The 72,089-nt window shown below is 36.4% G+C and overlaps 2 protein-coding genes and 1 pseudogene across 2 annotated transcripts; 1 reads left to right on the top strand and 2 right to left on the bottom strand.

Annotated features, from left to right (window-relative positions):
- Nucleotides 1-34,043: 34,043 nt before the first annotated feature.
- Nucleotides 34,044-43,677, bottom strand: LOC108025960 (uncharacterized). The gene is made up of 2 exons (XM_044091547.1): nucleotides 43,498-43,677; nucleotides 34,044-34,295 (listed from the first exon to the last, which is right to left on the bottom strand). Exons 1-2 carry the CDS (start codon nucleotides 43,675-43,677, stop codon nucleotides 34,044-34,046), a joined length of 432 nt encoding a protein of 143 aa, XP_043947482.1.
- A 3,543-nt stretch (nucleotides 43,678-47,220) lies between these two features.
- On the bottom strand, nucleotides 47,221-50,064 carry LOC127011674 (uncharacterized; annotated as a pseudogene).
- A 336-nt stretch (nucleotides 50,065-50,400) lies between these two features.
- LOC127011673 (uncharacterized) lies at nucleotides 50,401-54,694 on the top strand. Its single transcript, XM_050889678.1, has 2 exons — nucleotides 50,401-50,530; nucleotides 54,438-54,694. Exons 1-2 carry the CDS (start codon nucleotides 50,401-50,403, stop codon nucleotides 54,692-54,694), a joined length of 387 nt encoding a protein of 128 aa, XP_050745635.1.
- Nucleotides 54,695-72,089: the final 17,395 nt, after the last annotated feature.

Below are 72,089 nucleotides of genomic sequence, written 5' to 3'. Positions count from 1 at the left end.
ATTGCCATTATCTGATTTTGGAAGTGGACCAATAAGGTCTACTATCACTCTTTCGAATGCACTTATTGGTCTGTCTAATTGTTAAATTGTCTTTGTGTGTATAGTTATTTTGGCTTTCTGACATTTTTGACATCTTCTTCTTACGTACTCAGTTATATCTTTAGACATGCTTTTCCAGTAATAGTGTCTTTTTACTTTGGAATTGGATCATCACGAAATGTAGACAAAATTGCTTCTTTTTCTTTTAAATTTGTTATTTGGGTCACCGGGTTGAGTAGCGCTACTCTTAATGTTTTCAAAATTTTATTGCCCATTAATTTAAAATTATCTATTGAAGTATGTTCAAAGATATTTTCCCACGGTGCCACTTTGAGTTGGCTGATTTATTGTATACCGGCTTGCATTTCAAGCCTTTGGAAAAATTGATCTAAGTCAATAACTCCATTAGTTTATAAGTCGCAAACATCATATCTTGCAGTAATTTTTCTGCCTTGTTTAAATAAACATAACGTATCTTTTATCTGCAAGGTTACTACTTTACGTACTTCATCATTGTATTTAGCTTAAAGCTTTATTTAAAGATAGCATTGGAAATTCTTGTTCTTGATTTTCCACGCGGAAGTTTTGTATACTTTGATATCTAGTAGTGACTTTTAATATATTTCTAGTTATATTTTGTAGATCTTTGATGGTTACCCTTGATAACGCATCAGCTACATTATTATCTTTTCCCTGTACATTTTTGACTGTAAAGTCCTATTCTTCTAGTTCGAGCCTCATACGTCTCAGTTTAGAACTGGGATAGGTCATTGAGAAAAGGTGTATTAAGAAATGTTTTGCATATATATATGGTCTGAAATGTAATATCGCTCAATGAATTGCAGGTAATTCCTGCTTAGTAGTACATTTGTTACTTTCGCCTTTTATAAATGCTCTTGATGCGTATGCAATGGGAAGTTGAAAACCATTATGGTTTTGAGTTAAAAACGCTCCACATGCTTGCTTACTTGGATCTGTTATTATACAGAATTCTTTAGTGAAATATGGATATTGTAGAAAGGTAGGTTCCATAAGTTTTGTTTTTAAGTATTGAAATGCTTTCTCAGTCCATTTAAAAGGAACATTCTTTTTACATAATCATGTTATGTGCCGTGAATATTCGGGGAAATTTTTTTTAAAACGTCTATAATAGTTACAGAATGCTACGAAACGTCTAGCACTGTCCGCGTCGCGCGGAACTGGGAGTTCATAATGACATCGTATTTCTTGTCATCTGGAAGTATTCCTTTATCAGTGCATTTATGACCTAGAAAAGTCACTTCATGCATAAAAAATGAACATTTTTCTGGATGTAACTTTAGGTTGTATTTCCTGCATTTCTCAAAAACGTCTGTTAAGTTCTTAAGCATATGTTTTTCAGAGCAACCGATTACTATTAAGTCAACGATATAAAGAAATGCTTGAGAAGGTTCTAGACCAGAGAACGCAATAGTCATCATTCTCTGAAACGAATTAGTAATCGCGTGAAGCGATATGAGCCGTTGCTCGTTGAAAAAGACGTTATATCTCTTGAACCTTTTTCTAGTTCAATTTGATGGAGTCCTGACATTAAGTCAAGACATGAAAAGTATTTTGCTCGACCTAGTTGATCTAAAACATAATCAATTCTAGGTAATTGGAATTTATCAAATAGTAATTTTTTATTCATCTGGCGGTAGTCAATTACTAATCGCCATTTCTTTACATTTGACCCGGGGGATGATTTCTTAGGAACAAGTAACAATGGGCTATTATATTCGCTATTATATTCGGATACTGACGGTTCGACAATCCCCGTCAGAGATTAATTTTTCTACTTGCTTTTGTATTTCGTTCACCTGAGGATAAAAGATTCAAATATTGCTTTAGCGACAGTATTAGCGTTTTTATTCGGAACAGGTATGGCAACTTAATACTTAGTTAAATCACATAGTAAAGTGACTGCATACTCATTGCCATTTTCTGATTTTGGCAGTGGACCAATAGTGTCCACTATCACTCTGTCGAAAGCACTTATTAGTGTGTCTGTAATTGTTAAAGGGGTCTTTGTGTGTATAGTTATTTTGGCTTTCTGACATTTTTGACATTTTCTTACGTACTCAGTTATATCTTTAGACATGCTTTTGTAGTAATAGTGTCTTTATACTTTGGCCAAAGTTTTTGATATGCCAGTATGACCTCCTTGAATTGGATCATCATGAAATGTATGTAGACAAAATTGCTTCTTTTTCTTTTAAATTTGTTATTTGGGTCACCGGGTTGAGTAGCGCTACTCTTAATGTTTTCAAAATGTTATTGCCCATTAATTTAAAATTATCTATTGAAGTATGTTCAAAGATTTTTTCCCACGGTGCCACTTTGAGTTGGCTATTTTATGTATACCGGCTTGCATTTCAAGCCCTTGGAAAAATTGATCTAATTCAATACCTCTATTAGTTTATAAATCGCTAACATCATATCTTGCAGTAATTTTTCTGCCTTGTTTAAATAAACATAACGTATCTTTTATCTGCAAGGTCACTACTTTAAGTACTTCATCATTGTTTATGACGTCGTATACATTGGACTTAAAAGCTTTATTTAAAGATAGCATTGGCAATTCTTGTTCTTGATTTTCCGCGCAGAAGTTTTGTATACTTTGATATCTAGTAGTGACTTTTAATATATTTTTAGTTATATTTTGTAGATCTTTGATGGTTACCCTTGATAACGCATCAGCTACATGATTATCTTTTCCCTGTAAATTTTTGACTGTAAAGTCCTATTCTTCTAGTTCGAGCCTCATACGTGTCAGATTAGAACTGGGATAGGTCATTGAGAAAAGGTGTATTAAGAAATGTTTTGCATATATATATGGTCTGAAATGTAATATCGCCCAATGAATGCAGGTAATTCCTGCTCAGTAGTACATTTGTTACTTTCGTCTTTTGTAAATGCTCTTGATGCGTATGCAATGGGAAGTTGAAAACCATTATGGTTTTGAGTTAAAAACGCTCCACATGCTTGCTTACTTGGATCTGTTATTATACAGAATTCTTTAGTGAAATCTGGATATTGTAGCAAGGTAGGTTCCATAAGTTTTGTTTTTAAGTATTGAAATGCTTTCTCAGTCCATTTAAAAGGAACATTCTTTTTACATAATCATGTTATGTGCCGTGAATAGTCGGGGAAATTTTTTATAAAACGTCTATAATAGTTACAGAATGCTACGAAACGTCTAGCACTGTCCGCGTCGCGCGGAACTGGGAGTTCATAATGACATCGTATTTCTTGTCATCTGGAAGTATTCCTTTATCAGTGCATTTATGACCTAGAAAAGTCACTTCATGCATAAAAAATGAACATTTTTCTGGATGTAACTTTAGGTTGTATTTCCTGCATTTCTCAAAAACGTCTGTTAAGTTCTTAAGCATATGTTTTTCGGAGCAACCGATTACTATTAAGTCATCCATATAAAGAAATGCTTGAGAAGGTTCTAGACCAGAGAACGCAATAGTCATCATTCTCTGAAACGAATTAGTAATCGCGTGAAGCGATATGAGCCGTTGCTCGTTGAAAAAGACTTATATCTCTTGAACCTTTTTCTAGTTCAATTTGATGGAATCCTGACATTAAGTCAAGACATGAAAAGTATTTTGCTCGACCTAGTTGATCTAAAATATCATCAATTCTAGGTAATTGGAATTTATCAAATAGTAATTTTTTATTCATCTGGCGGTAGTCAATTACTAATCGCCATTTCTTTACATTTGACCCGGGGGATGATTTCTTAGGAACAAGTAACAATGGGCTATTATATTCGCTATTATATTCGGATACTGACGGTTCGACAATCCCCGTCAGAGATTAATTTTTCTACTTGCTTTTGTATTTCGTTCACCTGAGGATAAAAGATTCAAATATTGCTTTAGCGACAGTATTAGCGTTTTTATTCGGAACAGGTATGGCAACTTAATACTTAGTTAAATCACATAGTAAAGTGACTGCATACTCATTGCCATTTTCTGATTTTGGCAGTGGACCAATAGTGTCCACTATCACTCTGTCGAAAGCACTTATTAGTGTGTCTGTAATTGTTAAAGGGGTCTTTGTGTGTATAGTTATTTTGGCTTTCTGACATTTTTGACATTTTCTTACGTACTCAGTTATATCTTTAGACATGCTTTTGTAGTAATAGTGTCTTTATACTTTGGCCAAAGTTTTTGATATGCCAGTATGACCTCCTTGAATTGGATCATCATGAAATGTATGTAGACAAAATTGCTTCTTTTTCTTTTAAATTTGTTATTTGGGTCACCGGGTTGAGTAGCGCTACTCTTAATGTTTTCAAAATGTTATTGCCCATTAATTTAAAATTATCTATTGAAGTATGTTCAAAGATTTTTTCCCACGGTGCCACTTTGAGTTGGCTATTTTATGTATACCGGCTTGCATTTCAAGCCCTTGGAAAAATTGATCTAATTCAATACCTCTATTAGTTTATAAATCGCTAACATCATATCTTGCAGTAATTTTTCTGCCTTGTTTAAATAAACATAACGTATCTTTTATCTGCAAGGTCACTACTTTAAGTACTTCATCATTGTTTATGACGTCGTATACATTGGACTTAAAAGCTTTATTTAAAGATAGCATTGGCAATTCTTGTTCTTGATTTTCCGCGCAGAAGTTTTGTATACTTTGATATCTAGTAGTGACTTTTAATATATTTTTAGTTATATTTTGTAGATCTTTGATGGTTACCCTTGATAACGCATCAGCTACATGATTATCTTTTCCCTGTAAATTTTTGACTGTAAAGTCCTATTCTTCTAGTTCGAGCCTCATACGTGTCAGATTAGAACTGGGATAGGTCATTGAGAAAAGGTGTATTAAGAAATGTTTTGCATATATATATGGTCTGAAATGTAATATCGCCCAATGAATGCAGGTAATTCCTGCTCAGTAGTACATTTGTTACTTTCGTCTTTTGTAAATGCTCTTGATGCGTATGCAATGGGAAGTTGAAAACCATTATGGTTTTGAGTTAAAAACGCTCCACATGCTTGCTTACTTGGATCTGTTATTATACAGAATTCTTTAGTGAAATCTGGATATTGTAGCAAGGTAGGTTCCATAAGTTTTGTTTTTAAGTATTGAAATGCTTTCTCAGTCCATTTAAAAGGAACATTCTTTTTACATAATCATGTTATGTGCCGTGAATAGTCGGGGAAATTTTTTATAAAACGTCTATAATAGTTACAGAATGCTACGAAACGTCTAGCACTGCCCGCGTCGCGCGAAACTGGGAGTTCATAATGACATCGTATTTCTTGTCATCTGGAAGTATTCCTTTATCAGTGCATTTATGACCTAGAAAAGTCACTTCATGCATAAAAAATGAACATTTTTCTGGATGTAACTTTAGGTTGTATTTCCTGCATTTCTCAAAAACGTCTGTTAAGTTCTTAAGCATATGTTTTTCAGAGCAACCGATTACTATTAAGTCAACGATATAAAGAAATGCTTGAGAAGGTTCTAGACCAGAGAACGCAATAGTCATCATTCTCTGAAACGAATTAGTAATCGCGTGAGGCGATATGAGCCGTTGCTCGTTGAAAAAGACTTATATCTCTTGAACCTTTTTCTAGTTCAATTTGATGGAATCCTGACATTAAGTCAAGACATGAAAAGTATTTTGCTCGACCTAGTTGATCTAAAACATAATCAATTCTAGGTAATTGGAATTTATCAAATAGTAATTTTTTATTCATCTGGCGGTAGTCAATTACTAATCGCCATTTCTTTACATTTGACCCGGGGGATGATTTCTTAGGAACAAGTAACAATGGGCTATTATATTCGCTATTATATTCGGATACTGACGGTTCGACAATCCCCGTCAGAGATTAATTTTTCTACTTGCTTTTGTATTTCGTTCACCTGAGGATAAAAGATTCAAATATTGCTTTAGCGACAGTATTAGCGTTTTTATTCGGAACAGGTATGGCAACTTAATACTTAGTTAAATCACATAGTAAAGTGACTGCATACTCATTGCCATTTTCTGATTTTGGCAGTGGACCAATAGTGTCCACTATCACTCTGTCGAAAGCACTTATTAGTGTGTCTGTAATTGTTAAAGGGGTCTTTGTGTGTATAGTTATTTTGGCTTTCTGACATTTTTGACATTTTCTTACGTACTCAGTTATATCTTTAGACATGCTTTTGTAGTAATAGTGTCTTTATACTTTGGCCAAAGTTTTTGATATGCCAGTATGACCTCCTTGAATTGGATCATCATGAAATGTATGTAGACAAAATTACTTCTTTTTCTTTTAAATTTGTTATTTGGGTCACCGGGTTGAGTAGCGCTACTCTTAATGTTTTCAAAATGTTATTGCCCATTAATTTAAAATTATCTATTGAAGTATGTTCAAAGATTTTTTCCCACGGTGCCACTTTGAGTTGGCTATTTTATGTATACCGGCTTGCATTTCAAGCCCTTGGAAAAATTGATCTAATTCAATACCTCTATTAGTTTATAAATCGCTAACATCATATCTTGCAGTAATTTTTCTGCCTTGTTTAAATAAACATAACGTATCTTTTATCTGCAAGGTCACTACTTTACGTACTTCATCATTGTTTATGACGTCGTATACATTGGACTTAAAAGCTTTATTTAAAGATAGCATTGGCAATTCTTGTTCTTGATTTTCCGCGAGGAAGTTTTGTATACTTTGATATCTAGTAGTGACTTTTAATATATTTTTAGTTATATTTTGTAGATCTTTGATGGTTACCCTTGATAACGCATCAGCTACATGATTATCTTTTCCCTGTAAATTTTTGACTGTAAAGTCCTATTCTTCTAGTTCGAGCCTCATGTCAGATTAGAACTGGGATAGGTCATTGAGAAAAGGTGTATTAAGAAATGTTTTGCATATATATATGGTCTGAAATGTAACATCGCCCAATGAATTGCAGGTAATTCCTGCTCAGTAGTACATTTGTTACTTTCGCCTTTTGTAAATGCTCTTGATGCGTATGCAATGGGAAGTTGAAAACCATTATGGTTTTGAGTTAAAAACGCTCCACATGCTTGCTTACTTGGATCTGTTATTATACAGAATTCTTTAGTGAAATATGGATATTGTAGCAAGGTAGGTTCCATAAGTTTTGTTTTTAAGTATTGAAATGCTTTCTCAGTCCATTTAAAAGGAACATTCTTTTTACATAATCATGTTATGTGCCGTGAATAGTCGGGGAAATTTTTTATAAAACGTCTATAATAGTTACAGAATGCTACGAAACGTCTAGCACTGTCCGCGTCGCGCGGAACTGGGAGTTCATAATGACATCGTATTTCTTGTCATCTGGAAGTATTCCTTTATCAGTGCATTTATGACCTAGAAAAGTCACTTCATGCATAAAAAATGAACATTTTTCTGGATGTAACTTTAGGTTGTATTTCCTGCATTTCTCAAAAACGTCTGTTAAGTTCTTAAGCATATGTTTTTCAGAGCAACCGATTACTATTAAGTCAACGATATAAAGAAATGCTTGAGAAGGTTCTAGACCAGAGAACGCAATAGTCATCATTCTCTGAAACGAATTAGTAATCGCGTGAAGCGATATGAGCCGTTGCTCGTTGAAAAAGACTTATATCTCTTGAACCTTTTTCTAGTTCAATTTGATGGAATCCTGACATTAAGTCAAGACATGAAAAGTATTTTGCTCGACCTAGTTGATCTAAAATATCATCAATTCTAGGTAATTGGAATTTATCAAATAGTAATTTTTTATTCATCTGGCGGTAGTCAATTACTAATCGCCATTTCTTTACATTTGACCCGGGGGATGATTTCTTAGGAACAAGTAACAATGGGCTATTATATTCGCTATTATATTCGGATACTGACGGTTCGACAATCCCCGTCAGAGATTAATTTTTCTACTTGCTTTTGTATTTCGTTCACCTGAGGATAAAAGATTCAAATATTGCTTTAGCGACAGTATTAGCGTTTTTATTCGGAACAGGTATGGCAACTTAATACTTAGTTAAATCACATAGTAAAGTAACTGCATACTCATTGCCATTTTCTGATTTTGGCAGTGGACCAATAGTGTCCACTATCACTCTGTCGAAAGCACTTATTAGTGTGTCTGTAATTGTTAAAGGGGTCTTTGTGTGTATAGTTATTTTGGCTTTCTGACATTTTTGACATTTTCTTACGTACTCAGTTATATATTTAGACATGCTTTTGTAGTAATAGTGTCTTTATACTTTGGCCAAAGTTTTTGATATGCCAGTATGACCTCCTTGAATTGGATCATCATGAAATGTATGTAGACAAAATTGCTTCTTTTTCTTTTAAATTTGTTATTTGGGTCACCGGGTTGAGTAGCGCTACTCTTAATGTTTTCAAAATGTTATTGCCCATTAATTTAAAATTATCTATTGAAGTATGTTCAAAGATTTTTTCCCACGGTGCCACTTTGAGTTGGCTATTTTATGTATACCGGCTTGCATTTCAAGCCCTTGGAAAAATTGATCTAATTCAATACCTCTATTAGTTTATAAATCGCTAACATCATATCTTGCAGTAATTTTTCTGCCTTGTTTAAATAAACATAACGTATCTTTTATCTGCAAGGTCACTACTTTACGTACTTCATCATTGTTTATGACGTCGTATACATTGGACTTAAAAGCTTTATTTAAAGATAGCATTGGCAATTCTTGTTCTTGATTTTCCGCGAGGAAGTTTTGTATACTTTGATATCTAGTAGTGACTTTTAATATATTTTTAGTTATATTTTGTAGATCTTTGATGGTTACCCTTGATAACGCATCAGCTACATGATTATCTTTTCCCTGTAAATTTTTGACTGTAAAGTCCTATTCTTCTAGTTCGAGCCTCATGTCAGATTAGAACTGGGATAGGTCATTGAGAAAAGGTGTATTAAGAAATGTTTTGCATATATATATGGTCTGAAATGTAATATCGCCCAATGAATTGCAGGTAATTCCTGCTCAGTAGTACATTTGTTACTTTCGCCTTTTGTAAATGCTCTTGATGCGTATGCAATGGGAAGTTGAAAACCATTATGGTTTTGAGTTAAAAACGCTCCACATGCTTGCTTACTTGGATCTGTTATTATACAGAATTCTTTAGTGAAATATGGATATTGTAGCAAGGTAGGTTCCATAAGTTTTGTTTTTAAGTATTGAAATGCTTTCTCAGTCCATTTAAAAGGAACATTCTTTTTACATAATCTTGTTATGTGCCGTGAATAGTCGGGGAAATTTTTTATAAAACGTCTATAATAGTTACAGAATGCTACGAAACGTCTAGCACTGTCCGCGTCGCGCGGAACTGGGAGTTCATAATGACATCGTATTTCTTGTCATCTGGAAGTATTCCTTTATCAGTGCATTTATGACCTAGAAAAGTCACTTCATGCATAAAAAATGAACATTTTTCTGGATGTAACTTTAGGTTGTATTTCCTGCATTTCTCAAAAACGTCTGTTAAGTTCTTAAGCATATGTTTTTCGGAGCAACCGATTACTATTAAGTCATCCATATAAAGAAATGCTTGAGAAGGTTCTAGACCAGAGAACGCAATAGTCATCATTCTCTGAAACGAATTAGTAATCGCGTGAAGCGATATGAGCCGTTGCTCGTTGGAAAAGATTGATTGTTTCTTGACTTATGCCTTTTATGTCTATGACGTAATCATCTTGGATGTTTTGGAAGTTATCCGAAGTTTCTTTTAAAATGGAAATGTCTGCACCCGTGTCTATTAAAAAGATAAGTTCTGTCCCAGTAGCTACATTGAAAAATGAAACGAATATATTTTGGCTGAGATTAATGGTTTAATCTTTTATTGTTGAGTATTTAAAGGGCTTTGGGAGTTTTCCCATGTGTTTTGGTTATTATTTTTGGTTATTCTTACATTGCTTTGGTTATTGCCATTGTGGCATCGGTTCGAGTTACCACCGCCTCCATAGTTTCCTCTATATAGGTCTCGTCCTCTTATTGTTGTTATAGTTATTGTGGTTGTAGTTATTGTGATTACCGCGAAAATTACCTCTATAATTTCCACGTCCGCTATTTGAGCCGCGCTGTGGATAATTCTTAAAATATAGGACGGTGTTTGACTGTCCAGTTTCTTCAGTGCAACTATTGACAAATTTGGAAACGGCTTCGTTCATAGTACTAAATGTGCCAGCTTGCATGATAAGTTTTACCTTATCGATTGTACAATTTTTAGTCATTGCTTTGACTGCAAGCTGCGTGGAATAACTTCCGTCTAGCTCTAAAGGTAAACCATTATATGTTATGTTATATATGCATCTTCTAAGGCTTTCGTCATCTGCTCAATTTCTTGTGTATATTGGTTAGCAGTTTTATTGCGCTGATGTAGGTTCATCAGCTTCGCTGATAATACTTCTACAGTTTCGCCTTTGACGTTGCCTCTTAGTCTGGAAATCACTTCAGTAATTGTTGTTTCATTGCCGATTAGATTTCTGGCGACACCTTTTAGCTTTGTTTGAATTATGGAGACAGCTAATTCTTCGTGCTCGCCTTTTATTGATTTTATTATTTGTAAAGCATCAATGAAACTTGTTAAATTTTTCAGGATGCTGTATTAATATAATAAATATTTGATTGTGCCATTGTGATAGAGTTACTTATTTTGTTTTCTATTACACTCGAAGTATCTGAATCTGTTGAATTGTCCAGATCAGTGTATACCACCGGAATAGTAAAATTATTCAAATCTTCATCTTCTATTTTTAGGTTTACTTTGGGAAGCTCTTCTGACTCCGATTCGTTCGTTTCTTTTGATTCCCGGTCAGGTGCAGTGTCAACTGCTATTGGAGTGTTTAGAACGGTTGGTACCGATATTTCTAAACTGAACTTTTGTTTAACAAATATTAAATTAGATCGTAGTCGTATCAAAAGTGACCTGTGACCAATGATCTTGATTTAATCTTTCCCTGTGTTCATGTATTAGCATTCGCGCTTCATTAAAGCACTCAACTAATATTTCAACATGCTTTCTAACCGTGTTCTTTTGGATAGGTCTATTCTGGGTTAGTGACTTGTATGATCTGTCAAAATTAGTTTTAATGTTTGATAATTCCCCGTACAATTTGTTTCATTCCATGCCTTTAGTTTAGCCATACTTTGTAAGAAGGGTTACATAAAATAATTTTATATTTATTTTTTTGTTATTTCATTTTCTTAGATTTTGGGTGTTGACATTTATATTTTGTATATATTTTTGTATATATTTTTATATTTTGTCCACGTTATTTGCTTGACTCTGGAATCTTTTCTTTAAACATTTGTTGTGTAATTTATACAATTTTAGTAATACGCTTGCCAACATTATAATAACGATTATCATAAACAATATTGTGATTGTTCGAAGATCAATTTTTTCAGATTCAATTTTATTAACGACATTTGCCGTGGAATCTACAACGTTTGTATCTATATTGTATCGATATTCCTTTTTCCAATTCCAATCTTATTTTCATTTGTCGTGTAATGTTTCTAGGAAGTAATAGTCAGAATCATTTATTTGATCTGTTTTACTTATGCTATTACTTCTCATTAGAAGAGAGTGAGAAAAAAAAATATTAAATTGGCTTTTATGTTTTTTTTTTTACAATTCTATTTTCCTGCCTATCATTTGTACGACTTTACGGGCCACACTTTCTAATTGGGCAGAAGGGTTCCGCTCAATTTTACAAAATATTATATTATATTAAAAAAAATATGCATCGTAGTGCAATCAAAATAAATTATGCAGCGCAGTGCATGAGTAAAAAAAAATTGTTTCCAGCTTTGTTAGTTTCTCTTACTTCCTTCTACGTCAGCTGGTCGTCGCCAGTTTGGCTACGCTGACGCTCCCTCGGTGGCGCAGGAGGTGTCGTTTTCCCGCACTCTATTTGCTGCTGCTGCTGTCCGTGGCCTTTTGGGCTCAGGCGTTACCGGTGCCGGTCCTGGCACAGTTGTAGTTGCAGTGGGGGCTGTCCAGTGGTCCAGGGCAATCCTTCGGGCACATCTTTTGAAGTTTTGGTAATTGCTTTGGGGATGGGGGTTTTGTTGTTGTTAGTGTTTCATTAATTCTTCTTATTGGCACTGAGTGAGTACAGGCAAGTTTTGGGCGTTTATTATTTATTAATTTTTCTTGCAGAAAATCAAGTTCTGTTTTGCAATTTTTGGGCCGTAGCCCACGCGGGAGGTGGAGTATTTACGTAGAGTAGCCACTTCTAGTGTGCTACCCTTTTTTTTATCTTTTGCGCAACTCCTCCGCGCTTGCCCATTGCTTTCACTCTACTCACTCAGATTTTTAATTTTGCCCGTGTATCCGTTTTCCAGTTCTAGTTTTTGTAGTCTTCCTTCCTGTCTTCCATTTCCGATTGTCCTTTATCCGAAAATTGCGTTGCAGGTCACGGTCGCCATGTTGTATGGTAATTTAGTCGTTCCTTTTAGTTTTTATTTCGGGCTTATTTTACTTAGTTGGAGCAGCAATGGTGCCGCTCCAACGATCAAAGTGTCTCTGATTTCTTACCATATTCTTTAAGTCTAAGTAAGGCTAAGTCTCGTAGCTGCGCTGCTCGCAGGCGGCGGCAGAGAGACGGCTATGTACCTATATACTTATGTATAAAGGAGTGTACTTATATACGTTGATATGCGCTCTTGAGTGGAGGCGCGAGGGGTATGCATACGCTGTCCGTTTGTTACAATTATGCCGACGGTAGCACTTTCTGTGTGCGGGCTAAGCCATAGCGATCGGTTCATATCTCGGCTACTTAGGGCTTATGACCGGGACTTTGAAATATGTAAACACTGCAACAAAGTGTTACAGTGTGCACCCCTTAAGTACTTTTGGTACAGTGGGTATTCAATATATGTGCATACTACACTACGAAGGGCAAAAAAATAATTTATCAAATTTTGTATAATCCCGAGAACACTAATGGCTTTGTTAACATCGGACATTATGTGGCAGTCAAATTAAAGTTTAGGGTTCAGAAGAACACCTAAATTGTTAACTGAATATATAGTATCAAGTGGCGTATTTTTAAGAAAGTAACTGATAAACGTAGGAGTACCCCTATAAAAAGTCATAACGTTGCATTTAAGGCAGTTTAAATTTAAAGGGTCCACACCATCCATGAAAACAATCCATATCTGACTGTAAGTTAAAAGCCGACGGTTTATCACTATATGATAAACAAAGCTTAGCATCATCTGCAAACATAAGTATACAAAAATGTGTTAGGACAGAGGGAAGATCGTTAATAAACAAAGTAATGACTACCCTGCGGCACTCCAGATGTCACGTAGACCAAGTTTGTAACAGCATTCTTAAATATAACCCTTTGAGTCCTACCATTCAAGTAACTTAAAATCCAAGTTAATAGCTTACGGAAACCCAAGCTGATCTAATTTGAATAACAGAAGCGAGTGGTTGACAGAGTCAAAGTCCTTACTAAAATCTGTATGTATAATGTCGTTAGTGATGATCGATCTTCACTTGACAACACCAAGACGACCCAGTTATTTTATCGAGAAACGTCAATGTTGCAAGTGAGAAGTGATATTACGTTCAAATGATTTGGAACAGCCGACAATTAGGAAATACCTCTATAATCTGGGCATCCGTCTTCGCACCCTTTTCGTGAAGTGAAAAATAAAAGAATCCTTTCAGATTGTAGGATACAACAGATTTCATTGCAGACAGGTGGTGCTCACATCAGGGCCAGGAGGAATATAAGAGCATGTCCTACCAAATTTATACAAAACTCGACCGCCCAGTAACTTAGTGAGAAAGCACAAAATTCTCGGGTTCTTAGTGGGTTATACTATAACAACGGTATGGTTGGCGTTATATCGCTTCTCGTGGCCTTCGGCATTTAGTAAGCGGCCGGCCATCTGTTCTTATTGCTGGATGTTACTTGGATTTTCCTCCAAGCTAGTGGTACTTTTTAGAAGACCTAAACTATCTTTTTTACCTTAAAGAGCCGAAAACCATGAAGGTATTCAAAAAACTAACAAGCTGCAGGGAAAATAATTTTATTTTGGAAAGTTGAGCAAAATCTTTTTTTTTCAATAACTGTTGAATGACGCATCGAGTTTTGACACATAATGCGTATTCTCAATAGGAATAAAACTAATCTTATAACCTTTAGCATTTCATTCTACTGCCACCAACAGGTAAATTTTCCCAACATTTACCATTTTACTACTTTTTTCAAAGCACTTTCTGCAAATCCAATTGAAATTGCAATGCCTTTGGATTGGTTCCAAGCGGAGCATCAGTGTAGATTTGAATTTTTTTAAACGGTATCTCATGCTGATGCCTAAACTTTGCACTACGAATTTTATTATATAGAGTCCCTCAAAACAACAAAACATTACTTAAGTTTAATAATCAAGGCAAAATCAAACTAATTAGTGAATAGGTACGATCTTCAAAGAATTTAAAGAGGTGACGTTTATGGTAGCGGCCGCAGTTTTTTTTAACCCGACTATGCTTCTCTCGAAAAAAAGAAGAAACAAAAATTGTAATGTCCCCTTTTATTTTAGTTAATAGGGGGTATTAATAATAACAACTAAAAAATTCTTCGTAATATGGATCTCTGCATAATTCATAATATAAATTGTAAAAATAATTGCCTGATATTCAGTTGAAGGCTGTTTCCATTTTTTATTAGGAATCAAAATTTGCAAAATCAATAGTCGTTATCAGTCAATTGAAAGGTAAAATGGTGCATAAAGGAGCATGCTCGCACAGGTTGTTAGACAATTCCCGTAGGCAAGCTGGCCATAGAAGATTACGTTTAAGTATCTCTTTTATCTTTCTGCATGGTTTTATAACCGTCACAATGAATTTTATTGTTATAGTTTTTTTTTGCTTTTTATGTCACTACACTGATCGTTCATACAGTGCTCAATTTGTTTGATGACTGCTTCAATTAACAAGTGCATGTCTTAGGATTCAGCAGTGCTCAAAAAAGAGCACAGATTCAGTGCCCTTTAAAGCACCCTCTTGAGCGTTTTTTTGAGCAGAAGAAAAAGCACCGATTCAGCACAGATGGAACGCTTAGCAGATAAATCAAATAAAATATAATTATACCCGTTACTCGTAGAGTAAAAAGGTATACTAGATTCGTCAAAAAGTATGTGCCAGGAAAGGAAACGTTACCGACCACATGAGATATATATATTCTTGATCAGGATCACTAGCTGAGTCGATCTCGCCATGTCCATCTATCCGTCCGTATGAATGCTGAGATCTCGAAAACAATAAGAGTTAGAATATTAAGACTTGGCTTGCAGATTCCTGGGCTTCCTTAGCAGCGCCAGTTTGTTACAGCGTGCCACCCCCACTCTATCGCCCACAATCCGCGATTATGATAGAAAAAGTCTTAACTCAAACGTATTTGTCTCATTAATACCTACCGATTAATCAAAGTAAAATTCGCCACGCCCACATTTGTCATGCTAGAACTTATTTTTTTGTTAAAATGCATTTTTCTCATCAAAACTTTTCGATTAATCTAAAAAAAAGTGTTGCCACGCCCACTCTAACGCCTACATTACTGTGGAATGCATAGTGACGAAGCGAACCAGAAGGGTGGGCGAAGGCTACTATTCTATATATACAAAGAAATGAAAACCTACACTAATCGTCGTGGTTAAGAGTGATACATCAATCGAAAGGTATTGCAAAAACAAATAGGATTGCATACCAAGACTTTTAGAAAATTAATTAGTTAGGGAGAAAGTGTGTTGAATGTGTTAAAGTTAAAATTTAAAGAAATTTCATCTTTTGGGGACGGTGGAATCAATATTCTCGCTTTTAACCTATTTGTATTCTCAAATACACGTCGAATGACACCTCAACTGCCAAAATTGGATGTAATACTCAAAACAAGATTAGGGGAACTTCTCAGAATGAAAAAATAATTCTGTTTTTCTTATGATGTTTTGTGATCCTGGAACTTTTAGGTGATGTTAAACAGCTCCATATAAAAAACATTAATTCAACCATTTTGGAAAACTATCTTGTTTGCCGAGAAAAAAGCTATAAATAGCTACATTTTGTACACCCGTAACTTGTGAACTACTAAAGCTACAGGCGTTATTTGTGCTATATGTCGTTAGAAAGTTTTTTAGAAATACTATTTACGTCTTTCGAACATGATTTATATGAAAATCAAACATTATCATAGATAGAGGAAAGATAAAGGGAAGATCATTTATACACAGAACAAACAGCAAAGGGTTTAAATGTTACGTATTTGTAATATAAGCCTCTGAGTTCTACCATTCAAAAACTTTGAAATACAAATAAACGAATTATTCGCAACCCGATCTGATCTAATTCGAGTAAAGAAAGAGTCGCTTACGAACAAATTCATGTTTACACGTTGTTATCGAAGAGGAGACTACTTTTTTTAACAATTCAATCATGTTTTGAGAGTGTGTTTCAGGGAAGGAATGTAAGAAAAGAGCTATTTGTAACGAACTGTTTGTTGTAGTCTGATCGCTACAAGATTCGTGCGGCTAGTTCAGTATCATCTAGAAACTCAATGAAGCCATCTACGGAACTAACCTCTTTTCGTTTCGGTTTCGATGGTTTTGTTAAGCGATGATCGACTACCACTAACCTTAGAGCAGTATTCAACAAGAAATTGCAGACGGTCGTGATATATAAATCCCTTTTGTAAAGTCTTTGACTCTGTTAAAAATTCCTTTTATTAAAATTCGTATAGCTCGGATTTTATAATAATCTGTTATAATGGCTGCCAAAATATTGGCATGGTAGAATCAGATGTCCAAGACTATCTACAAGACATTTAGGCCCTTATCTATTTAATCTGTTTATTGTTGATCTTTCCTCTATTGTAACACATGGTTCTTCTCGCAGTCAGATATTAAGAACTTTATGCTGACTGACCACTTTTTGTGTAAGAAAACCATTTCACAATAGTCGTTAATATTACAACGTAATGACGTCATAGGGTTGGGATAACAATAGTAAGTAATATAAATTTTAACACAGCCACGATCTGTGAAGCCTGAAATGAGTTCAAATATTAAATTTTAATACCGGGATAGAACTTGAAATGCAAATTAAATGATAAAGGTTATTATAGTTATTACATAGAACGAGGAAAATCGTGGCAAATTTTGGGGATAATAATTTCGTGTTAGTCTAACAGGAACATTGAATGCTAGACGGTTTAAACGATCTGTAGAATCAATGTCACCTCCTGTAAGGTTTTGTTTAAAAGTAGTACCAAGCATAGTTCTACGATTTAAAAGTGTAGGTAAATTAAGCAATTGTAATCTATTCTGGTGGGAAAGTAAACTACGAAGAATTTTTTTGTAACGACTCAATACGGTCGAAGTGCACTTGATATTGTAGACTCCAAGCCGACGAACAATAATTGGACGGACAAGGGAGGTAAATAATAATATGTTTGTATAAGGGTCATCAAATTTTTTATAATCCCGAGAACACTAATGGCTTTATTAACATAGGACATTATGTGGCAGTCAAATTAAAGTTTAGGGTTCAGAAGAACACCTAAATTGCTAACTGAATATATAGTATCAAGTGGCGTATTTTTAAGAAAGCAACTGATAAACGTAGGAGCACCCCTATAAAAAGTCAAAACGTTGTGAATTCTTACAATTGTCCATTGATTACTTGGGATATACAGTTAATGGAGATGGGATAAAACCAAACGAAACGGGCGTAGAAGCAATTAGGTCTGTTCACTGTAGAGATGAGACAGAGTTGCACTGTAATGCAAGCTCATTAGGTTATGGCGCAATATTATTACTATGACTACGAGATGGAACACAGATCGGGAATAAGAATGCAGCATGTTGACGCTTAGTCGAAGTATTATCATTATATTATCAAGGCAAAATCAAACTAATTAGTGAATAGGTACGATTTTCAAAGAATTTAAAGAGGGTGACGTTTATGGTAGCGGCCGCAGTTTTTTTTAAACCGATCTCTGCATAATTCATAATATAAATTGTAAAAATAATTTTCTGATATTCAGTTGAAGGCTGTTTCCATTTTTTTTTTTAGGAATAAAATTTTGCAAAATCAATAGTCTTTATCAGTCAATTGAAAGGTAAACCGGTGCAAAAAGGTGCATGCTCGCACAGGTTGTTAGACAATTCCCGTAGGCAAGCTGGCGATAGAAGATTGCGTTTAAGTATCTCTTTTATCTTTCTGCATGGTTTTATAACCGTCACAATAAATATTATTGTTATGGTTCTTTTGCTTATTATGTCAGTATTTACCCTGCAGTACCATTCAGCACTGTATGAGCACCGATTCACTACACTGAGCGTTCATACAGTGCTCAATTTGTTTGATGACTGCTTCAATTAACAAGTGCATGTCTTAGGATTCAGCAGTGCTCAAAAAAGAGCACAGATTTGGTGCCCTTTAAAGCACCCTCTTGACCGTTTTTTTGAGCAGAAGAAAAAGCACCGATTCAGCACAGATGGAACGCTTAGCAGATAAATCAAATAAAATATAATTATACCCGTTACTCGTAGAGTAAAAAGGTATACTAGATTCGTCAAAAAGTATGTGCCAGGAAAGGAAACGTTACCGACCACATGAGATATATATATTCTTGATCAGGATCACTAGCTGAGTCGATCTCGCCATGTCCATCTATCCGTCCGTATGAATGCTGAGATCTCGAAAACAATAAGAGTTAGAATATTAAGACTTGGCTTGCAGATTCCTGGGCTTCCTTAGCAGCGCCAGTTTGTTACAGCGTGCCACCCCCACTCTATCGTCCACAATCCGCGATTATGATAGAAAAAGTCTTAACTCAAACGTATTTGTCTCATCAATACCTACCGATTAATCAAAGTAAAATTCGCCACGCCCACTTTACCGCCCACAAGCCTCCCAAAACTGTGGTGGCCACAGATGTCATGCTAGAACTTATTTTTTTGTTAAAATGCATTTTCATCAAAACTTTTCGATTAATGTAAAAAAAAGTGTTGCCACGCCCACTCTAACGCCTACATCATTGTGGAATGCATAGTGACGAAGCGCACCAGAAGGGTGGGCGAAGGCTACTATTCTATATATACAAAGAAATGAAAACCTACACTAATCGTCGTGGTTAAGAGTGATACATCAATCGAAAGGTATTGCAAAAACAAATAGGATTGCATACCAAGACTTTTAGAAAATTAATTAGTTAGTGAGAAAGTGTGTTGAATGTGTTAAAATTAAAATTTAAAAAAATTTCATCTTTTGGGGACGGTGGGGATCAATATTCTCGCTTTTAACCTATTTGTATTCTCAAATACACGTCGAATGACACCTCAACTGCCAAAAATGGATGTAATACTCAAAACAAGATTAGGGGAACTTCTCAGAATGAAAAAATAATTCTGTTTTTCAGTACGTCAGCTTGTCCGTTTGTCCCATTATGATGTTTTGTGATCCTGGAACTTTTAGGTGATGTTAAACAGCTCCATATAAAAAACATTAATTCAATCATTTTGGAAAACTATCTTGTTTGCCGAGAAAAAAGCTATAAATAGCTACATTTTGTACACCCGTAACTTGTGAACTACTAAAGATACAGGCTTTATTTTATTTGTGCTATATGTCGTTAGAAAGTTATTTAGAAACACTATTTACGTCTTTCAAACGTGATTTCTTTAATTACGACTAATCTCTCAGTTTTAAAGCCATCGGGCTTAAACTTTCCCAAACATATTTTTTTCATTGCGGATAGTATATAAGTCGGAACTAGCCGGATCGGACAACTATATACAAAGAAATTATCCAAAAACAAGAAAGGAAGTAAGCTTCGGCAAGCCGAAGTTTGTAAACCCTTGCAGTTATAAGAAATAATCAACTTAATTAATACCATGTTAAATTTATAAGGATTGTTGCTAGCTTCATATTTCATTTTATCTCCGAGCTTTTCAATAAAAGCTATATGTTAAGTCGTTCGATTTTTATTAAATTTAAATTTTCTGAAAATGTAAGCAATGATATTCCCATTATTATAAGATACTATTATAAGATACTATGTAAATGTTATTTCCAAGCTTATGAGGTTATATGTGAAAAAAAAACACCAAAGATATCATTTTTATACCCTTGATCAGCATCACTAGACGTGTCGATCTAGCCATGTCCCTCTGTTCGTCCGTCTGTCCGTCCGTTTGTCCGTCCGTTTCTACGCAAACTAGTCTATCAGTTTTAAAGCTATGGGACTGAAACTTTCCCAAAATTCTTCTTTCTTTTGCAGGTAGTATAAAGGTCGGAACCAACTGGATCGGACAGCTATATTATATAGCCCAAATAGGATTAATCGGAAAAATAAATGTTTAAAAATTATGTCTTTGGTGTTTTTTAACATAAAACCTTCTAAGCTTGAAAATTTAATTTTTTATTAGTTCTGAAATTCGAATTAAATTCCATCTAAGACGGCTATATCATCTAGCTGTAATAGGAAAAATCAAAAAATGAGTAAAAAAAAAAATTAGTTAGAATCTGCTATCGCTATCGACTTCTAGTAAAAATTTCATGACATTTCATCTATTGGAAGTGAGGTTATTGCATTTTAAGTATCAGCATGTTTTTGTCAGCGGTGCGAAAATAAGCTTCGAATATGGAGCCAACATTAAACTTTGTTTTAAAATTGGAAAGACTTGTACCGAAACGTTTCAATTGATGAAACAAGTTTATGGCGGTGATTGCCTATCCCGTAGCAGAGTGCACAAGTGGTTGCAACGTTTTCAAAGTGGTCGTGAGGATATAAATGACGATGAACATGTAAGCCAACCAAAATCCGTGATCACCGAAAGTTCCATAGAAACTGCGCGTGAATTTATAAAATATCAGCCGAAATCATAATTGAAATTCATGGAAATAGAATTAAACATCTCCAAAACATCGATTTATCGCATTTTGACCGAACATTTGGGCTTACAAAAGGTGTATTTGTTTCTGCACGAATTGACTGACGTCCAAAGATTGCTCAGAATCCAACATTCGAAGGACATCATTAAAGAGGCAAAAAAAGACCAGAACTTCCTTAACAAGATTGTGACTGGTAGCGAAACTTGGTGTTTTGATATGATCCCGAAACAAAACGCCAGAGTGCTGAATGGAAGGCGCCGGATTTGTTTTTATGATTCCAAAGGTATTGTCCACAAAGAATTTGTTCCACTCGGCCAAAACGTTAATGCGGTCTTCTACCATGGAGTTTTGAAGCGTTTGGTGCGCCGTATTCGACGTGTTCGGTACGAATATCGCGAAGATGGAAGTTGGCGTTTGTTGCACGATAATGCGCCTTCTCATCGATCGACGCTTGTGTCCGACTATTTGACCAAAAATCACATTTTAACCATCAACCACTCCCCGTATTCACCTGATATGGCACCGTGCGACTTTTACCTCTTCGGAAAAATGAATTTGCCGATGAAAAGAAAGCGTTATGCAGACGTAGAGGCCATTTAAAAACACTTGCACCGACATACTGGCGGCCATACCGGGCAACGCTGTATTAAAATAAAATAAATTGATTTTGACGAAAAAAAACTATTTGTTCTGTCTTTTTATTAAAAGTCATGTCTACTTTGGAACTCACCTTGTATTATTCTATAATATTGGGAATATAATTGTTTATATCTTTATTCTATAATATTGGGAATATAATTGTTTATATCTTTAAGATTTTCAAATTAAAATTAATAAAAATTGGACGACTCTAACAAATAGCTGTCAAAGAAACGGTCAGAGAAATAATGAATTAATTTTGATTTAATATCACCGAAACCAGCAACAATCCTTACAAACTTAACATGGTGTTGATTATTATTTATAACTGCGAGGGTATACAAACTTTGGCTTGCCGAAATTACTATCCCTTTCTTGTTCTATTATTGGTTACAACATATATCTTTTTTGAAGTTGCCGAAAAAAACACTTTGCCAAAGACTGAAAATTAGTGGTGTTTGAGACTTTTATCTTAAAAGTCATTAGGTTTTTTAATAAACTAAGTTTTGAAGTTATGATAGGCAACGACTTTAAAAACGTGAGTTGTGGGAATATGGCTTTACAGTTTTAACACAAAAAATCCAGGGAAATAAGAAAGTCCGGCAGATATAAAAATACTCATAGCTTCGACAATTTTGCTTCAATTGACTTCCAATTTTGGCACAATATTTTTCAGATATGCATTCAATTGAAAAAATGAAAAAATAAAATTTTAATACCTTAGCGCCTTTTTTAAAGAGGGTAGTGTTTGAGTCATATGTGTAGGTTACAATATGCAAAAACGTACGTAATACGATATGGTGGGTCGTCCCATATAAATTATGCAGATATAAATCACACATCCACGTTAAGCGAGGAATACTCGGCTGTGAAATGGTGACTATCTTAGTTCTATTTTTTGTAAGTCCCAAAAATATTTACCTTGGAGTATAGTTCGGCAAAAGAACAGTTTTTATTAAGCCGCCAAACTCACTGCTAAATTTTTAGTTTATTTGAAGCCGACTGAATTCGGAATGATTGATTAAAAACTTTCCACGTTTCTGTTGTATATACCGTATATGAATAATTATTTTAAGATAAGCGGTTAGTACTGCTCGTAAGCAGTACATGACATGAAAGGAAAGACAGTAAGATGCTATTTCTAACTGGTACTACTGAGGCGGGCTCTATCTAAATTTGAATGAAATTATCACTTTGATCAATAACATTATTCTCCTATGCAGTTTGAGTTAAGTTCGATACTTTCCGCAAATATCACGAAACTGAGGCCAATATAGATACTTGCAGTTTATTTCAGGAATGAGTTCACTAAGTAGGGCGGAAGTGCTAATTTTAGGCTAGCTGGAGCGTCGTTATTCCGACTATAAGATCACGTCGGGGTGACCAATGCACTACATAAGGGAAAGTTGGCACGCAGGAAAGTTTCGAATGACCGGACGGTGAAAGGTCGAGAATTGCATTACGACATTTGTGAAAAGGGTGACTAATAAGACGGACCACATGTGAAACGGAGCAGCGCTGAGATTGGCTTCTTCTCAAGTGACTGGTGGAAGTCAGATCATAATGATTGCCACTGATAAGACGGTGAGCTAAGTAAACTGCTTATAAAGGCTTCAATACTATTAAACACGGAACTGGGTGTGTATTCTATCTTAAATTAAGTGATACGCCTTTTACGCTTGTTCTGTTATAATTTTCCATTTTTGCTTATTGGGTTATTGACCCATGCGGTGGTATGAGTTGCTACTCGTGCGACAATGGGTTTGACGAAAATGTTCTTCACACCACCGATCATCTGGTGTCGTTACATAACAGCGGACGGTGATGGTGGGTGTCTAGAATTTCATCACTGGTTCAAAAATAATCAATATAATTTAACGTGCTGAGTAGTAAGCATAAAATAATGGCCGGAAGTTAGAGTTAACGGCGTGGCTCTAAGGGGGATATTGTGATAATGTTCCCTTCGTCTACCTGCTTATAGCTGCGGCAGAAGTCGTCGTTGCCGAGTCCCAGCCTTCAAAAATACAACAGCCCGTGAGGACAATACTTAAATTGGAGATGTCTTCCCTGTAGTACTGTCGAAGAGTTTCATCTTTTTTCCATTTATAGTTTTTACAAGTGAGACTGAAAGTGTGGCATGGTGAGATTGTGTTCCAACGTTTTTTGGAGTGGGTGTGAAATCTTTGGTTGAGAAGGAACTTACAAATAGCCATGGGCACTCCCATAAATGATACTGGAATGTGGGATGGATTTCTGATTTGTTAGGTAGAGAGACCAGTTTAATCTGCTGCCCAGGCCGCTGCTTCGGCGCTGTTGCTGATGCCCAGCTTATGGCAAATATGTCCACAAGTTCAAGGTCGAGGATTGTATTCAATGCTTCAGTGGGGTGGTGCGCAGCGGCCCACTGATGCGAAGCTCTCCCCTTCTTTCGATATTGTATTGAATCATTAGGTTGCCATTCTTTTCTGGGGAAAGCTACCAGACGATGATTCCGTAAAGAAGAAGAATGGGTAAACTATTGCGGGGCAGAAACCCCACTTTCTCTATATAGCTTTTTTACATGCGAAGAGTGTTATGGTCGGTTTACGTTTGCGGTCTGTAATGTTGTCGGTCCAGTTGAGTTTTTATTTCTGGTTGCTAAGGGTTAGGCGCTTTTGGTGTAGTTTTGGCAGAGTTAGACTTCGTATTTTATACTTCCTAGTGACTATAACTAGATAGGTCTTTTCTAGGTAAATTCCGCATGACAGCTAGAATGGGTAGGGCTGCCTCCATCACGTTCCAGAGTGTTTAAAAAAATGATCCTAACCACTTACAGATTTATTAAGATAACATTTCATTTCAATTTACAACAGTATGTATTAGCGGAAAACAAAATATAACAACAAAATATTCTTATGGCAGCAACATATTAAAGTCGTCCAATTTATTTTTTAATTTAATGTTTATACAATTTATTTAATGTGTCATAAAATAGAGTAGCTATACTTTTATATTTTTGCAGAGGGGTAACGCCCACAATTTGTCTCATCAATTCCTATCGATTTACCCAAAAAAATTGGCCTCGCCCACTCTAACGGCCACTAACCGCCCAAAGCTGTGGTGGCCACAGGTGTCATACTAGAATTTTTTTTTTGCTAAAATGTATTTTTATCAATAAAACCTTTTGATTCAACTACAAAAATTTTTTCCACGCCCGCTTAAACGCCCCCAAATGGCTTTAACGTTTAAAACAGTCGGTCTTCCACATAACATATAGCGAAATAGCCGGTATGTGGCGCTTTCCAATATTTATTAGCTGCTTATATATTTCCATTCTAATTTTGCTCCCTCAAGCTGAGTAACGGGTATCTGAAAGCGTTCCGATTTTCAATGAGATTACATCGACCTGTATAATTTCATGTCACAACGGAATCCGTAATTTTCAGTATATCCTTTACATTAAAACAAAAATTTAAAGATCACCTTGCGTTTTGATTTCAAATTGCATCGGCCAGCATCATTTTATTTTACAACGCGTTGGATTCAGGATAAGCTTTTAATTTAAACAAAAACAAGAAAGAATTCTATAGTCAAGTGCCCCGACTATCAGATAAGCCCAGGAATCTGCGTGTCAGGACACAATTCTTTTTTTTTACATTTTCCGAGATCTCAGCACTCAGAACGATCGGTCATACCTAATATTAAAAAGTAAAGGTGTGTTTATGTAAGAGGGAGTGGCTGCGTCATTAAAATTTCCAAATATTAAAATTTAATGAAAATTAAATTCTATTTTAAAAACTGAACTCGCGAAGCCAACAATTCGAATTTGTATTGAAAAATATAAAACATCAACAAACGACACAGTACATAAATAGAGTGATAGATAGTTTCGGTTAATTAAATTTGCCAATGGCAACCGCAGGTACGCCTGATTTTTCTGCAGGTGGCTAAGTAAGAGCAAATAACTTAACAGTGAAATTAATTAATGCCTAATTGAACGAAGGGAGCAAGAAAACAGATGGTTGTTGAACTAATAAGCTAATACGAATTTCAGGTTGCTTTATGCTTGTTAACAATTTATTATCGAAAGAGAATACAGTAAGCTAGACGAGACATCAAATTTCGTACTGATTTTACAAAAGGGACAGCCAGCCGAATTCTAGGCGATGCAATTATATAAGAGATCGAATTAAGATGTTAGTTAGCTGCTGCGGCTGCGTGACCCGACATACTCACCCCGTTGGAAGCCTGGGTTTCAACATCATCCTTAAGGGTAAGCAGACACAGCTTGTTTATTGCCCGCTTATTTACTCCTGATGCTGTCTTCAGAACGGCAACTCGAGCAAGCCCATCTTCACCGAACAGAAGCTCGATCACTCTGGCGGGGGCCACTTCATAGGAGGCAAATTTTCGTCATTGAGCAGAACAAAGTCATCGATAACTAGGCCAGGTTTTGGAGTGCGCCACTTGGAGCGCTGCTGCAGTAATGTTAAGTATTCTTTCTTCCATAGGGACCAATGGATCTGCTGCAAGTAAACCACGCGTGGCAATCCATCCAAACGATTAAAGTTAAGACTGGTTACATCTGGCTCGACGAAAGAGGAAGGCGCTGGGAAATATGCTGGGGTTAACACATCCAGATCAGCTGGGTTTTCTGAAATCGAGACTAATGGTCGGGAATCAACAACCGCCGAAATGTGACACACCGGAGTCCGCGAGTCTTAAAAGGTTAAAAGAGCAGTGCCAACAGCGCGGTAGAAAGTATACTTAGCGATCTTCACAGCCGCTTTCCAAAGACCGCCAAAGTGTGGCAACCCCATGAGTTCCTAAAAAATTTTAAAGTGGTGACGTAGCACCAAAATATATCAAAAAATGACAAAGCTAGTATTTCATATACCATAAGGATTAAAAGATTCATATTTTATTAAAAACTCCAAAACGTTCATCAACATCCCGGGCCGATCTCAAATAGGTTTAAAGGTTTAAGGTTTAAGAACTAGGAAGTAAAGCTAACTTGTTGATTGGCCGGGTCATCTCTCCAGTGGGCGTCTTAAGTTTTATGGTGCGTACAAGTCCATCTGGTCCATGAAAGGATTCCGATACACGATCTAATAGCCAAGCTGCTGGAGGGAGATTTGAGCCCTTGACAAGAACTACGGAGTCTACTGCGATGTTTCGTTCCTTGTTGCTCCATGAGGTATGAAACTCTACTTGATTCCATCATTGGCCAGCGGTTGTGTTAGATTGCGTTGATGCTCTTGCGAAGATAGAAGTTGCTGCATCTTAACTAAAGCCCGTTTGGCACCAACAAAATTCGTCTCATTATCGCTAAAGATCTGTGAGAACTTTCCTAGAAGGGACATGAAAATCCGAAGACATGCCAGGATTGTTTTTGTGCAAAGATCGTTGGCCAGTTCCAAAGGTATGGCTGATGTTACAAGGCAAACAAGGAGGCACATGTAGCCCTAAGTTTTGCGGGGATTGCGGCCTCTTGTTTTCTTAAGTATGAATGGTCCACCGTAATCACAGCCTGAATGACAGAAGGGTAAAGTTTCTGTTATACGGATGCCTGGTAAATTTCTAAACCTCAGGCAAAGAATGCGAACAGCCTGAATATCTTCAAAGGTAAGCATATTTCCATTTGTCAGCTTTAAAGATTTATTGGCTTTAGTGTATTGGATGAAGCGAAAGGTGTAAGCTACAACACGTAAGAGCTTTGTCCAGGTCGAGATGCGTTGAGCCAAAGCTTCGATTGGTGACAATGAGCACGCTTCCTGAGTGGTTAATGCGATGGTCTTCGCTTCTTCTTTGCCATGGTTTTCTGAAAGGGAAGAACAGAACTTTTTACAGCGCAACTTTACCGCTAGCATTTCTGGATCTTGTAGCCATGGAGGTCCCATCCACCATAAGTCGAAATGGAGGATATCTGAAGCAAGCATTCCTCGTGTTGCGCAGTCCGCTGGATTCTCCTTTGTGTTTATGTGATGCCATGAGTTGCGCGGTAAGAATTCAAGTATTTCCGAGGTTCTATTTGCTACAAATGTTTGAAGCTTATATGGTGGATGTGAAAGCCAAACCAAGACTATGGTTGAGACCCACCATGCATGTTCTTGTGTTGTAGCGTAGCCTTGACTAAGAAGAACAGTCGGCTAAATAGCAAAGCGCCACACAGCTTGAGAGTAAAAACTACTACTTCAGCGGAGCAACACTGGCGTTTCCTCACACGAGCGAAACAGATACGGTGCCATCTGCTTGCAACAGTCTGCTTCAGATGACTGCGCCATATGCCTTGATGGAGGCATCTGAATGTTGCCCTCATTGTTGTTTGACCGGTGAACGGCGCCGACGACTGATAGTCAGAAACCGCAAGCTCAAAGCCAGCAAATGCCTTGATTGCTGAGGCAGCGATATCGTGTCTTGCCAATGTAGGGGTGATTCTGCTAAGTACGTGGTCACGTACCTTCATTGTGTGATCCGAGATCCTTGACTTCACTTCCAGCCTTGATAGAGGAAATCCCTGACACCAAGAGTGTCTGAGTGACTGAACGCAACGCTCAAAGATGTGCGACAGTTCCGAACCACTGTCCAAAAGCACACGGCAGGTAGTGTGCGATTTTTGTGTGGGTTTTGTTGAAGGGATATTAAAGCGTGTGCCAATCGTGGTCGCTAATGAATTCGAATTCGTTCCATACGTTCTTGAGCCTATCCAATGACACTTGTATTTCATCCAGCTTCCATTTTGATCTCGCACTTGGATCTTACAACGCCGTAAGCAAACGCGTAATGCTTGCCTTGTCACGACTTCTTGCTACCTTCAACATTTTTAACTGATCCATGTTAATCAGTATATAAATTTAGCGAAAAGAAGCAAAATTATGGCGTTTTATTTCCAAAATTTTGAGTGGACTGTACATATTTCTTTTATTAAGCTTGGTAAATTTTCTTCGTGTTCAATGCGTTTAGTTGTAGTTAACATACTTAACATTTAGTCTTAAAAAATTGCTAAGAAGTGACGCAGCATCAAAATATATCACAAAATGCCAAAGTTTCATATACCACAGCGATAATAAGATTTAAATTAAATAACGTCTGCTATGCGTTCATCAACAATAATGAAGTCAATAAGAAATTGACTTAACTAATTAAAAAATATATTTTGACATACTGAAAAGAAAACGTAATTAACAATGAGGAGCAACGCAATTTATATTGAGTAATTTAATATCAGAAACCTTTTCTCATCTCATCGAATACACGGGACTTTCCCAACACTTTGGCAAAGCTCAAGAAATTAGAATCAAACAACTTCCGTGCTTAATTTGCAAACCGATTTTATGGTTTTAAAAATGAAAATAAAATTCACGGAATCAGATTGAGACTTAACCCAGCAATTTCTAAACAAAATACTAATACAAAGGGGACAGAAAATAAACTTTTAAAAATAATATCATAATTCTTAATTTCTTAATTTTTCTTAATATACCTATTATTATTAGATAGTATTTAAATAAGTCCCAAAGCTAAAATTTGTTTCATATTATTTTTCGATTGTTCCTATGACAGCTACATGATTTCGATCAAATTTAATTCGAAATTCTGAATTAATTAAAATAATTTCTTTCCAAGCTAAGAAGGTTATATTTTAAAAACCACCAAAAATATTTTTTTTTCATATTTTCCGACTAATATTCTGTACGTTTCCACGGCAGCTATTGATATAGTCGACCAATTTTAATAAAATTTAATTCGAATTTCAAAACCAATTAAAAAGTGGTCTTTCCAAGCGTAGGAGGTTATATGTTTAAAAACACCGGAGATATAATTTTTATACCCTTGCATAGGGTATAATGATTTCAGTAACAAGTTTGCAACGCAGTGACGGAGACGTTTCCGACCCCATAAAGTATATATATTCTTGATCAGCGTCACAAGACGAGTCGATCTCAGTTCCTACGCAAACTAGTCTCTCAGTTCTGAAGCTATCAAGCTGAAACTTTCCCAAAAGTCTTCTTTCTATTGCAGGTAGTGTAAAAGTCGGAACCAGCCGGATCGGACAACTATATCTTATAGCTCCCATAGGAACTATCGGGGAAAAAATGTAAAAAAAAGTATATCTTTCGTGTTTTTTAACATATACCTTTCTAAGCTTGGATATAACATTTTTAAATTAATTCTGAACTACTACTGAACGACTTTATCATATAGCTGCCATATGAACGATCGGAAAATTGATAAGGAAAACATAATATAAAAATTATATCTTTTGTGTTTTTTAACAGTTATATGTAAGCTTGAAAATAACATTTTTAAATTAGTTCTGAATTTCAAATTACATTTTATTAAAATCGGACACTATATCATATAGCTGTCATAGGAACGATCGGATAGCTTTGGGGCTTTTTGACATATTATCTTATAATAATGGGAATAAAAATTTTTATATTTTTAAGAATTTCGAATTCAATTTAATAAAATTATTGATTATTTTTTATAACTGCAAGGGTATACAAACTTGCTTGCCGAAGTTAACTTCCTTTCTTGTTTCATATTATTTTACCACAATTTTTCTGATTGTTCCTATGGCAGCTATATGATATATTTGTCCGATTTTAATAAAATTTTAATCGAATTTCAAAACCAAATAAAAAGTGGTATTTCCAAGCGTAGGAGGTTATGTGTAAAAAAAATGCGAAAAATATAATTTTTTAAATTTTTTTACTATTCGATAAAAACTTCTGACCTCTGCAAGGGTATAAAAAGAGATAGACATACTGATATGCATTTCTGAATTTATTCTGAAGTATTAAATAGTTTGAATAAGTATTTAGATATATATAATGAAGACATGTTGTTATCTAATTTACTTTTTATGAATACTTTACTTTACTTTTAGAAGTACAAAGTTTTTGACAAGTATAAAAAGCCATGTAATTTAGGGTTAAAGAATTAGTATACAACGGTTAGGTACTTGAGCACAACAATTCCAATCTTACGTCTAAATTTGTTGAATTTGTTAGGACTTCTAGAGACCTTAACTTTTGTTATACAAAAATTGAAAATCTATGTATTGGATTTGAGTATAAGACTAAGCTGAAAAAGACACCATATGGAAAATATAAAATAGCTCAATATATAAGTGATAAGGAGGACAAAGACGTTTCGATATGTAAAAAAAAAAGACACCATTTAGGATGTAAGCTAAAAAAGACACCTCATGGAACTAAAATAGCTCTATATATAACTGATAAGATTTTCTACAAAGACACCATTTAGAATGTAAGGTGAAAAAGACACCACATGGAACTAAAATAGCTCTATATATAACTGATAAGGAGAACAAAGACGTTTGGATATTTTTGCGTAAAAGTTATGTGAACAAATTTTCTACAAAGACACCATTTAGGAAATTAAACGAAAATGGAATAACTCATATGATCTATAAAGGAAAATATTTGAACAGATATAGCTGCGCTCAAATTGAATTTTTATCAGTAAATAAGTAAAGTAAATAAAATTCTTCAATATAAGGGGCTGAGTTTTAAAATCATACAACAGTCCTAAATCAGCCTGAAAAATAAATAGTATTGCTTAAAAATGTACGCCCAACAGATAGAGCTTTTTGAAGGCATTTTGTCCAAATGAATTTAAAAATTCTGCTAGCCTACGACTATCAAAACAAAATGCAATCCAATAAGTTCCAGGTTGACCTGATGTGTCGGTATTCGTAATTATTAGTGCTGGATACTTCAAAATAGTTTTTGGTAATCTATCTGAGGGGAAAACTCAATTTGTAAAGTATTTATTTTAAAAGATCGTACGAATATTTCTATGCTTATCAATCATTGAATCGTATTAACAGCATACCAAGCAAGACCCTGCTTCAGCAAGTGGTTCAAAATAAAAAGCGGTTTTTAACAATACAAAAAGCAAGAAAATTTAGTATTTGTCCAATAACTGCGTTGTCTATTGATAGTGTATTGTTGTCTGGATATATTGTAAATGATTTGACTTCAACATTGCTGAATAGGTACAGAAAAAAACATTTGATACGTTTCACCATTTTACAAGCAAACAAATTCGATTGAAGAGGCGCCGTCCAAAGAAGCAATTGGACTGTTTGACACTGCTTCAGTTCTTAGAATACAACTTTGCGTGGGGTGGGCCGCAAACAAATCTGATTCGCGTTTTATACATATTTTTTTCATACATATGAGTACTCATTTTGCATTACGTTGTCGTTTAGATTTATAATGAGGTCGTTTTTTCTTATTTCCTACCTTTTTATTTCTTTTTCCATTTCCACTTTGAAAACGGGTAATTATACCCGTTACTCGTAGAGTAAGGGTATACTAGATTCGTCGAAAGTATGTAACAGGTAAAAGAAAGCCGTTCAGATCCCATAAAGTATATATATTATCGATTAGGATCACAAGCCGAATCGATCTAGCCATGTTCGTCTGTCCGTCCGTCCGTATGAACGCTGGGATCTAGAATATTCATACTTCATACTGTAGCGCCTACAGCTTTTATGATAGAATCAAAATTGTATTGTATTGTAAAATGTATTTGTCTCATCAACATCTATCGACTCACAACAATTGCTTTATTTGCAAGATTTGTAAGCAATTTTACTTTGTTCTTGAATTATGTTTCTTAAAGGCTTTCTCCCAAAATTTATTGATTACAGCCTTACCAGTCTCAGCAGCCTGATTTTTTATAGCAGTTATGTCCGAAAGAAAAAGTGGTTTTATGTAATTAAAAAGACCGCTATAAAAATTTCCGATTCTTCGTCCTTATTGCACTACGTGCGGGGATATGTAATGTAATTCCGATATTGCTTTGTCCCCCACCACACTGATTAGCATAATAGTCTTGATAAGATTTCACCATAATGACTATTTTAGTTCTAAATAAAGAGTATTTGGGTATGCATTATTTATAGTCCTGACTTTCTTCTTTTTCTAAAGTGAAGAGTAAAAGGTATCTTATATCCATTAAAATCAGTAATTAGTATAGAGATTTCAATTAGGTACCATATGTCTAAAGGATAATATTCAATATTTTTAAATTGAATGTTTTTATACCCTTGAGTCGATCTAGCCATGTCCGTCTGCCCGTCCGTTTCTACACAAACTAGTCCCTCAGTTTTAAAGCTATTCTTCTTTCTATTGCAGGTAGTATATAAGTCGGAACCAGACAGATCGGACAACTTTATCTTATAGCTCCCATAGGAACTATCGTGGAAAAAATTTTAAAAAAATTATATCTTTGGTGTTTTTAAACATTTAACCTTCTAGACTTGGAAATAACAATTTTTAATTAGTTCTGAATTTTGAATTTAATTCTACCAAAATCGAACTATATCATACAGCTGCCATAGAAACAATCGGAAGTTTAGTCGGAAATTATTAAAAAATTATATCTTTGGTGTTTTTTAACAAATAACCTTCTAAGCTTGGAAATAACATTTTTAATTAAATAAATTTCTTTTTAATATCACTGAAGCCAGCAACAATTCGTAAAAATTTCACATTTCGTTACTAAAAATGATTATTTCTTATAACTGCAAGGGTATTCAAACTTCGGCATGCCGAAGTTAACTTCCTTTCTTGTTTTCGTTTTCATTATAATGGTTTTAATATATCAGTGTATAAACAAATCAATCCATTTTCATGCGTATTCGTTTGATCGGATACATTTTTATACTTAAATGCTTCAGCATCTACAAGACTAACAAATTCGGTTTCTTCAAAGACATTTTTATGTATAGTTAATGCAATTATTCAAATATACATCTGTTATGCCGGCTTCCCAATCATCGGTCATGTTCTCTGGAATGTTTTCAATGTTTTACGGTTTCAGGAAAATCAATCATTGAGTCATTTTGTTTATCAATTGCTGTTAGGTGTTAAAATGCATTAAAACTACTTTGCTTAAATTATGTTTACTTCTAATCACTTTTTAAAAGTTTTCCAAAAATTCCAGAAAGTAATGATTAGAATCGGTAGAAATCCATCTTTTTGAGTAAGGACTTTTTTCTTACAGTTTAGTGTACGTTTTGTGGGGGCCAGTCTTAAACGAAAGTATAATTTGGTGTTAGAAATCAAAGCAAGGTCATTTCGCATATATCGATTTGAGCAAGAAGAGGGAAATTCTTGTTCTTATATAATTTATGCGAAATTAAGATCTATGTACAAGTGTTTGGTACAAATTGATTACTAGAGAGTGATACTAGAGAGTAGAGTGACAAAACAAAGCGAAAGCAAACATATGAAGGCACGGACAAGATCATTGCGTAAACTAGGAGTAAACAAGGTACACAAAAACATTTTTGGTTGTAATACTATAAAATCTACTAGCGAAGGCCACTTTTTTGGCGGTTGATCTGCTAAGTCTATAATGCACATATATCACAATGAGCTCGCTTAAGAGGTGCCCTCAGAATCTCCATTGGTCCGCGAAGGCGGGCGGACTCAGGCTCAGGTTTTTCTGGAAAAGCTGGCCAAGCTCGTTCATTTCCCGCTCCCTCCGCAGTTCCTCGCCCACTTGTTGCCACAGGGACTCAAATCCATTATTATAGGCTGCCGTCGACAAGTTGCCCTCGCAAGAGCTCTCTTCAAACACAAAGGAGTATTCCATCTGGTAGTCGCACACTCTGGGGGGTCTTCGAAGCCACGCAAAACTGGTTCGCTGCAAGAAAAAGTGTTAAATATGTTTGCATATGCCCAACAGCTTACTGCAGGGTATAGTTGAGAGCATCGTCTACCTGACCCGTTCTCGCTTATTGTCTAACTGCATAGCACTCTCTCTTTCTCGCGCGCACCGAAAACGTGTGAAGGCAGAAAGGAGAACCGAATCTGGAAAGACTTGAGTTATAGTTCATGTTCATTTCGTTTCAAACTTTAATGAGAACGCACGCAACACTGCTGCAGGAGAAATAGAAATAGAATGGAAAAATACAACCCACGAGGTTCTAACTTAGTGTAATTTTGTGTATATCGGTCAAGTGTACATTATCAAGAGGATCAAGTTAGTTTTACATCCAACTACTGGTAAATAGAAAAGCACGAATTTAACAGTAAAGGCAGTGTGAGAAAGGTGGCATGTTTTTTTAGTTGTAGTTTTTCAATAGGGAAAAGAAAGGGAATCGGTCGGAGCCGGCCGGCAACAACATCGCCAGCGCGGCGTGGACACGCCGGGTTCTAATTCTTTCGACAACCGATCGGAATAAACGAGAGTTTGTGTATAGATTCGAACCAACCTGACACGGCAGCTCTGGCTAGCCCAGTAAGCGATATTTTGGAAGGCGATTTGCGGCGCAGGAGTCAATGCCAATGGAGAAGGCATCGCCATAGGCGGATGTTTTTGAGAGGATAGCAACAGGAAAGAGACCTGCTGTCCAACATGCGAAAATACGAAACCCTTCGTTTGTAGCGCAAGACTTTGGGTAGCCCTCAGTCTTTCTATACACTAGGTTACCCTTAACTTAATAAACGCAGGTCTGGAAACCCTCAGGGGCAACTATAGACCCTGGCTGTCTGCTACATAATACAAAAAAAAAATGGCGCCCAACGCAGGGCCAAGCACCCGACCAGAACTAACTACATAAATAAGAAAAAAATGTTGGTCCAGAACTTGGGGCTAACCAATTTATGTTTATGTTTTTATGAATCGAAACCGCAGGCTACTAGGACGAGGTTTAACTTCACGTATTGCTTACTTGTTTTCAACTAAATTTGTCTGCTGAAGGGTAGTTTCCTTATTTTCAATGATCTTTTGTTTTTTGAGGACGGAATAGCGACGACGATTCGAGCATCAGCGAATCGGGTTAGCCACTCAGATTAACGGACCATCTTAACATATAAAACTGGGAATTAACGAGGATAAGAAAGTGTTTGTGAACTTGAAGTACGGCAAACCAGGTCTTTATTGCGATTGTATTTCGAGGTATTACGGATTAGTCGACCAGAACCTAGAGGTACTTCATTTCTATAAAATTTCTTTAAGCTTTCTTTTAGATAGCCATTGTCTGAGCAATGGAATTGTATCGGCGGAACTTCGATCTTTGACCCGTTCAGAACACGTAATTCGAGGATTCAGCTTTCAGACCAATTTAATTTTGGGTAATTTTATTTTTGGCAAGCAATTAAAAAGCATTGGAGAGTTTAATTCATATGGCTAGTATGATTTTATAGTCATATAAAAATATATGGACGTTGATGCACTTCGAACAGTACAACAAGTGGCCCAATGACATTAAGCACGTGCTTGTTTCGCGCGGGGCCCTTTTATCAATTTGGGCAAAAAATGCGTGTTCGCGAGGAAGATACATAAAACAAATAGATACTGGACACAAATAAAAATAAAAGGCACAGCTAAAAATCGAGCAAATGAGTTAAAATATTAAATTTTAACATTAAGTTTTTTTTTTTATTAAGTTGAAACGCAAATTAAATCATAAAGGTTATTATAGTTATTACATAGAACGAGAAAGGGCTCGTGCATACAAAAATTTGATGTACATCGTGACAAATTTAGAGGATAATAATTTCGTGTTAGTCTAGGAGGATCATTGAATGTTTGGCGGTTAAAAGATCTGCAGAATCAATGTCACCTCCTATACGATTTTGTATAAAAATACTAACAAGCATTTTTTTACGACTTACAAGTGTAGGTTAATTAAGCAATTGTAATCTACTCTGGTAGGAAGGTAGCCTTACGTTTTGATCCCAGTTCAAACTACGCAGGGCAAATAAAAGAAATTTTTTGTACCGACTCGATACGGTCGGTGTACACTTGATACTGTGGACTCCAAACCGACGAACAACATTCCAAAATAGGACGGACAAGGAGGTAAATAATAATATGGTTGTATAAGGGTCATCAAATTTTTTACAATCCCGCGAACATTAATGGCTTTGTTAGCATCGGACATAATGTAGATAATAGATTACCAGGAAACCCAAGTTCATCTAACTTAAATAAAAGAAGAGAGTGGTGCTCATAAATTACTAGCTAGCTGTATCGATACGCACAGTTGGTTCGCTTGCCCCTGTGTCGACAGGAACTGCTGCTACCAAGTTCGGATTTGGGTTGGATTCCATGGTGGGATCATATTCAAAAATCACAAAGGCACAAAACACACAAAAAAATAAGAGCGCGAGATCGCGAAAATTTATCAAAACGTAAAAGAGCACGAGAGAAAAAAATATTCTATCGACTGAGCGTGGCTTGTGCGACACTAACAACTTTCAGCACGAACAAATACAAAGTAAATCAAGCAAGAGAGAGAGTTGCAGAAAATAGCACCGAAAAAGTCTACTAGAAATACAGCGGGTGCATAGAAAGCAGGTTACAGTTATAAAATAGAGCGAGGGAGATTGAGAAGGAGTGAAAGAGTTTTAGCAAGTTTAGGAGCGTAAGGTACACAAACAAAGCTAAGAGATTAAACAAATCTAATAGAAATGTTACCCGTTTACTGGGAGATCTATTTAAAATTACTAGCGCAATTGTTAGGCTAAGCTTTATAAATAAATACACACAGAACATTCGCACAAAACCACTGAAAAAGACAAAAACTCGGAGAACAAAAGTAAACACAGCTGTTCACAAGCGACGCTAAATCTAAAACGTACCAATCACGAGCTAGTTAGCGTTTTATACAACAAGCTCAAAGAACTTAGTATTTAGGGAAGATGTCATTGCGTCACAGAAACCTTGATCAACCAGCCGCGGTAGGTGGCGAGATTACATCATGTACGATTTGTACGCAGCCATTGGTCGCGAATGATTTAACAGCATCAACTCCTTGCGGTCATACATTTCACCAGTAGTGCATCAGGAATTATATGCTTGATTTTAACGGATGTCTGGTGTGCAGTGGGGAGGTCTCTATACAGCAGTTATCTTTGCCGATCAACAACTTGTCAGCAGAGTTGCAAGCTGCTAGAAGTTGTATCTGCAAACGGCAGTAACCCTAGTAATGCCGTGAACAGAGGAAGGACCGCTGGAAGAAGAGGAAGAAATACAGGTCAACGCAGAGATGTGGGACCGCGTACAGGAATGACATTGAGGTCGAATTGCAAGAATCCAGCGAATAACCACGAACGAAGTCTGGACACAGAAGTCTGGAGAAAGAATCTGGAGAAAATAGAGAGAGACAAACAGCAGTTAGCAAATCTACAGATAGCTAGTTCTTCTCAAACCCCGAATAGGAGGTTAGACGAAAAGGCAAGGTCAATCAGGGGAAGCTCATTCCGTAGGAATGCGTCAGCGGGTCAATTTCCACATCATGTTTGATGGTTCTAAAGATGGTTTACAGATCGAAGAATTCCTTTACCGGGTGCAAGCATTAGCTCAGACAAATTTAAATGGAGATCGACAGCTTATGTTTGACCATTTACATTTGTTTTTCGCCGGAAAGGCCAGCAAATGGTACTGGAAATTTTATCGTTCATGCCATCAAGTTAATTGATAGGTGGTACAGCAGCAAAAGTATTAGGACAGCATCCCAAAATGGGGAAGAGTTCTGGTAAAATTCGAACAGCAAACAATGACAAGTGTTCAGTCGTTGGAAGACTTGAGTGTGAAATTACTTATCGTGAATTTACCAAACCGGTAAAATTCTTTGTAATACCAGACCATAGGTCGTGAGAACGAAGACGTTGGGTCGACCAAAGTCCATGTGCTGTCAGCACAGCAAAAAGCTAGTCTAGACTTAGTCATAGACAAATTACCATCTTACGAAAAGAACACATCTGTTGGAACATGTTATTGATGTAGGGGATGCGAAACCAGTAAAACAGCGTCATTGGCCTATATCGCCGGCAAAAGAGAACCTTATGTTTTCCGAGTTGGAGAATATGTTCAAAAGCCCATGGAGTAGGAAAGGATTGAAAGCTCGCTTGTGTCTCGATTCAAGGGAAGTGAATAAGTTGAATGTAAAGGATGCTTTTCCGCTACCGCATATAGACGGGATACTTAGCCGTTTACCTCCGGCACGCTATATCACAGGTCTCGATATGAAACATGCGTTTTGACAAATACCGCTCGATACTGTTCGTGTAGACTTTGTGTAGACTAATGAATTTCGTTATTCCAGCGAAATTTCGTACTAGAGTATTCGTTTACTTGGACGACCTCTTGGTTTTGTCTGATGATTTCGAGTCGCTCATGAAGTTATTAGAAGAAATCGCAGGCTAACTTTATGATGCAAACTATGCCACCATTGCCGTTCAGCTCCCTGATCTGCTCAAGAAAAATAAAATTCTTTCATATACCCAAGCAGCAGAGGACGCACTTACCCAGCTTAAGTCCAAACTAGTCTCATCTCCAATCTTGAGAACACCTAACTTTAAGAAGCCTTTTATTCTGCCTTGCGATTCAAGTCTGTATGGACTCGGTTGTGTATAAGCTCAAAAAATAAGGAGGGAGTCGAATTACAAATATCGTATATGTTTAAAAAGGACTACGGCACAGCGAAATTATTCGGTTCTTAGCAGTCATTAAGGGCATCAATAAGTATAGAGACTACATTGAAGGTCAAAATTTTTGTGTGATTACTGATCATGCTTCACTTTAATGGCTAATGCGACAAAAGGACTTGTCCGGCCGCCTGGCTAGATGGTCTATTCGTCTATAAGGTTTTTCATTCACGATCAAACATCGCCGTGGATCAGAGAATGTCGTCGGCGATGCACTTTAGTGTCGTTTAGAAGTAGTGTCTGACATAGCTGATGGAGGACCGACTATTGACTTAAGTTCAAAAAAATTCAATTCAGAACAGTATATCGAACTGAGAAGACGGATAATCAATCAAAGCTTCCTGATCAAGGTCGTGGATAATTTCGTGTACAATAGGATAGAATCAGCGAAGGGAGATTTGTTGCAAGATGAGAAATCTTGGAAACTTTGGGATCCAATGAACTTTGCCGACCTTGCGCATATCGGCATGATCAAATGATTGAAGAGCTCAGGCGGCATCTATTTTGGCCAGGAATGGTCACTCAAATTCGAAAGTTCGTCTTTACTTGCAAGTCAACAAAGAGCCCAAGCAGAGTTCTAAGACCACCCACAACTTCGAACCGCCCATTTTAAAGACTGTATATGGATCTTCTTGGCCCATATCCACGCACTATGGGAAATTTTACCACTTTTTTTGGCCGAAACCCATTTTTCAAAAGTGGTTTGAAATCGATTTTGACTATCAGAATGGATTAAGATAACATCAATCTCCAATGTTACTAGTAGAAAAGTTGTTAAAAGTGCTTAGTTCTCAGCTGTTAAAGTCTGTTTTTATTTCAACGAGGTGGCAGCTCTAGTAAATCACCAATTATTCTTTAAAGTTAAAATGGCTAAAAAGTGTATGACAAAGCAAAGGACTGCCGTTTTTGAAATTCCATTTAGTCAGACAGGCTTGTAACTTGTGTATTTGACCTTATTATTATTTATTGATTGTGGTGCTCGTATAATCGTGTGTAAGCTCTAACCTAAAAAAACAAAATCTTTAAATTAATTTTTATTTTTAAATAGAGCTACAAAAAGAGTCCAGCTCGCTCCACCTCTAAAACCTTGTTTTATCTTGTAGAGCATTTAATTCTCATTAGGCTCAGTTAGTATAAAAGTGCACTTTTGCGCACTTTCTCTAAAATTTGGCTTTTAAGACCCCTACCTAATACTGTACATTTCCAGTATTTTTGTCTGGTAGGTTTCACTTCCAACGTTAGCTCAAAAATACAGTACAAATCTTTCTTTGTTTCTAAAAATTAAATATTTAAAATATATTTTACAACATCATTTCACTTACTTAACGTAGATATAAAGGATTTTAGTATTTTTTAAAAACTATAATGGTAATAAAAAGTAAAATTGCGATTTTTCTTAAAAATTGGGAGAAAAAATACCAATACATTTTTTTTAATTAAAGTTCGTTCTTTAAAAAAAAAAACAATTTAAAAAAAATGCCTTTTTTATTTAAGTTAAATGAAAAAAAAATTTCTTTAAAAAAAGGAGGGACCACGTCCATATTAATTATTTCATTTCCTTTAAATTTTATATACTTAATTCAAAAAACAAAACTTTTAAATATTGCTTTGTTTTTAAGTTATTAATTAATGCCACAAAAAGTGGTCAAATTTCCCATAGTGCCACGGTCCAAGAAGGAAAATATAGGACATTTGATTATAGTTAACCATTGTAATAAGTTTCACTTTCTACAGACCTTGCGGAAATTCACATCCGAAAGGATTTGTGAATATCTAGAGAAACATGTATTTTTCACATTTGGTACGCCAGAGTCCATACTCATGGATAACGGATCGCTGTTTAAATCAGGTTGTTTTAGAGCGTTCCTAACGAAATTTAGAGTCAAACATATTTACACAGCGATTTATTCGCAACAAGCTAACGCAAGTGAGCGAGTGATTAGATCGATACTAGCCGCGATTAGAGCGTATATCTGAGTTGACCATACTCATTGGGATGTAAACATCGATGCGATAAGCGCATCTTTGCCATCTAGCCTACCCAGTAGTACGGGATTTTCTCCGCATTTTCTCTGTTTTGGTCAGAACATGGTAGCCAAGGGACAGGATTACGAGTTGCTTAAGAATTTGAATTTATTACCCGACGATGTGGCAAGTGTGCAAGTATCACGCCAGCAAGCTAAAAAGGAAAGAATCACATGCAGCCAATGCCAGAGTATATGACTTGCGTAGACGAACGGTTCACTTGAAAGCTGGATACACCGTATTGCTCGTAGTTTCACTCAATGCAACGCTGGAAAACAATTCAGTAGCAAACTTGCACCAGTTTTCATCAAAGCATCGGTGTCGAAAAAGATGAGTTCAACATATTACGAGTTAGCGAACGAAGCATATAAGTCCTTAGGCGTATACCACTTAAAAGATATCAGAACCTGAAGTGTCAAAGACATGGAGTTACTGACCCTTGTTTTTTTACTTAACCCCTCTGCGAGCTCAATCTCTTGCGAGTTAAATGTGGTGTGGGGGCCAGTCTTAAACGAAAGTATAATTTGGTGTAAGAGATCTAAGAAAAGTCATTTCGCATATAAGTTTGCATATTCCCAACAGCTTATTGCAGGTTATATTGAGAGCATCGAGCATCGTCTAGCTTGCAAAGACTTGCAGGCAAAGGCCTGGATTCTTCTAAACCTTTACTATCAGCTGTCAGCTACCATTATTCGAAATCAGAAAACCTAAATATCTAACCTTGTCTTCTAAAAATGTATATTTGTCAATTCTCAATTCTAACTTATTTTCTACTATTCTCCTAAGTACTTCTACTAATACTTCTAAAGGCTCTTTTAAACTTCTGCTAGCAACTAAAATATCATCCATATATATATGACCTTGTTTTGTCTTATCATGTCCGAAAAAATGTCATTAACGAATCTTTGGAAACCCTGTGGAGCTGTTTTTAGACCCATAGCTATCCGTTAAAACTCAAATTGCCCCAAAGGGGTAGTAAACGATGTATATTTTACAGACTCTTTTTTAACAAGTATATGAAAATATCCGTTCCTAAGATCCAATTTCGTAACCACTGACATTCGTCGTTTAGTTATGGTATCGGATAGTTATGTATAGCCATATTTTTGTTCAATCTTCTATATTCTATACAAAGTCTAAGTTCTCCCGACTTCTTCTTCACTAATACAATAGGAGAAGGGTACTCCGAACTACTAGGTTGTATAATTCCTTTTCTAACGTATTCCTATAACATTTTTGTAATGCCTCCTTTTCACAATATGACAGTCTCCTTGGTGCACAACTAAATGGTTTTGAGTTTTTTAATATTATGTTCATTTCACATTTTATTTTCGGAATTTCATGTCGCTGAACCTGCATATAACTTGTTTCTAAAAACTTTATAAACTTCCCTCGATCACAATAATTTACTTGACCACCAATATTAAAAATTCTCTATTTCTCAAAATCTTCTAAAATATTTATACTCATCATTTCCTTTTCAAAGTTATCATACCAGACATCCATATTTAAATTTTGATTATCTAATACTACTAAAGATTTACTGCTTAAGCATTTCTTTGCCAAAAAATTGTCTCCCAACGTCTCCCCTTCAAAAGTTATATTCCCTAAATTCCCGCCTACCAAAATGCTACACTTCTTCTTCTTTTCCCAATATTTCACTTTTAAGTCATCCTTTTCTATGTTTTTATTCCCTTACTTTTATTCTTCTAAGCTTTCATTTCCTAAACTCTCAGATCCTAAACTTCCTAACCTTTCACTTCCTACACACTCTCGGGCTGGATCCAATAAACTAATATTTGAGCTCTTATCGAGTTCGGCTTCAATATTCTTAGCAGTACTCACATTTAAAGTTTCTAAATTAAATTTCAAGTTGAATGCTTTCATAAAGACTTAGCCCAGCACATTTTTCCATAATTTTTTAATCGGCTTCTGGTTAATCCATAAAAGTCACCTTCTTGCGGGTCTAATTTCATATTTTTGGGAACATAGGCATATTTTAGGATCGATACTGGGCTTCCTGAATCTAATCTGACATGAAACAATTTGACATAATTTAACTCATTTGCTTCATTCTTAGATGTGCCTTTTATTTTCATTTGTGTCCCGTCTCTATTTGTTTTATGTATGTATCCTCATCGCGAACTCGCATTTTTCGCCGAAATTGATAAGAAGCACGTGCTTGGTGTCGTTGGGCCACTTGTTTGTACTGTTCGAAGTGCATCAACGTCCATATATTATTATTAGCGCTGTCCTTCCTGTTTCGGAGACATCCGCTGATAAAATGATGCACTGCCCCACATCCATAGCAGGACCCTGGAGTTCTCTTCGGTTTCATGCAATCTTTTGCACAGTGCCCTTTTCCATTACAGTGTTTCACTCACTGTTTGCATCTTTTGCCCTCCAGGAGCCCTTGCCGGCAGCATTATGTCAGCAATCGCTATCAACACCCTTCCAGTGTTGTCGAAACACTGCAGCTTGGTCTGCGTACGCTTGGTCTGCGTACGCAAATTCGTTGCTGGAATGCCGACAATAAGTCCATCCAACAGCTCGTCATCTTCCATGTTGACATCTCGGGCCAGCCTGCGTTTCTCTTCGAAGTATACTGCAAGCTTCTCTGTCAAATTTTCGCCTCAAACCTGCTTTTGACTCGTTTCCGCCAAAAGCAAGTTGTAACTGGCGCACCAGCTCACTCGTCGGTTTTACGAAATGGGTTGCATCTGCGTTCAGCCACTGCAACGCGATGCCTTACAATTTGCCAATAAGTAGAACTCTGCTCTGGGTGTTTGACAGCTAATACAACTTGGCTATATTGTGCCACTGGGAGAGCCATGAGCGAGCGGACATATTATCCGATAAGTCCTTTAGGACTTCCTTGGAAAAAACGTGTCGCCTGCCTCTGCCAACACTCGTGCCGTTTTTCCTTCGTTTCTTTACACATCATTCGCACATGTTTCCGCCGCCGTTCTCAGAAATGTAGCTTACGGCGCCAATTCTCGAACCGACGCAGTCGATTTGCTGCTGAAGATTCTCGATAACTTTCTTGGCATTTTCGATTCCCCGATGCAGCACCTCCATGGTTTTCAGGCAACTATCCAGTTCAATGCGGTTTTGCTGCATACGCCTTTCCAGCTCTGCACATTCCGCCTCCGTGTCTATTACTTCTGCACCTCCTGGCTAATCATTGGTGCACAGCCTCGGCTTTAGGGTGGAACTGTAGGCTTAGTTTACTTTAGTTAAGGCTTGTTTTACTTTAGTTTTAGCGTTTCTATAAGTCTCTTGTTTTTTGTATCCGGTTTTCTCGAGAGAGTAACTGCTCTCTCAAGAGAGCGTAAATCAAGGAATAGTGTGAACAGAGCATACTTATATTAACTGGCCTGATACAGTCTGTTCGTCCGTTTCTAGACAAAATAGTGTCTCAGTTTTGAAGCTATCGGGCTGAAACTTTTCCAAAAGTTTTCTTTCTATTGCAGGTAGAATAAAATCCGGATCGGACAACTATATCTTATAGCTTCCATTGGAATTATCGGTAAAAAATTTTTTAAATTTTATTTATTTTTAAAATTATTATTTATTATTTATTTTTTAAATTTTATTTAATAAAAAAAATATATACTCGTATATTTAAGCACTTCTGGGAAACATGTATTCTTAAGAAGTGGCTATCCAACAAGGAAATCAAAATGGCTCGGAGTTTCAGAAGCGGTTGTCTTAGTTTGTTTAAACGAGACCATCTATCACAAACGAAATCCCAATTATTTAAATGACGTCTATCTAAAACCTCTGTAATTTCGACCATTTTATGTTTGCTGATTGTGTATTTCGTATACAGTATACGTGGTATTGATTTATAGTTCTGTCGGAATAACAAATATATTTAAAAAATAAAAGTTATTTTTCGTTTGAAAATTCATGAAAAATAACACTGAACTTACTTGCACCGAGGATCTTACTGTTAAAAAAAAAGTTTTCTAACACGATTTGAACAATCTTTTCCCGCTTAGGATCAGAAAAAAATTTTAATCTTTGTAAAAACTCAGAATTGCTGTTCCATACGCGCTTTGGTGTATCAATTTAGAGAGAGTTTAAATAATAAAATATTCTTTTTAGTTATATAAATTGCAGATTCGTGTAACTACCACTCCTCCAAAGAAACTTTTTTGTGAGTTTCTTAGGATAGTTGCACTCTGCTTACAAAAAGTAGGAACAATTAAATTAAAACTCAATATTCTTCAGCCTTTTAAAGGTTTTATTTAAGTTACCTTTAGAAACGTTGTAAAAACGATAATATTTTTTAAGTAGGGCGAGCGCATTTTCCATTTTTGAAATAATAAAATGTGTTTTTATTATGAAATTTTTAAAATATACAACACTACCTCTAGGCCGCATGCTAACATCAATTCAAGTGGTGGATTACCATATAATCACTTACTCACCTTTTTATTGTTTCTTCTGCCTTATGTCATGTCATCTCGCTCTTACTTTTTTTTTGTATGGCGTTCAAACGTTATCCGCAGACTCTATGCAACACTTTTTTAATAGCAGTTCTGTGTAACTGTGCAAACGCGTAAATGTGCATTGTGTGGTCACAATTAAATTAAAATTCAATATTCTTTAGCCTTTTAAAGGTTTTATATAAGTTACCTTTAGAAACGTTGTAAAAACGATAATATTTTTGAAGTAGGGCGAGCGCATTTTCCATTTTTGAAATAATAAAATGTGTGTGTTCAATATCAAGACAGGTTTTTAAAATATACAACATTTCTATTGATACTATTGAATTGAAAAAAAAACGTTTGCAGGCATTTCCCAAACTGACAAGCACGAAAACCTATATAGATCAGAACATAAAACGCGGAATGTGTTCTTCTGAGTCAAAGACACAGACGGCTAGACAAACAAACCGACTCACAGACAGATGTAATGGAATGGGCTAGGCAAGGACTTGCATAATTTAAATGTAGATGTGCGGCTTAGCTAGCGCCTGGAGATGTGCCGCTCCCACACTTGTGCACTGGGGAAAATATTTAATATTAAATTAAGATATCTAAGTAATAAACCAATAAAAAATTAAATATTCTGCATAATGAAAGCAAAATAAAATAAAATGAAAGCAAGTGGAAACGTATGGACGCTATCACCTGGCCCATATTCTTACATTTGTCATTATGCTTTTGAGACCGGGTGCTTCGCGGCCTGAACAATTCACCCCCCTCGCAACCACTGGCGTTGCAACATCACTAGCCCTAGTTGCAGACCCCGGAGAAGATCCAGCCGAACGAGTTTTTCTGAGCCAAGAGCAGTCCCTCGTTGACCAGTTGGAACCCTGGGTGGATGACCTGGGAATACATCCGCACCCAGCCAGGTAAAACGCTTGTTGGCCAACGTAAGATTATTAAATTTCTGGACCACCGTCTCAGGGATCGCTCGGATCAGGGTTCGGATACTGACGTTCGGCTCAACCTTAAGGATTATCTACAACTTGGTCCCTTCGTTGACCTTCGACTGAACCGTAGCCATTGTTGTGCGCAACCGAAAGGCGGACGCCAGGGGCGCGTCAATGTAGCTTGTCTGGGTGCATGGGTCGATAAGAGGACGTTGACACTGTGCCGTTGCAGGAGGGAGGCGCGTTAGAGCCGTTGTCGAGGAGGCTGAGCGCGGCGAAGAGCGATCTGCGCTACTGAGCAGCGGTCCGTCGCTGAGTAGCTGAACGCTGATGGGTACTTGGAGGCTTTTTAATATTGAGCAGCTTGACTCCGGTTGCAAATCCTGCACCGGTCATCGCTTCGACAGTTCTCTAGCGACAGTTCGCGCAGTAGTTGTTTATTAGCACCGTTCGGAGCCACTTCTCTGCGCACATCTTCTGGAACCTCTTAAACCTTTTCAGAGGGTGAATTCCTCGGCAGACTCGGCATCGATAGAACTGCGTACCTCGAGTACCTCTGCTCTCCAATGCTTGCACGCTACGTTGACATGGATCTGACGGTGAATCATGGAAAAAGAAAAGAACAAAATGAGATTTTTTATGCTGTCATGACGCTGGACAACGGCGCGTGCCTTACGGATGTCGATTATGCGGACGTAACTATCGGAATGACGTAATCGATTCACCCTAGTCGCCACTCATTCGAGGGAAAATTGTCGTCCTTGATGACGACCATGTCATCGACGCGAAGATTTTTGGTGCGAAATTGCCACTTGTTGCACCTATGAAGCTCCCTAAGATACTCTTCGTTCCATCGAGTGCGGAATTGCTGATGTAGAGACTTTGAGTGGTGCCACCGGCTCACTATGGACTTAAATTCTTCCTTCACTTCGGGTTCCACTGATTGACACCAGCTTCCCAGAGGCCTCCCATATGGGGTGCCCCAGGAAGAATGAATTTCTAGTTGAGCGGCTGATGACTATACGCATCAGTCACAGACTTTATCGCTTGTAAAAAATGTTGCGAGAGCAGGGTGGCAGCGCCGACAAAGATTTTCCCATTTTCGGACTGAACTTGACGAGGACAACCTCTTCTGGAATCAAAGCAAGCGAAAGCGATCGTCAGATCGGATGTAGGCTCTAAATGCATGGCCTTTGTAGAAAAACAGACAAAGATCAACCCACACCCTTTTGTTATGAGACAAGCTATTCCAATGTAATTCTTCAAAAGGGTCGACGTAGTCCATCCCTGTGAACGTGAATGGCCGGGAAAAACAAACTCGCTCTTCCGGAAAATTTACCATCATCTGGATTTGTAATCTCTCCTTGTGGATAACGCAGACCTTGCAGGGGCTGTCTTCGGGCTTATCTTCGGAACACAGTATCTTGATCGGGTGAGACGTACCACTACCTGGTTAATTCTGTGTAACGTAATCAGATGCGTAAAGTTCACCAGTAGTCGCGAGAATGAACATTCTTATGGGTGAATAATAGGACGTCGTTCATCATATCGCAAATCCTTGGAGGCAGTTATAAGGCCACACGACCTGGTCTAGAAAGGGGTTCAAGGAGAGGATTGAACTTGACGCGGACACCGTACGCTTTTGACTTAAGCAGCGATATGCATTCGCAAAATATCTGCGCTGAGTGCCAAGGCCCATGTGCCGTTCAGTGGCGACAAGTTCTTGGGCCTCCAGACGGACTTCTGGAATCGGTAACTGTTTCCTACATTGCTGGACAAAACGAGGGACATACGAGGACCCGCAAAGCTCTATTTAACTTTGAAAAGGATCTAGGATGTCTGGGATGGAATGAACGCCACAACGCGACAGGACGCTTTTCTACCTCGGTCACCCATAAGTCGGTGATTTGGCTAGGACACTGATCTCGTGGCTGGTGCAACTAAGTTGGGCCATGCCAGAAAAGGGGGTTATCTACCAATTCTAGAAGGGGCACTAACTTAGCCAAGTCAGCTGGGTTATGTTCGGATTGAACATGCGACCAATTGGCTGCCTCTGTAGACTGGGTAATCTTTATTACCCAATTGGCAACGAACGTTGTCCACTAGCATGCTGGCTTGACTAACCATGCAAGCACAATCGTGGAATCAGTCCAACAATTGAGTTTCGAGGACAGCATCGGCATATTGGGGAGAATGGATTTGGCCATCTCGGATAACAATAGAGCTCCACAAAGCTCTAGCCTGGAAAGCTACACATTTTTGACTGGTGCCACGCGCGTTTTGGCCGTGAGAAGATGCACTACCGTCGTATGTGTGTTTTGTGTCTACCCAGATTTGTCGATACTTCTGCTCGATATCGGCACTATAGAGGCATCGGAAATAACATCATTTTAGAATTTGGATGGTTAAGTCGGAATGTAAGACTGGAGGGCTGAAAGCATTAAATACTACCCGAAGTTTGGTGGTTAAGGTGAAAGTTGGCAGCATCGTGGGTGTGATGTACCTCTCTCATATGGTTGAGATCGATTTATTATTGTATAACTATCCCTTTTTAGTCGTTGCTCATTTCTTAAAAATTGGGCTAACGTGAAGTATCTGGAATATCCAAGTGTGGACTTGACGTTTTCGAAATCACGGAACGGAAGTCTTACGACCTGCCGCTATTGTCTCTCGTAGTCGTGCGAAGGAAGTTCTCTTTACAGGTCACATCCGATGCTCTTGCCACTTTTACTGGCAGATCCTCAACTTCCCAAAATTTAGTGAGGAGTTTATCTAGGGAGGTTTCAGCCGCGTGGGAAGTTCGCGCGGAAGAGGCAGAAATCGTATTTTGCCTTAATGCAGGCACTGGTCCTGTTATGATCCAGCCGAAAATTGTCTTGACCGAGAAGAGAGCAACAGATGTTCGGCCGGGTACCGGTTAGGAGAATGGATGGGAGTATATCGGCCCCGATCAGAAGATCCCGTAGTGGATGTTCGGGAAGCTCACGGAGAAAATGATGCGGAATCGGACAGGATGGAAGATTTCCCGCTAGTTGTCGAAGAAAGTAGAAAGTCGTACTGCAAGCTGAGCCGATTTGGCGGACGAATAGTAAATTTACATAGCTTTTTGAATTCAGCGTATACTGTATGGTTTAAGCCTGGTACCTGAGCTTGGATAACTTGATGAGGCAATTTAATCAAGTTGAACAGCCGATAAAGGTTGCATCAGAGCCTGAACACGAGCTTTGAAATTGTAACCCATGTGACAAATATCGATTATGGCGGTGCCCGGTAAAAGTGATTATACCCTGTTTTAAAATAATTTTTACAGTGGAGTCCGTAGCACCGGTAGTCGCAAAACGGGTGTATTTGGTCTTGATCTGGGCGACGGAGTCGGATTGGACGGCGCTGACAGTGAGTTGCCTCGGTGCAGTAGCATGTAATGGCGGCCGCGCCACGTAAAGCAATTGTGTGCACCCTCTAGAATTGGATGATACTCTTGCCTCGAAGGAATTTACCCTCCGGGACGCGGAAGAAGTCGATGCTCTGGGTTGGGACTGATTAGAGCCTGATGGTCGCACGTCATCTATGGCTTCTAGGGTCCGGTGACGTTCAGTTATGAACCCATTAAGTTCTAGCCAAGTAGGAATATTGGCCTTGTCATGTAGCGACTGCACCCATATTGAAAGCGTGAGCTTCGGGAGTTTAGCGAAGCACATGTAAACAAAATACAATCCCAATTTTCGATATTGATTCCAGAACCTCGAGGCACCCTTGGATGGTGCTTAGCAATTCTCGTAAAGCTGTCTCAGATTCCTGAGTGACTGACTGCACATTGAACAATATTTATAGTTGGCTGCTCGATTTGGCGTTGAGGTGAAAGAATTTTTCGACCGGCGTTAGCCTCGAATTGTTAATATAAATGGCCATAAACAAATCCCAAAAGGTTGGCCAGCGAAGATCATCGCCGGTGAAAACTTCGGTATCGCACGGAGGAAGCCGGCAGCCTGACGGAATATATTTCTGGGAAGGATCAGCTGGCGCTGGGGAAGGTTTGCGAAAGTTGCGGATTTTTCGCTTTCAAATCTGCTATCTGGGCGCCGCAGTAGCCGTACCTAGCCTTGAGAACTGGCAAGCTCTCAGCTGCAATTTCTATGGCTGCTACAATGCACACTGTACATGCATCGGATTTCGTCTCGGCGAATATTGAGAACGGATAGTGTAGGAGAGACCGCCCAGGGAATGTTCATTCGCGATTCCAATTCGGACAGTCGATCAGAAACTTCAATAGTTTGGTTTAGGGCGAGTTCGGCAGCCGTGGCAGTCATTTTTGTGTTGGCTCTCGTTATTCTTTCGATGGGAGGTGGCGACTTTTTGAGAGGTGGCGACTGTACCTTTTTAGGTGTGGACGACCTTATTGTAATCTTTGGTATTTTTTGTTGTGGAACAGGGGATAGTTTGTTAGAACTTTGAGGTCCGAGGTCTGATCTTGGTTCCCCAACTAAGTTAAACAAATCAAACTTAAAGTAGTTATCCAACCCATGCATTCGCCTTTGTCCTTGCCTTTGGCTTTGAGGTCCGAGGTCCGATCTTGGTTCCCCAGCTAAGTTAAACAAATCAAAATTAAAGTAAACATCAGCTTCCGTTCGAAGACCAATCAATTGCGCCTTTTGCGTGCCAAATTGCATCGGTCAGCATAATTAAGTTTCACATGCGACAGTTTCATATTAAATTTTTAATCTAAACATAAATTGAAGTTCTAAAAGTTCAAAAAGAAAAGCTTCTGGCCGAGGCTCGTTAGATTTTATTTAATATGGAAGAAAGTAGTTTTATTTAGACCAAAGCCAAGATCAGTAATGTTTAAGTAAAACGAAAGGAATGTTTTGTGTTAATAATATTTTCAATAAACATCATAAAACATCATAAAATATCTATATAAAATAAATATAAAAATTATATATTTTTCTTTAAAATTTCCGGAATAAAAATAATTGGCGCTAAGCGTGGGGTCGCGTTATAAAAAAATTCCTAATAATTATTTAATGAAAAACAAATTTAAAAGAAACAGAGCTCGCGCGTCCAATAACCCAACATTTTTAGTGTAAAAATTAAAAAATCCATCGACAATAGATGACATTTAACATTGTGACAGTGATTGTTATTTAAAAATTGAATGTAAATCAATTAATGTATAATTTATTTAAGCCGGAAATATATTAAAGGTGGACGAATAGACTTATTATTGACACAAAATATAAAGTGAAAGCAATAAATAAAAAAGAAATAAATAAATCAGAAAACTCCAAGAGACTCAAACAAAAGAAAAAAAAAAACAAAACCAAACTAAAATACAGTGGAGAAAAAGAATAAATAAAAATGGAAAAATTTAACAAAGAACAACAAAGTGAATTAAGAAAATATTCCAATAAGTTATATAAAAAAATCAACACAATAACAAAAAAAAAAACTTAAGAAGGAAGGAAGAGCTAAAGGGCATTCCCTCGCCAAAATCAGCACCACATTAATAAAACAAGCTAAGGAAGGAAGATCAACCCACAACCTAACAGAAAGAAGACCCTATTGGGACAGATTCGTGAGGAGTTTATTTAAAATAATAAGATTTTTTAAGTTCAGGGAATAGAGAAAAATAATTTAATTGAAAAAAGAATTAAGATAGATTCGCGAATTAAGAAATATCGTCGAGAAACAATCTGGAAGATTTAATAAATAGTTTTGGTGAATTAAAATTAAAAATGGAAACCGGATGCTCAGCACCAAATTTCTCTGCAGGTAGTATAGCCACGGCCTAACAGTGGAATTAATTAATAGATTAATAAATGTTTAGTTGAATGAAGTGAGCAGAAAAATAAAAGGTTTAGAAGGAAGATTAGCCTCAGATGCAAACACTGTGGAGGGTTATATAATACAAACAATCGACCCAACTATAAAGTGCGATACAACACTTGTAGTGGTAAAAGCTCTACCAAAGTTCACCGGGAAACAACACAATATGTAGGTTGGAGGGAAGCTACAAAACTGTTATGAGTCTTTATAAAATTCAAAGTGAACTTCATCGCTTTAACAATTTTACGAAATAAAATTATGGGAGCTGCCCAGGATGCTCTTACCAATCATGGCACCGTTTTAAACTTTTAAGCAGTCTTATCTAGATTGGATTTGATATATAATGATAAACGACCAATACATATTCTAGAGTCAAACTAAGTATTCTCAGGCAAGGACGAATGACAGTTACTGAATACTATAACGAAGTTAATAAAAAAAACTTTGCTAATAAACAAAACCATAATGGCACACGGAAAGGACAGCGTAATTAGAAGGAAAACAAAGAAAACAATAAGGAGCAATGCTCTACGAATATTTATATCCGCATTAAATGGATCTACCTGAGAAACTCTTTTCTCAATAAACCCACCAGATTTGCCCAATGTTTTGGCAAAGGTCCAGGAATTAGAATCAAACAATTTCCGTGCTCATTATGCAAAAAGGTTTAATGGATTAAAAATGAATGTAATGGGAAAACAGAAAAGATAAATTATTATAATAATGAGGAAAAAAATTAAATAAATTTAATTAAAGAAAAAAATAATATTTTTCTGGTAAAAGAATTAACTAACCTTGCAGTTATAAGAAATAAACAACTTTAGTAACGATATGTATATATTTTAAGGATTGTTGCTGGCTTCAGAGATAAGACCATTTTTTTGACATCTAAATTTATAATAGCTACAATTTTTCATAGTAAATTAAATCCAATTGAAAGATTCTAATCCTTCTATTTCATAAAATAAATGTCGTGTTTTAAATGTATTTCTAATATGGTAATACTTAATAATTGAATACCCATGAACTGTAGTTAATTTTTAAAATATTGATTCTAATCCTTCTATTTCATAAAATAAATGTCGTGTCTTTTATTTCTAATATTGTAATACTTAATAATTGAATACCCATGAACTGTTACTTTTTAAAATATTGATAATTCATTTTTATTTTCAAAAATTATTTTTTTTATTAAACTCCTGTATCTATTAGAATTTTTAACTTCTTGGTTTTTCTATCTATCCTACCCCCCTGTAGGGGTCTTGTCTAAAAAAAGATCTTTAATATTATTTGATCTATTTACTTTATTCGCTGACTGATTAACAGTTCCATCTGGTTTTTGAGCTTGAGTTTGCTCTCTATTTTGATTTGGGCTATAGTAATTTTTATTAAATTGAATTCGAAATTTTTAAAAAATATAACAATTTATATTCCAAATATTATAAGGTAATATGTCAAAAAGCCCCAAAGCTATAATTTTTTTTTCATATTATTTTCTCACAAATTTTCCGATCGATCGTATGACAGCTATATGATATAGTCGTCCGATTTTGATCAAGTTAAATTCGAAGTTCAGAACTTATTTATAAATGTTATTTCCAAGCTTAGAAGGTTATATTTTAAAAAACAACATATATATAATTTTTTCATAACTTTCCGACTAAATTTCCGATTGTTTGAATCCAACATGATATAATCGTTCGATTTGAATAAAATTTTATTCGAATTTCAGAACTAGTTGAAAGATTTTATTTCCAAGCTTTGGAAGTTATTTGTCAAAAAACACCGAAAATTCAATTTTTTCATAATATCCGACTAATATTCAGATTATGTCTATAGCAGCTATATGATATAGTCGTCCGATTTTGATAAAATTTAATTGGAAATTCTATACGAGTATTTTAAAAAGCGCTAAAGATATAATTTTTTTATATTATTTTACCACTAATTTTCCGATCGTTCCTATGGCAGCTATATGATATAGTCGCCCGATTTTGAAAAAATTTAATAATAATATGCGAGAGCGGGTCAGCTAGACGATGCTTGATGCTCTCAACTATACCCTGCATTAAGCTGATGGGCATATGCAAACATATTTAACATTTTTTCTTGGAGCGAATCAGTTAAGCGTGGCTTCGAAGACCCAAAACCCCAGAGTGTGCGACTACCAGATGGAATACTCCTTTGTGTTTGAAGAGAGCTCCTGCGAGGGCAACATGTCGATGGCAGCCTATGATAATGGATTTGAGTCCCTGTGGCAACAAGTGGGCGAGGAACTGCGGAGGGAGCGGGAAATGAACGAGCTTGGCCAGCTTTTCCAGAAAAACCTGAGCCTGAGTCCGCCCGCCTTCGCGGACCAATGGAGATTCTGAGGGCACCTCTCAAGCGAGCTCATTATGAAATATGTACATTATAGACTTAGCAGATCAACCGCCAAAAAAGTGGCCTTCGCTAGAGCATTTTTGAAAAGTGCTCGTAGATTTTATAGTATAACAACCAAAAATGTTTTTGTATACCTTGTTCACTCCTAGTTTACGCAATGATCTTGTCCGTGCCTTCAAATGTTTGCTTTCGCTTTGTTTTGTCACTCTACCAAGTAATCAATTTGTACCAAACACTTGTCCATAGATCTTAATTTCGCAATAGTTTGCCTTCTATAAATTATACAAGAACAAAGGGCAAGTTCCAGTCTTGGCGTCTTCTTACTCAGAACGATATATGCGAAAAGACCTTGCTTAGATTTCTTACACCAAATTATACTTTCGTTTAAGACTGGCCCCACAAAGCGTACATTAAACTGTAAGAAAAAAGTCCTTATTCAAAAAAGGGGACTTCTACCGATTCTATAAGATCATTACTTTCTGGAATTTTTGGAAAACTTTTAAAAAGTGATTAGAAGTAAACATAATTTAAGCAAAGTAGTTTTAATGCATTTTAACACCTAACGGCAACTGATAAACAAAATGACTCAATGATTGATTTTCCTGAAACCGTAAAGTGTGCATTTACAAACATTGTAAACATTCCAGAGAACATGACCGATGATTGGGAAGCCGGCATAACAGATGTATATTTGAATAATTGCATTAACTATACATAAAAATGTCTTTGAAGAAACCGAATTTGATAGTCTTGTAGATGCTGAAACATTTAAGTATAAAAATGTATCCGATCAAACGAATACGCACGAAAATGGATTGATTTGTTTTTACACTGATATATTAAAACCATTATAATGAAAACGAAAACAAGAAAGGAAGTTAACTTCGGCATGCCGAAGTTTGAATACCCTTGCAGTTATAAGAAATAATCATTTTTAGTAACGAAATGTGAAATTTTTATTGTTGCTGAATTGTTGCTGGCTTCAGTGATATTAAAAAGAAATTTATTTAATTAAAAATGTTATTTCCAAGCTTAGAAGGTTATTTGTTAAAAAACACCAAAGATATAATTTTTTAATAATTTCCGACTAAACTTCCGATTGTTTCTATGGCAGCTGTATGATATAGTTTGACTTTGGTAGAATTAAATTCAAAATTCAGAACTAATTAAAAATTGTTATTTCCAAGCCTAGAAGGTTAAATGTTAAAAAACACCGAAGATAAAATTTTTTTAAAATTGTTTCCCTGATAGTTCCTATGGGAGCTATAAGATATAGTTGTCCGTTCCGTCCGGTTCCGTTTTATATACTACCTGCAATAGGATTACGACTTTTAGGAAAGTTACAGCCCGATAGCTTAAAAACTGAGAGACTAGTTTGCGTAGAAACAGAAGAACAGACGTACGGACAGACCGACAGACTTTTTGGGGTCGGAAACGTCTCCTTCACTGCGTTGCAAACTTCTGACTGAAACCATTATAATAGAATATATTGAAGATAAAAGTAGTAAAGATAAAGTATCAATATTTGTGGAAAATAGTGAGAAAAGCTTGGGATTAGAAAATCCTGAGAACGCCGAAGTAGAAATATCCGTCAATAAAAATAAAAATATCTTGGGACTTAAAAATCTGGTGAGTGCCGACGTAGAAATATCCGTCAAAAATACAAATATCTTGGGAATTAAAAATCCTGAGAGTGCCGACGAGGAAAATACCGTCAAAAATCCAATAAATAAAAATCGTTTGAAATCTAAAAATCTCAAGCCCGCCGCCATTGAGTTGTCCGACAAACAACAGATAAATAATATAGGTATATTTTAATAAGAAGGACTAAAAAAAAAATAGTTCACTGTATTTAAAAGGAGCATTCAAAGATAAATATGCAAATTTCTCTTAAAAGAGACATAAAAGTGGGAAATAAATCTTATTCATGACAGGCCAATGTACGGGAAAAAATATCCGTATGCTTTATCTGTCACCGACTTTGTAAATAGCGAAATCAGTAGAATGTTATTAGAAGAAATTTTAAGGCCTAGCCGAAGCCCTTAAAATTCACCAGTTCTGGTAGTCCCAAAGAAAGGAGAAAATCAAGACGGAAGCCGTCAGTTAAGACTCGTTTTTGACCATAAAAAACTAAATGAAAGTACCATACCTGACAGGTATCCAATGCAAGACCCCTCAATAATTCTTTCTAATTTGGGAAAAGCAAGATATTTTTCAACAATAGATTTAGAATCAGGTTTTCATCAGATATTAATGAAAGAATCTGATGTCGAAAAAACATCTTTTTCAATAAATAATAGAAAATTTTTTTCATTTAATTTATTATTTTTTAAGAATGCCATCCGGAGCACAAACAATTTTTCAGCGAGCAATGGACGATATCCTAAGAGAACAAATAGGGAAAATATGTCATGTCTACATGGACGACATTATAATATTCTCAAATTCAATTGAACAACCTTATGAAGACTTAAAAAAATTATAAATATATTATTAAGGACAAACATGAAAATCTTTTTGAAAAAATCAAACGTTTTTTAAACGCGAAACCAGTTTTCTAGGATACATCGTTTCTTATAACTTCATTAAGATAGACCCAGAAAAAAATTGACACAATTACTAAACATCCGCTTCCAAAAAATATTTGGGAACTAAGAAGTTTCCTAGGCCTTACGGGCTATCATAGAAAATTTGTTTCAAACTTCGCCTCTATAGCCAAACCTCTAACAAAATATCTTGGAGGTCATAATGGCAAAATTTAAAAAAGATTGTCAACAAAAATGTTAATTGAGCTGGATGACCCAGCTATTAAAGCTTTTAACGAGCTGAAAGAAAATCGCATTGCTCAAGTAGAACTAGTTTAACCGGACTATAATAAAAAATTTACCCTGACCACCGACGCTTCGGACGTCGTTGGTGCAGTTTTATCTCAAAAAGGTATATTACGTTTATTTCAAAAACCTTATCTAAAACAGTACAAGCTTATGCAACTAATAAGAAAGAACTTTAAGCTATAGTATGGGCTCTTAAAAATTAAGGAAATTACTTATACGGAGTGATTGGAATTTAAATTCAAACCGATCACCAACCATTATCTTTCGCAATCTCTGATAAAAATCCTATTATGGAAATGAAACGCTCGTATTTCTTCACTCCAAAAGTCATTTATAAACCAGGTACAACAAATGTAGTTGCAGACGCCTTATCATAGATTCAGATTAACTACTTAACTGACAGTAACGAATCGGTCTCAGATCAAAACACTCAGCATTTCAGCTTTAGTTCTTTCATTGAAAGTTATTTTCCAAAAATTATTTATAAGCCAGGAGCAATAAATGTAGTTGCAGACGCCTTATCATGGATTCATATTAACTGACAGTATCGAGTGGGTCTCAGATCAAAACACTCAGCATTCAGCAGACAGTAGTTTTGAGAATGTTATACAAGAAACCCGTAAACCCTTAAACGAGTTTAAGCACCAATTGCTATAAGAAACGGGTAGGTATACAATACATAAGACGGTATACTCGTATAATAAAACAGAGCAATAAAATATCATGTAGGACAAATATTTTATGAAAATAAATACGGGAAAAGAAATAAACTTAAAACTAGTTATAAAAAGCAAGAATACAACGCAGATTTATTTCACGTAATACTTGGAAGCAGACAATGGGAAATTAAATATGACAGAAGTAACCGAATTAATTTTATCACAATTTATTTCAACTAGATAAAAAAGGGGAATAGATAAGTTAGGCACTGGGTGCAAATAGTTAGCTGGAACTCCGGATCATGATGCTTTTATTACAGTTCAGAATAAAATCAATAAATTAATTGAAAATAATAATAAGCAATAATTAATAATTTATATAAAATACCCAATAATAAAAAACAGATGCAAAATGTATCATACCAGAGCGATTTCTCAAATCTATGGGAGACTAGTATTAAGCAATCAAGACGCAAAAGCTACAGTATGGGCTCTTAAAAATTAAGGAAATTACTTATACGGAGTGATTGGAATTGAAATTCAAACCGATCACCAACCATTATCTTTCGCAATCTTTGATAAAAATCCTAATGTAGAAATGAAACGCTGATATTCCTTCACTCCAAAAGTCATTTATAAACCAGGTACAACTAATGTAGTTGCAGACGCCTTATCATGGATTCATATTAACTACTTAACTGACAGTAACGAATCGGTCTCAGATCAAAACACTCAGCATTCAGCAGAGAGTTGTTTTGAGAATGTTATACAAGAAACCCGTAAACCCTTAAACGAGTTTAATCACCAATTGCTATTAGAAACGGGTAGGTATACAATACATAAGTCGGTATACTCGTATAATAAAACAGAGCAATAAAATATCATGTAGGACGAGTATTTTATGAAAATAAATACGGGAAAAGAAATAAACTTAAAACTAGATATAAAAAGAATACAACGCAGATTTATTTCTTAAAAATGTTTTTTTTGCAAAAATTGATGTTTTTAATACCAACATTTTAAATAACTATGACATCATGGAAATATTAAAACACGAACAAAAACCAGTAATTATCGCTGACTTAATGGACATCTCTGTTTTTAAAATCGCACTTTATAGAGAACTTTTAATAGTTTATATAAAATACCTAATAATAAGAAACAGATGCGAAATATTTTACACCAGAGCGATTTCTCATATCTATGGGAGACTAGTATTAAGCAATCAAGTCGCAAAATGCGCAAATATGTTTTATGAAATGTCTAACTTTAAGAACGAACTTTTTAAGAATTATTGCACTTTAAATAAGGACAAAACTTGTTTTCCCGATTATTAAATGGTAAGAAATCAAGTTGTAAAAAAAAGTTGAGAAAAAAAAGCACATGGTGTCACTCCTTTAAATGATAACAATCTTATCAACAACTCCATTTAAAAGGGTCATATTTAATAACATTTAATGGAACAACTAACGTTAATAATATCTCATATACCAATTTGGAAAAAAAAATTTTTGACTGGATAACTACGAACCATTATATTTTATCAAATAACTCGAAAATAATATACAAATTTTAAAATAAATAATACTTAAATATCACTTACCTTTATATTATTAATTTTAATCATTACATTTTTGAGTTTTCTACTTATTATAAAAAACAAAAATGCCATATTACTTGTAACCAAAAGCCAGAAAAATTCATAAGCCATGACATTTTTTTTGACAGAATTAAGAGACCAATTAAATCAATTACATATTGAATCGGGACGATCCATTTTAGAAATGGGAGAGTTATTAAACCCGTGAAACCAGGCCGCTTATGGCTTTTATAAACAGTAATTTCAATCTCTGCATTCGCCTTTGTCTTTACTATTGGCTTTGAGGTCTGAGGTCCGATCTTGGTTCCCGGCTTAGTTAAAGTCGAGGTTCGTTGGTTTTTATTTAAAAGAGAGTTTGTAGAGCAAGAGGGTTTGGAGACCAAGAGAGTTTGGAGACCAAGAACGGAGAAGGAGAGAGCGGAGACTTGGCGGGCGGAGCGAGAGTGCCGTGTGCAAAAGGGAGTAAGGGACGCCGAAGGACTTTTGACACGGCCGTGAACTTTGGACCGAGAGAGAAGGTGCGAAGCGGCACACAATGAAGTACAAGTGGGTCAAACTGGAGCCATGGACTTTGGACCCGGTGTGGAGAATTGCGGAGGGCCGTGCGCAAAAGTGGAATAACGGTTCCCGGATGCCCTATATAAACACGCAGGGGCACAGTCAGTCAGTCGATTATGGTCAGTCGAGAACAATCAGTCAAGACAAGCATTTGAATGCATACCAAGCAAGCAAACTGCGAGGGAGCCACAACAAAGTCGTCGGAAGCAGCGCCGTGGGAACTTAAAAGTCTTATAGATGTATATCTTGACACTGATGGTCACATAAATGTTCAGAAAAAAGAATTTTTCAGAACCAATAAATGGGCATGATTTGGCTGATTGATTGCTTAATTTTTATGTAAGATAAAAAAAAAATAAAAAAATTAAATAGAAAGTAAAATTTTCATTTCTATCATTTCTCCAACGCTAATTTTAAAAAGTTACACCGAATCTATAGAGATGAACCCATTTGTAGCAAATAAAATAAAGCTATGAGTAAACGAGAGATTGTAAATGAGTTACATCGCCCATCATTAAAGAATTTTCTAAGACGTAGAGTTATAGTAAAGCATATTAATGAGTTATGGCATATGCATCATTCAATAAAGGGTATTTGTTAACCGTAATAGAAGCCTATTCCATATATGGATTCGGTGTAACAAAATAAAAAAAATAAATAACAAAATTATAAAATTACAAAAGTAATGGAAAAAAATATCTGGTTAAGGAGTACCAAGGAACTTACAATTCAGAACATTATTATAACAAGTTTTATTTAAAAGAACAATTAAAATATTTTCGTGGAAACACACTGAATCTGCTTACTTTCTTCTAAATTTAATGGCATATTCTGAATATACATCGATTTTCATATAAAATGTATGCCGCACAATTTTTTCTTATCAAGACAAAACAAGATATGACATCACAAGAGCTATCGTTTCTTTGGGGAAGGATTACCACAAATTCCTATGCATGGCAAAATACCCTCAAACAATCCTACTCACCGTTTTACCCTCATGAATGACCTTTTATTATAATTAGGTCATTGGGTCACCAATCCCTCCCGTTTTAACCCATATTCTAAATTAATTAACAGACACCTGTCAATTTATCACCCTAATTAACGATCACTCGTTAAACGATCACCCTTTCAAAAACGTATCTATGGAGAACCACTGGACTAAGATCGCGGCAGATGTTCATAACAGTTAAATTATAGGAAGCCTCGTACCTATTCTAACGGCGCCTGTAGCGACCAGATTGTTTAGTTCGTCCTAAAAGCATGCTTTAAAAAAATTAAAGATCGGCTTGTAGTTTTAGCTAATTACACATCTGTTTGATAAAACAGCTTTACCAGAGACGCAGTGGGAAGCTCGGCTTGGACATCTGTTTTAATCATCTGTTGCAAACTTCCGACCGTACCCTAGCCTAACACGGCCTATATTTGGTTATTTTCTGATTGACATCCGAAATAACCAGACGTGCCTTTGTCTTACTACGACCAAGATTTTATTTAAAATATCATATATTGAAATATCGTGTATCGTATTTTTATGAATCCCAACCTGAGATTTTCTTTAGATATATCTTATACATTTCTCACGTTGGTCAACAGTATTGGCGTTTCTGGGAGCACCCCTACTAGACAGTGGGGGCATGATTTTAACATCGTGCCGCAAAGTAAATCGGATGGAAAAGTGAGATGTTTAACCCTCTCTACCTAGGGCGGCATCAGTAGCACATATAGAATATGCATAAAAAGGGAATAAATAAGTTGTATCTCATTAAGTCCCACTACCAAAATGTCTTTTAGGTGCCAATTAAAAATTTAAAAATTTTACCGTTCTGAAATGTGTTAAAGTAAAGAAAATTTAATGAAATGAATAATAGAGACACGCCGTCGAAGTCAAAATTCTAGTGAAATGCCTAACTTTCGCATAATTCTTATCTAACGTCCATATGCAAAAGTCTTACATTTATTTTAACCTGCGCGTGAAAATTTATATATATATATTTTTTTTTGTAAATTTAATTACAATCAGAAATATGCAAACTAATCACAGAAATAATAGTAAATAAAAAGTTAAAGTTGTGGTCAAGTGAAGGTATCATATTCGGTACTCAGTAAAGAAACATGTCTGTTTTACAGATACCTGCCCGGAGATCGATCTTTTTCAGCTGGAGAGTTTATTTTCTTTTTATAAGTATTGAATTCATATCTATTTCATTTGTTTATAATTACTAAATAGCCTATAAAGTGAATTAAATAATCCATATGAAAGAAAGAGTGAATATAAAAGAACCCTATACCGATAGCCTCACAAAACTTGAAAATTGTATAATATTAACACAGAGCGAAGATGATTGATTGATAGTGAAGTAAAAAATAAATTTAAAGCAATGGAATTTAAATACCAAATAGCACATAAAAGTAAAATTTTCTATTGATGAAGTACAATGCCTGGTTACATTTTTTTTTATTTCTTACTCTCTTTAAATATATATGTACATCCTAACCACTTTACTTTTATAAGGACAACATCATTTAAATATTTAAGTACCTAGATTTTTTTATACCCTTGCAGGGGGTATAATAATTTCAGTCAGAAGTTTGCAACGCAGTGAAGAAGACGTTTCCGACCCCATAAAGTATATATATTCCTAATCAGTGTCACTAGATGTGTCGATCTAGCCATGTCCGTCTGTCCGTCCGTCTGCCCGTCCGTCTGCCCGTCCGTCTGCCCGTCCGTCTGCCCGTCTGTTTTTACGCAAACTAGTCTCTCAGTTTTAAAGCTATCGGGCTGAAACTTTCCCAAAAGTCTTCTTTCTATTGCAGGTAGTATATATATAGTTATAGCTCCCATAGGACATATCGTGGAAAAAAATTTTAAAAAAATTATATCTTTCGTATTTTTTACCATATAGCGTTCTAAGCTTAAATATAATATTTTTAAATTAGTTCTGAATTTCAAATTAAATATTATCAAAATCGGACGACTATATCATATAGCTCCCATATGAACAAACGGAAAATTAGTGGTAAAATAATATTGAAAAATTAAATCTTCGGTGTTTTTTAACTCATAACCTCCTACGCTTGGAAAAAACAGTTTTTATTTGGTTTTAAATTTCGAATTAAATTTGATCAAAATCGGATGACTATATCATATAGCTGCCATAGGAACAATCGGAAAATTAGTCGGAAAACATGAAATAAAAATTATATCTTTTGTGTTTTTAAACTATAACCTTATAAGCTTGAAAATAACATTTATTTTATTAGTTCTGAATTTCGAATTAAATTTTATTAAAATCGGATGTCTATATCATATAGCTGTCATAGGAACGATCGGATAATTGGTGGGAAATAATGTGAAACAAATTTTAGCTTTGGGGCTTTTTGACATATTATCTTATAATATCGGGAATATACTTTCTTTCTTGTTTTTATACTGCCTTTAGATCATTTATTATATTTATCTAACATTGTATTATTTATCAGATCTAGCGAAAATTAATTATGAGCATAGTTGGTATAGGAAGATCAAAACCATGTCTTTTATCTCTGTTTATAAAAGTGTATTTAAAAATGAACCTTGAGTAGTTCACTCTTTTAACTTTGCTGATGCTTCCACAACCTTAGGGTATTAGGTTTCACCTGAGTCTAGCTCTGAAGGATGGTCATCATAGGTAGGGTGGACATTTCGCGACAACGACAACAACTGTAGCATCGCTGTCTCTAACTTTTTAGATTTTTTTGTGTCTTGTGTTTTTTCTGAAATTATTAATTTTCTCTGTTGGCCTTGATATCTCGCATTATATTTCGTCAGCACACTCAATTCTGGCCTTAAAAAAATAATATGTAGCTAGTGTGCGGATTTGTCAAAGCAAGATCTCCACCCCCAACGCATACGAGTGATAGCCGGACCCTATAGTGTGCACCCGCAAGGACAGATCCTAGAATTCACCACAGAAATCATTTGTTACACGCTACAGTGTGAAACATTAAAGTAAAAATAAGAAATATATAATGTAAGTATGATTCAATGGTATGTTACTGCAATAACTGACAAAACAGATCTTAATAAAATAAGTTTCTTGATCGTTTTTAAGTTTTATTCTATTTTGCTTTTCTTTAGTTTTTTATGGGTTGCATAAGTTGCGATTTAAGGCTGGTTGAATTCAATATTTTAATTTTTAGTTGTATTAGTAATAGTAAAAAAAGTTAAAGTTCTATTAGTATCTACCCTGCAAGCATTTTCTGCCTCGGAAGGTACTTCTAAGTGACTTGCAGAGGATGAAAACTATCGTCCGGGATATCGCATTCGCACCGCCTAAGTGACTCCCGTCAGGAAAAAGTTGGCCCCTTCGGCGGCATTTTTTGAAGTCACTTTAGCGACAATTCTAGCAGTCACTCCTGAAGTGTCCCCGAAATCACTTACAGAAGTGTCGCCAAAGTAACTTCTGGAAGTGTCGTTGTTACATTTCTTTAAGACGTGAGTCACTTCCGCAATCAAAAGTGCGTTATCGCTTAAGTTACTTCTGGAATTTACTTAGAAGTGACTTATCAGAATATACCAGAAGAGCCTTTTTTAATTGGAAGTCTTAAACAAAAAACTTGTTTTTACATGTTCTACAAAAATCGTTTCCCACCCAATAAAGTAGAGTAAAGTGCCACGCCCACTCTAACGCCCACAAATGGCCAAAACGCTTAAATCTGTCTGCCGCCCAGGTGGAAAGACTCTGAGTAATTAATTCTATACTGCTGTGAGCAACCCTTGGTTTCTAGCCGTGCTTTATATCGCTGCTCTTGGCCATTGGCATCCCTCTTCACAGTAAAAGCACATTTGTAGCCCATAGCGTTTTGTCTTGGCTTACCGTCTGCCAAGTATGGTTGTTCATAAGAGCTTCGTACACTCGAGTCATCGGTTTCAACCATAATTCAGATTCAGGACATCTAATTGCTTCTTCGTAGCTTAGCGGAATAAGTACGTCGCTGTTAATTACTGCTCCTAAAACATTGAATTGCTTTCGTGGGCGTCCAGGTTGCCCGTGTTTGGCCGTTATCCAATGCAACTGCAACTTTAAAATGACAATGCAATTTAAAAATGAGATACTGTTTTTTTTACCGTTCCACGCTTTTATTGGTGTCATGTCTTTCAGCGCGTTTGTAGGCGATCTGTTTCGTTGATAAACGGCTGTGTATATAGCTTCTCCCCACCAGTCAAGACTGCGTCAGCCAGCATCTGGCCATCTCTACAAACGTAAGGTTAGCCCTCTCCACCACGCCGTTTTCTTGTAAGCTGTACGGAATTGTCAACTGCCGCTTGATCCCATTAGCTTTGAGGAAATTGTTAAAGATTGAGTTGTCAAATTTCTTTCCGAAGTCGCTTCGTATACACTTTAGAAGCTTTCCAGTTGCCTCTCCACGAGCTCCTTAAATTCCATGAACTTGGAGATTACCTCGTATTTGCCTTTCAGAAAGTAAACAAACATGCGACGTGACTTGTCATCGATGAACGTGAGAAAATATCGATTTCCCTCCAGAAGGACCACATACTAGTTCCAATACTTCACTGGCTAGGTTTTCAGGTTTATGTGGGAACGGTTGTACGAATATTTTTCTAAACATGTTTGTTTTACAGGAGGTGTTTTCAGGTAAATTACAATCTTCAATTCCACGAACCATTTTCGTCTTCACAATATCAGACAGACTGCTATAATTAATGTAGCCATATCGCATGTGCCATAAAATACCATAGGCATTGAAAACAACAAAGCGCTGATTGGATTTTTCTTCGAATGTATATAGATTCCATTTTTTTTTACCTGCAATAACACTCCCCGTTCTGAATAATCTTTGCGCGCTTTTCGTTAAAGTGCACCAAATTGCCTTTAGAAATGGTTTGACTTGTGGACACAAAGTTTCCCTACATCGTAGGAACAAATGGGACATCGTTTAGTACAATTGTGTATTGATCTGTCTTTAGCTTGACTACTTTTTTTCCCTCCGCCTGCTGAAATCCGTCTCCAACTAATCCAGTCGTCTGAGTGTGCTTTTACAGGGTTGTAAACAAGTCTTCATTACAGCACATGTGGCTTGTAGGTCCACTATCCAAACACCACTTTGTGCGACCAAAGCTATTCGCATCCAGAGCTCCCAATAAACTGCACTGCTTTTGACCAGTTAGAGCTTGCTTCTTCTTTTCCAACCGACCGGGTCTTGACATGTCCACAGTTATAACATAAGACATTCTTCCAATCTTTTTTGGAAAGTGGCTTTGCTGTGTCTCTGGTTTTTATTAAGTGTACTCTCTTTTATGTTCATAAAAACATCAGTAGTAACTCCTACCAAAATTATGTACTCTTTAATTACTTATAAAAATCTCGAAAAGTTGTATTATTTCCTACATATTAACATATTTTATTTGTTATTAAGCACTGAGAAATAAATCGTGAGAATGGTGCTGTGGGTAGATATTATTGTATAAAGATAAATATAAAAACAATTAGCAATTTCTATTCATATATATATGTGGCGTATGTGGGGATAAGATCACTCTTCCTTTTATTTTATTTAATTTTATTCATGTTACTTTATATTTACTTTACATACCATTCCATTTACTTTACTTTTTTTACTTTTAGTTTAGCAGCAAAACGCTAAAAAACCAGTGTTTTTATTCATTTAAAAATTTCATTTGGAAAACTTACCTCTCCATTTTCAGTTCGGCGAAAACGCCGAAGACTCTCGATTGTTGACTGGCAATGCCAATTTTTTCACTTTTATTTTACTCATCTTTCATCGTCATTATTGCATTATTTATTTAAAACGCACCAAAACACGACACTTTTATTTTAGCCACTTTCTTCTCGAATTTCTTTTGAATTTCAAATTTTTCGCATTTTAATATAGATTTTTTTTGTTTGTTTTTCTTCATTTTTTTTCTTATATTTCTATTTAAATTTTGCTTCTAGCACTTTCATTTATGTGTATAACATTAGTTTTCACCACACCATTCTCCCACATTTTTAATCTTCCTTTTCTGTTTCCGATATTCTTCATCCTTTTTTTTTCTCAATAAATTAACCAAAAATATTACAAAAAAAATTAACACTAATTCCCGCCCATACCTTTTTGCACTGATTTTATATTAGCGCAAAAGTTAATCTTGCACTGTGGGTGGCTATGTGTATTTTAAAGGGGTTATGTAACCGCACTATGGGGGCTATGCAACCGTCCTGCACATGGCAAAAAATCGATTTTTCCGCACTTTTCGGCCTTTACCAACTTGGCGGAAATGCCGGCGAAATTTGAAGCTAATTTTAAGCGACTTTCCGAGTTAAATCGTAGCGGCGGCGGATCTGTCGATCTTATAACTCTCTCAAGACTTGTTGTTGTTATTAGCCCCTCTCTCCCTTTGCCCCTACAAGCTTTTAAACTTGCAAAAGCGAAATTCTGCGGCGAAGAGAATCTGAGATTTTCCATGATGGCCTGCAAACACAATTACCTCTTAATTACCTCGAATCCTACTCTGCTGCCCATTTCAGGTTATTAGTTACCTTCTTTAAAACCAAAAAGGGATATGTAAATACCTATTGCTGTTGTCGACCACGTTGATCAAACCTAGCAAGGCTGATCAGGGTGGTTTAAAAAAAACTCTTTCTAATTGTCGAAGTTATCTTCTTGGGAGTTCAGCGGCGAATAGGCCGAGCTCAGGGTTAAGATCTCGCTTATAGACCCTATTTTCGAACGCCATGATGATTTCCGGTGTCACCGTGATACTGGACAAGGGGTATCATCCCTGGAACTGGGAGCAAAACCCTACTACTTCCAAGATACAAACTAGCAAATTTTATTTTTCCTTTTATTTTCCCGATTTTCCAAACTATAAAATAAAAATTACATCAATTTTGATTTTTATTACAAGATTAACTCGCTTTTTAATATTTATCATTGACTGAGCGATTTCCGATTTTATATGAAATCGCAAAATTTTGACTATTTGTGACAACTAAACTATGCTTAACCGGGCGTTGAGCCGGCATCAAAAACCATTGCCAGCTTTTAGGCATATTGGTTTTGTACTCGTACATTGTATTTGAAATCGAAGCCAGCGACAAGCGCTTCTACAATTTACCAATTTTCTTTAAATTAATTTTGGTTGGTGAAGCCAATATTTGCCTGCATTGCACCACCATGTGACGAAGTCACAAAACCGCTGTCACCATGTTCCTTTGTTATCATATAAGATTGAAGGCTAGGTCAATTCTCTTAGTACACATATGGCATAAAACCAATGGCCCGAGATAAATTAATTATATTTTTAAAACAACTAAGAGAACCTTACAGAGTCAAGCCAAGTAGGCAAAGAGCACTAATTACAACAAAAGCAGCTCCGTTCACTCCACCCACCGAAGGAGTGTGAGGCACCACCAATGGGCAGCGTTGCCGCCAAAGTTTTAGGCAGAATCACGTCACGGCCAAGAAATCGGAGAACGATGTGTTCCACGTGAGCAAGTGGCAAGATCAGTCGGGTTTTTAACGACGTAAAAAATATACAAAACGCGCACTGGATATTAAGACAGCTGGGAGTAAATAAAAGGGATAAACAGTTTATCTTCTCCTTTTTCGTGAACCCCATCTGGATTCGCTAGCTTTGACTGATCCCCTTTCTCGTGGCCGCTTGAAAATTTCCAGACGCGGACTCGAGTACGGGCCCCTGGAAAAATTCCGTGCGTGAACTCAGGTACGGGCCGCTGGGTCATCCCTGGCCACAAAGAGCTCCTCCGCGGCTGGGATCACCCGCGCGGACGAGTGGAGACGAAATGGGATTAGAAGTACGGACCACTGGACAATTTTCGTTCGCGGACTCGGGCAAAGCAGCAGGACCGGGCCAAATATAGCTTGTACTGCACGCTGGTTCTCGAGATGCATTTGGTACGCCTGTGTGCCACTTCGCTGGTGAGATGTGGCACTTACTCTCTTGGTCCAAAGTTCACGGCCGAGTTCAAAATACGGCGGAGTGTCGGTACTCTCGCTCTGCCCGCCTGTTCTCCCCTCTTTCTTTCTCCATCCTTTCGGGTACGGTATTCGTTAATCCAGAAAACCGTGAAATACTCACAGGATCCTGCGTGATTCTGCAACCTCGTCCTCTGGAGCTAGCCACCATCGTCGCCCGTTTATTCGCTGCGTACCCATGGACCATCACATGTAATTAAAAAATGTTATATTCAAGCTTAGAAGGTTATATGTCAAAAAGCACCGAAAGTACAATTTGTTTCATATCATTTTCCCACCAATTTTTCGATCGTTTCTTTGACAGCTATATGATATATGCGTTCGATTTTGATAAAATTTTATTCGAAATTCAGAACTATGACATGATCGTCCGATTTTGATAAAATTTAATTCGAAACTCAGAACTAATTAAAAAAATTGTTTTCCAAGCTTAGGTGGTTTTGTGTTAAAAACACCAAAGATATACTTATTTTTAATTTTTTTTCTATAACATGTAGTTGTCTGATCCGGCTGGTCTCGACTTATATACTACCTGCAAAAGAAGGAAGACCTTTGGAACAGTTTCAGCCCGATAGCTTTCTAGCCACACTCTATCAACAGCTTGAAAGACATCTACAAATATGGCATAACACTACTCTCGTTTTTCGAACGCGTTCCAAGTTTTTGATGCTATCCGGTTAACCTACTCAATTGTTCCGTTCTTCACGAAACCCAAATTGATGTGACGGGATTCCTTCCTACAGTCTTAGATACGTGTTTAAACCAGGCCAATACGCATTTTTCAAAGATTTTAGATAAGCATGAAAATAGGCTTATATCCTTTTCCCGGCTATGCTATTTATTTTATAATTGACTTTTTCCATCTCACTGAAAGTTTTGCGGTGGCATTGAAAGGCTAGGTGATAGTGCAAGCGGCGAATATGATTTTTGATGATGTTAACGGTTTCGTTTGGGCGAAACTCAATTGGCTCTTGTTGAAGCTGACGCTCATAGGCAAAGTAAACGCAGGATTTGGTTGGAGAACATTTTTAAGGTGGTTGGCAAACATGCTGGCTCTGTGTGCATCGCTTCGCTTCAGACTCCTGTGGGGTTTCTAATAGGCATCACGGTTCCTTTCGGTGAGCTCAGAGGTGGGTGAGCTCTCCATAGTGAGTGTTTTGTACTAGAAATTACCTATTGCTTTATGCAGCGGCGGTGGATTTAGGTCTTAATAGGTCTTAAGCTTTGCTTAGCAGATGGCGATCTGTGAAATTGCCACTCTCGACGTAAGCGTCGCTTTTCGAGAACGAGCAGGTCGATTTGTAAATTTGTCTTCTTTTGATTGCATGAAAGGCATTCGGCGCCTATCAGATTTTTATGAATGTTCGAGCTTGTTCTTGTTTTTGATAATTGGATAATAGAGCTGCTTTCCTCGCGAGACGAGATTCCCAATGTGTGGGCTTGGCATTGTAGTCTGCTACTGCTATGAAGTGGTTTCCTAGTGAGTTAAAAAACTGCATAAAGTCATCTTCAGCTAAAGTGAATCGAGCGGGGCATGATACCAGTATTTAGTTGAACATTTATATATGTTGCCTTTAGGTAGTTTTTAGCAAATTTGTTATGATAGTAGTGCTTTATACGGCTTCTGAATAGAATTTCAGTCCCGCCATGTGCTTTGGACCATAATTATTAAGGGGTGGTATTAAGACAAATCGGGTTCATAAGGCGTACATAATATTTCTAAATACCTCCCGTTTACAATATGTTCTTCTATTGCTAGACTAATTCATGGATTTTCACGAGGCTTAGACGTATTTGGCACTAATGGTTCTGATTGATTGTAAAAGTATACTATATTATCTCGTAGGACAGTCAATTGAGAATTAATATTTGTTTTTTCTTTGAGTTTTATATTGCCCTGCGTGCTGGCTTGTTTTGTATCGCTTCAATTTTTGAATTGCCCGTATACCGTTTACAGTATGTACTTCGATTGCTGGACTAATTCATGGATTTTCACAATCCTTGGACATTTTCGGCACTTATGGTACTGATCGATTGTAAAAGTATATTATATTATCTAGTAGGACAGTCTATTGAGTATTTATATTTGTATAATCATAAATAGAGACCCAGTCATATAAATTACAGTCGCTACTTACTATGGCGTAGTTAATATTTTTAAATAAACTGGATCGTGTTTTGAAAACATTGGCATTGAAAAAATAGGTCAGGTATGGTACACATTGGCTTGAAAAGTGTGTAGGTACTGATGAGTTTACTAAACTAAAGCCAATAGATTTGATGTCGTCCGATAATTTATTTTCTTTTAGAATATTGCTGTTGAAATCCCCAGCAAGGATAACATCCTAATAAGGGATAGACATAGAGGACAATAGGTTAATAACATTTTGGTAGTCAAAAAATCGGTGTGGTCTATAAATGCAGCCTATTAAAGTTTTTGATGAATATAATGAATTTGTGATCTGGACAAATATCCAAATATACAGACGAACTTTGCATTGCGACGTTTACTTACATCTTTGGCTACTCCCCGTGCCACCTTACTCCCACGAGGATGATGCGGTTTCCTGCTTCATCTCGGCTGCAATGCATTCCAATCGGCTCGTAAGCCCATCTATAATACGCTCCTTTGCGTTCCGCAAATAGGATGCTATTTGCTCAGTTAGATCATTGAAGCGCGAGTTGAGGTTCTCTAGTAGCCACGGCGGCGGAGCATTAGACATGCTCA

This window comes from Drosophila biarmipes, unplaced genomic scaffold (genome assembly GCF_025231255.1).
Source record: "Drosophila biarmipes strain raj3 unplaced genomic scaffold, RU_DBia_V1.1 ptg000005l, whole genome shotgun sequence".
Classification (NCBI taxonomy): Eukaryota; Metazoa; Arthropoda; class Insecta; order Diptera; family Drosophilidae; genus Drosophila; species Drosophila biarmipes.
This window is presented reverse-complemented; position numbering and strand designations above follow the sequence as displayed.

Bases quoted from the DNA above. Each gene is read 5' to 3' on its own strand.
- LOC127011673 (XM_050889678.1), top strand. From the start codon at position 50,401: ATGGCCATAAACAAATCCCAAAAGGTTGGCCAGCGAAGATCATCGCCG. The intron at 50,531-54,437 runs GTTTGCGAAAGT...TTTTTCTTGGAG, and splicing joins ATCAGCTGGCGCTGGGGAAG to CGAATCAGTTAAGCGTGGCT.
- LOC108025960 (XM_044091547.1), bottom strand. From the start codon at position 43,677: ATGGAAGATGACGAGCTGTTGGATGGACTTATTGTCGGCATTCCAGCA. The intron at 34,296-43,497 runs GTGAGTGAAACA...TTTTTCTTGCAG, and splicing joins GAGGGCAAAAGATGCAAACA to CGAACCAGTTTTGCGTGGCT.